Source organism: Phodopus roborovskii, unplaced genomic scaffold (genome assembly GCF_943737965.1).
Source record: "Phodopus roborovskii unplaced genomic scaffold, PHOROB, whole genome shotgun sequence".
In the NCBI taxonomy this organism is placed as follows: domain Eukaryota; kingdom Metazoa; phylum Chordata; class Mammalia; order Rodentia; family Cricetidae; genus Phodopus; species Phodopus roborovskii.
Window position 1 is genome coordinate 23217671 of NW_026126447.1, and position 72089 is coordinate 23289759.

Below are 72089 nucleotides of genomic sequence, written 5' to 3' on the forward strand. Positions count from 1 at the left end.
GGAAGAAATGCATATATGAAAATATATATTATTCAGAGATCCATACAAATACCTACACACACATGTGGATTCAAATGTACATAAGAAAAGATGCATAAAGAGTGGATCATACTGTTTTATTGGATCAGTACAATGTAACAGCTGGTGTCAACAGGTACTTCTGTCATCTGTCTATCTATCTATCTACTTATCTATCTATATTTTATCATCTATCTATCTATCTGTCTGTCTGTCTATTATCTATCTATTGAAGGAACAAGCTCCAGTGAGATTTGCTGGTGTCATCCAGAGGTGCTATAGAGCATGCAGATATTGAATTAAATTTGAACACAGGTATGCTACAACTTTAAATAGAATGGAGAGGATCAACAGTACTGTATGGGTTTACTGAGGATGTCTGACTGTGGAATTTTAAATGTCCTGAAAAGGAACATTTATATAAAGAGTTGTAAAGCTATCCATTGTATGGATTGATTTTACTCTTCAAAAACAAAATCTATGGACGTGGAAAAATAAAATATCAAGTTTTGTTCCTGTTAGTCTGTTTTACTGTTGTATAAAAATATTTTCCTATTATCCAGTGATTATGCTCTGCTGTGTTTAATAGATAAACAGTGCAGCAAGTCCTAGAGAGATTCCCAACAGAGAGAAAGTTATAAGTTAAAAACATGTAATTCCAAATAGCTTACTTTCTATTTTAAAAATCTCAGAAAAGAACATTCTCACTCTGTTAAGAACAGAAAGTTTCACTAGAGCTTGGATCATACTAGTATTTTTAGAGAATGTGTTGGATTCCACTATATCCCTGAGCCTTAGGTGCTTTAGATCAATGGAGGCTGTGATCTGCAACTGAAACGCACCAATGAAATGCCAGGTAATAGTCTTGTTCAGGAAAGAGCATACCAATTGGTTATCCAGTACAAAATGGTTAGCCCTGAATTCACACATACAAGTAACATTATACAGACTGGGCAGATTTATATATTTAGGAACACAGAGACATATACCACACACACACACACACACACACACACACACACACACACACACACACACCACCACCACCACCACCACCACCACCACCACCACTACCACCACCAATTAAAGGAAAAGAGGCCATGATATTAAAAACAAGTTGGATACATTGAGGAACGTGACAAAAGGAAGTTAGTTACATTATAATCACTCTCTATATCCTTATACTTGTATGTGGTATATACCATATATAATATGATATTACAGTTGATTCCCTTTTTTGAAACTCATGTATCTTGATTCAGAACACACATTCTGATTTACACTAACCAGACTTAAATGTCCCATCTGCCACTTTCTACCTAGGTAATTTTGATAATTTATTACTTGTTCCTCCTCCTCTTCCTGTTTATTCTGGTGCAGGAAATTGTTCTCAAGGCATCGGACACATGAGAGAAGCAGTGTGCCACTGAGTACACCTTTGTCAAATATCAAACATTTAGAGTGAGTTGAATAGCGAAATGGTAATAAGCAACTGTTACTATTTTTTGAGTTATCAACACATAAAAGTCATGAATTCTTATTAAGTTATGTTAAAGCAGCCAAAGCACTGGCTTATAATTATATATCTGTTGGAGTTTAATCAGAGGGATTGAATCAGGGATAATGCATAAATAAATACATTAGTTTGAAAGGGTCGGTGGGGACTAAAGGAAGAACCGGAGTGGGTGAAAAAGGTCAGCTTTGAGGTATTGGCACAGCATAGAATATGTCATAGACCTCAGCAGTAACTGAATCTAAAAGGCAATAGATCTGAGAGAGGTGTGCACCTGGGTAACAGAAAGATGGTTCCTAATGATGACAGTTTCCTTTAGAGTGATGCTCTGTCTTCAGTAAGGCGTTTTAATAAGCCTATGTCTGAGTTTGATTCATCACATTTTTTTTTAACATTTTTCAGTTTTTGATTTTTCACAGGTACCTAATTTCTAGCATTTGATTGTTAATAATTCCACCTGATGTTAAGACAACTTTGGAGCTACTTGCCAGGCATTGGTGGCACACACCTTCAATTGCAGCACTAGGGAGGCAGAGTTTCTCATTGATGATGTTTACACCAACATTTATTTAGAAGAATCTCAGTAGGTCCACTAGTTACTTTTGCTCATTCATTAGCAAACTACTTGGCTTGTTTGTCAGGGCGTTTATAAACTCTGTTGTCCTTACTGACTTTTACAGTACATGAAAATGACATGCTTCCTTAACCATTTAAATCTTCTGGGATTCATGTCATCATGAAGTTTTCAACATTTATGTCTCATGCCTCTTTCCATAAATTTATACACCAGTGTTTTTTATCTTTGAATTTAAAATGTTTTGCTTCCACATTTTGAGAATGTAATAATAGCATCTGCTTTTTAATGCTCATCATATTTCCTGTGCTGTTGCTATCCTGATTGCTCTTTCTAAATTTCACTGTGGATGATTAGAACACCGGAGAATATGCATGGGTCTACTTTTCCTTTCTGCTTCCCTAGTGTATTTTTAGTGTCTTTATTTTAATTATTATTTCCTCCACTGCATTTTCTTGGATTATAGTGTGCTATAAAAAAGAAACAATGTTGATGGACATTTCTGCCTTTTCCTTGTGCTTTGGAGGAAATATTCAGTTGTGCTAGTATTTGTAGTGTTAACCAATTCTTTGCATGTATTGCTGGTATTAAGAACCTAGCATTTTATGGAGGAACATTTTCTCTACATTCACTGGTGATGTTGGTGTATATTGTCTCTTTCTCTGTGTTGTTGGAACCCTCTTCTGTGTGTGTATGTGTGTGTGTGTGTGTGTGTGTGAGAGAGAGAGAGAGAGAGAGAGAGAGAGAGAGAGAGAGAGAATCTTTTTTCTCATTTATCCCTCATAAAATCTTGGGAAATCTATTTTTTGTTTGTTTGGAAACAATCACATATAATTATTGTATATTCTATTTAAAAATTCAATGTGACCACCTAGTAACCATATCTGGCTTTAGAGCATCTCCCTTCTTCACATGTTTAATTAGAATTGCAACATTTGGGAATGTTCTCATTGCTTATTTCTTTTAAGCTACTAGTTCTCAGTTACATAGCTTTCAAAGGTTTGATTCATTTACTATAAATTGTTCAATTCATATTCTAAAGCTTGTTCTTATTACTGTCTTTTCATGTTTTTCATATCTGTGGGCTTTGTAGTGATAATTTGTTTCTTTCATGGTAGGACTGTGTAGTACACTCCCCCTTTTATCAGTTTGAATAAAGCTTTACTAATGCGATTTTCAAAGAATTAACTTTTGATTTCATTCATTATTCAGTCCAGTCTTTAATTTGATCTGGGTCTGTTTATTTTGCCTTCCATTTCACCTGAGTTGACTAACACATATATAACTTACATACATATTTGTTCTTTCTTATATAATCATTTATTGTTATATATTTTTCTGTAAGAAATATTTAAGTTGAAGTTTAAGTTCTACTTCTAAAATTCTAGTAAGAATTTATTTCATTTTAATGTTAGAAAAATTTATGATTTTTTATGATATCCTAAGAATTTTACTAATTTCAAGTTAATTATTTTATTCATTATTTTTTCTTATTTTACATATCAGTCCCAGTTTCTTCTCCCTCCCATTCTCCCATGCCGCTAGATCGCCCCTCCCATCCACAGGGAGGGTGAGGCCTTCCAGGAGGGATCATCAAAATCTGTCAAGTCATTTGTAGTAGGGGCTAGGCTCTTCCTCCTGTCTCTAGGCTAAGGGAGTATTCCTCCATGGGGATGCGCTCCCAAAGTCCATTTGTGTACCAGGGATACATCATAGTTTCACCGTCAGAGGTCCCATAGACTGCCCAGGCCTTCTAACTGAGACCCATGTTCAGGGGATCTGAGTTGGTCCAATGCTGGATTCACAGCTATTAGTCTAGGGGCCCATTAGCTCCTTCTTGTTTAAATCAGCTGTCTCTGTGGGACAAGGCAGCCTTTCAGACCACTACAGCCAGGATTTCTGCATCTTCTTAGGATCCCCATGACAGTGCATGTCACCTACCAGCAGGAAGCAGTTTGGAAAAAAGGATGCTTAAATTACCAAATATTGTTTATAAATGTTTTACATTTATATGGGGTTGGTTATAAATGGTTAGTGATCACAACCAATCTCTTTTTAAAGGTGAAAAGGAGATTATTGTACAGAAATGAATACTTTGTTTTGGAATGGGTTTTCATCCACTGATACAATTTTAGATCAGTTTTGTGATATGTACATTTCTCCTCTTGTTTAGGTATTGTGTTTATATAGCGCCTTTAAAGATGTAACGTATAATTAAGTACAGATTGTAGATAGTTACCAATGATAGTCAAAACTTAAAGTTAAGTTAGTTAGATTTTCTAGACATATAGATATATTTCAAATGGATAGACATTCTGCAATCCTTTCAAAACCTACAGAATATGGCATTTGAAATGGTTTAAGTTTTTTTTAACAATGAGGCACAACTGCTCCTGGCAACACCAATTGCATTTGAATGGAAGATGGACATCAAATAAACTTGTTATGGAGTTTACTTACAACATGGCAAGACTAACCATCTGGGTAAGATATGGTTCTTGTCTGGACTGTTTGACTTTATGCTGTATAAACTGGACAAGCAGGACCCATAGGAAAGTGACTGCTAAAACAAGATGGGCAGTACTACAGGGTTTCTGCTTCATGGAAGAATCTGCCAGACATTGTGCAGGACACAGAGATAAGTGACTGACAAACTGCCAAGATGGTATACAGTTAAAATTTCCTGCTTTGCTGAGGAGTCTGCCAGTCATGATATGGCCTATGGGCCTAAGGTAGGAACATTTCAAAAAAACTTCGGGTGACTGACCAGGCGAGTTATCTCTGTCAATTCTAGAGTTTATATATTACCCTTCTGTGTTCTTGGATGGAACTGAAGACAGATAATTATGGTTATAATTTTCCTTAGTTAGGATTAAAAAGAAGTTACATATAATCACAAAGATAGGTTAAATGATGGAATATTTTCTTTAATTCTTAATAATGTTAATGGACTACATATTGTTATTTTAGTTCTTTCTTAATAACTGTTTTGTTATATGTGAATTTACTATGTTAAAGTCAAAACCCTTCTTTTTATTTTAGACACAAAACAGTAGATGATGAGAGATGACATTCTGTAAATATGTTTATTTTATTGGTTAATACATAAAGCACTGTTGGCAAATAGGAAGGCAGGATAGGAGGGACTAGGAGATAATTGATTCTGGGAGATGTAGTAATGAGGAGAGTCAAGATGTAGGTATTTGTGAGAAGAGGTCCTGACTCTCTTTCCACTAAGATAAGACTATGTAGAGACACTTAGATTGATAGAAAGGGGTTAATATTTAAGAGAGCTAGACAATAAGTAATGCTAGTAACTGGCCAACAGCTTTATATCTAATACAGTGTCTCTGTGTGTTATTTGTGGCTGGCAAGGATATGGGAACAGGCTGGCAGGAAAACTTCTCATAACAGATGATCATACAAACTTTTCTTTTTTCAGTTTGTTTATGTGGTGGATGACACTGACAGATTTTAGTATGTTGAACTATCCCTGCATCCCTGGGATGCAGCCTACTTGGTCATGGTGGATGATTTCTCTGATGTGCTCTTGGATTTGCCAGTATTTTATTGAGTATTTTTGCATCAGTGTTCATGTGGGATATTGGTGTGTAGTTCTCTTTCTTAGTTGTGTCTTTGTGTGGCTTGGATACCAAGGTAATTGTAGCCTTGTAAAAAGAGTTTGGTAATGAAACTTCTGCCTTTATTGTGTGGAACAATTTGAGAAGTATTGATATTAGCTCTTCTTTGAATTTCTGGTAGAATTCTGCACTGAAGCCATCTGTCCCTGGGCTTTTTTTTTTTTTTTTTGGTTTGGAGGCTTTTGTTGACTGCTTCTATTTCATTAGGGGTTATAGGTCTACTTAAATTGCTTATCTGTTCTTTATTTAACTTTGGTAAGTGATAGCCATCCAGAAATTTGTTCATTTCCTTTGAATTTTCAAATATTGTGGAGTACTGGGTTTCAAAGTATGACCACAAAAATTCTCTGGATTTCCAAAGTGTCCATTGTTATGTTCCCCTTTTCAGTTCTGATTTTGATGATTTGCATGTTCTCTCTCTGCTTTTTTGTTAGTTTGTATAAAATGTGTCTATCTTGTTGATTTTCTCAAGGAACCAACTATTTGTTACATTGATTCTTTGTGTTGTTTATTGATTTAGGCCCTCAAATTGATTATTTCCTGGTGTTTACTCTGCCTGGGTAAGTTTGCTTCTTTTTATTCTAGGGCTTTCAGTTGTGCTGTTAATTCTCTAATGTGACTATTCTCCATATTCTTCATATGGGCACTTAGTACAGTGTAGTATCCTCTTAGCACAGCTTTCAAAGTGTCCCATAAATTTCAGTATGTTGTGTCTACATTCTCATTGAATTCTAGGAGGTCTTTAATTTCTTTATTTCTTCTTTGACACAGGAATGGTGCAATTGCACATTGTTCAGTTTCCATGAGTTTGTAGGGTTCCTGCAATTTGTGTTGTTGAATTCCTTAAAGCATGGTGGCCTGATAAGGTAAAGGGACTATTCCATTTTTTTTTTTTTATATCTGTTGAGGTTTGTTATGTTGCTGAGTATGTGGTCAATTTTTGAGATGGTTCCATGTGGAGCTGAGAAGAAGGTATAGTCTTTTGTGTTTGGATGGAATGTTCTATAGATATCTGCTAAACCCAATTGGGACTTAATTTCTGTTAGTTCTTTTGTTTCTTTGTTAAGTTTCTGTCTGGTGATCCTGTTTAGTGGTGAGAGTATGGTGTTGAAGTCTCCCACTATGAGTGTGTGAGGTTTTATGTGAGCTTTGAGTTTTAGTAGTGTTTCTTTTATGAATCTGGGACCCTTTGTATTTCAGACATAGATATTCAGAATTGAGACTTTTTACTGATTGATTTCTCCTGTCATGAATATGAAATGACCTTCTTCATCTCTTTTGATTGATTTTTGTTTGAAGTCTAACATTTTAGATATTAGGATAGCTATTCCTGCTTGCTCCTTGAGTCCATTTGATTTGAAGATCATATCCCAACCCTTTACCCTGAGGTAATGTCTGTCTTTGAAGCTTAGATGTGTTTCTTGTATGTAGCAGGAGGTTAAATCCTGTCTTCGTGTCCATTCTGTTAGCCTGTGTCTTTTTTATGGTGAGTTAAGACCATTAATGTTGAGGAAACGTAAGGACTATTGATTGTTAGTTCTTACTTGTTTTAGATTTGTCGTTCGCAGTGGTATTATGAGTATATTTACCTCACTTTTTCTTTTGGGTTTTGGTCAAGTGGGCTTATCTATTGCCTATGTGTTTGTGAGTGTAGTTAACTTCTTTGGGTTGGAGTTTTCCTTTCAGAATGTTCTGTTGGGTTGGATTTGTGTATATGTATTGTGAATATCTGGCTTTGCCATTTAATATCTTGTTTTTCTGTCTATAGTGATTGTTAAGTTTTGCTGTGTATAGTAGCCAGGTCTGGCATCCATGGAATAGAACAACAGCAAACATAGTTTTGTTTTTTATATTAATTAATTTTTTTTTACATCTTGATCCCTGTTCCCTATCCCTCCCTTTCTCCCTCCCTTTTTTCTTCCCTTCCTCCCTCCTTTCGCTCTCTCCCATCTTCTCAAGGCCTCCCCGACCACCCTTCCCTCCCACTCCCCCCCAGTCCACATGTAGGGTGATATCCTTCATATAAATTTGTCAAGTCATTTGAAGTAGGGACTAGGACTTCTCTCCTGTCTCTAGGTTAAGGGAGTATTCCTCCATGGGGGATGTGCTCCCAAGGTCCTTTTGTGCACCAGGAATACATCCTGATTCCACTGTCTGAGGTACCTTAGACTGCCCAGGCCTTCTAGCTGAGATCCATGTTCAGGAGGTCTGAAAAAGTCCCATGCTGGATTCCCAGCTATCAGTCTGGGGGGGGGCCCATTAGCTCCAACTTGTTCAGGTCAGCTGTCTCTGTGGGTTTCTGTAGTCTACATTTGGATTCTAGTTCAGCTCAGTGTTTAGGGTTTTTGCTTCTGTTTCCATCAGCCATTAGATGAGGGCTCCATGATGGTGGATAATTTAGTCGTCAATCTCATTATCACGGAAGGGCATTTATGGTAGCCTTTTCATGGTTGCTCAAATTGTTAGTTGGGGTTAGTCTTGTAGGTCTCTGGACATTTCTCTAGGTTCAGTTTTCTCTTCAAATCTATAATGGCTCCCTCTTTTATGTTCCCTCTCTCTCTCTTTTCTCTTGTCTATTCATACCCTGACTCAATCTTCCTAGTCCCACGATTCCTCTCTTCTCCTCTTTCTCCTAGTTCCCTCTCCACTCAATGCCCCTCACCCAATCCCCATGTGCTCTGGAGATCTTGTCCCTTTTCCCTTCTTTGAAGGTCCTTATATGAAACTTAGAATCCTGCTTGTTTCCCAGGTTCTCTAGCGGTATGGATCATGGGCTGGTGATCCTTTGCTCTAGGTCTAAAATCCATATATGAGCGAGTACATACCATGTTCCTATTTTTGTGACAGGGTTACCACATTCAGGATGGTTTCTTCAAGTTCCATTTATTTGCCTGCGAATTTCAAGTTTCCATTGTTTTGTCCTCCCCCCACCCCATGGAGTAGTATTTCATTGTGTAATAATGTACCATATCTTCTTTATGCATTCTTCAGTGAGGGGCATCTAGGTTGCTTCCATGTTCTTGCTATTACAAATAATGCTGCTAGGAACATAGAGCACATGTCTTTGTTGCATGGATGTGGATCATTTGGGTATATGCCTAAGAGGGGGATTGCTGGGTCCTGTGGTAGATTGAATGCCATTTTCCTGAGGAACCACCATACTGATCTCAGAATTGGCTGTACAAGTTTGCACTTCCCTAGCAGTGAAGGAGTGTTCCCCTTTCTCCACATCCTCTCCAGCATAAGTTGTCATTGGTGTTTCTAATTTTAGCCATTCTGGCAGGAGTATGATGGTATCTCAACGTTGTTTTGATTTGCATTTCCCTGATAGCTAAGGATGTTGAGCACTTTCTTAAGTGTCTTTCAGCCTTTTTGATTACCTCTATTGAGAGTTTTCTGTTCAGGTCTTTACTCCATTTTTTAATAGGGTTATTTGTTGTTTTGTTGAGTAGTTTCTTGAGTTCTTTGTATATTTTGGAGATCAGCCCTCTGACAGATGTAGGATTGGTGAAGATCTTTTCCCAGTCTCTGGAATGACGTTTGGTCTTGTTATCTGTGTCTTCTGTCTTACAGAAGCTTCTATATTTGAGGAGGCCCCATTTATTATTTGTCAAAATCAGAGTCTGTGCTACTGGAGTTATGATCAAGAAGCAGTCTCCTGTACTAATTTGTTCAAGGGTACTTTTACTTTCTCTTCTAAGAGGTTCAGTGTGGCTGGATTTATGTTGAAGTCTTTGATCCATTTGGACTTGAATTTTGTGCATGGCGATAGACATGGGTCTCTATACAATCTTCTACATACCATCATCCAGTTGTGCCACCAACAATTGTTGAAGATGCTTTCCTCCCCCCATTGTGTAATTTTAGCTGTTTTTTTTAAAAAATCAGGTGTTCATAGATGTGTGGATTAATATCAGGCTCTTCAGTTGGATGCCATTTGTCTACTTGTCTGTTTTTGTGCCAATACCAAGGCTGTTTTCAGGACTAAAGCTCTGTAGTAGTAGAGTTTCATGTCGGGAATGGTGATGCCTCCTGAAGTTCCTTTATTGTATAGGGTTGTTTTGGGTATCCTGGGTTTTGTTTGTCCTTATAAGGTTGATTACTATCCTTTCAAGGTCAGTGAAGAATTGTGCTGAGATTTTAATGGGGATTGCATTGAATTGAATATTGCTTTTGGCAAGATTGCCATTTTTACTATGTTTATCCTACCAATCCAAGAGCCTGGGAGAGATTTCCATTTTCTGGTATCTTTTTTAATTTCTTTCTTTAACAAAGGAGACCTGCCTATGAATGCTGGACCACCCATAATTTCCACCTGCTTGGTCTCTGACCCCAACTCTAGTCCTCTGTATAATTTCTTTCTTTAAAGACACAAAGTTCTTACTATATAGATCTTTCATTTGTTTGGTAAGCATTGCCCCATGATACTTCATGTTGTTTGTGGCTATTGTAAAGTGTGGTGTTTCTCTGATTTCTATCTCAGCCCCTTTGTCCTCAGAATAAAGTAAGGTTACTATTTTTTTTTTTTTGAGTTTATCTTGTATCCTGCTAGTTTGATGAAGGTGTTTATTAGCTGTAGGAGTTCCCTGGTAGAGTTTATTGGGTTGCTTATATCATATCATCTGCAAATAGAGGAAGTTTGACTTCATTCTTTCCAATTTGGATCCCCTTGATCTCCTTTTTGTTGTCTTATAGCTTTAGCTAGAACTTCAAGTATAATATTAAAGAGATATGAAGAGAGAGGGGACGGCTTATCTTCTTCCTGATTTTAGAGGAATTGCCTTAAGCTTCTCTCCATTCAGTGTGATGTTGGCTGTTGGTTTATTGTATATTGCTCTTATTATGTTTAGGTATGTCCCCATTTTCCCTGATCTATTAAAGACCATTATCATGAAAGGGTGTTGAATTTTGTCAAGGGCTTTTTCAGCATCTAGGTATATGATCATGTGGTTTTTCTTTTTCAGTTTGTTTGTTTATATGGTGGATCACATTTATAGATTTTCATGTTAAATCATCCTTGCAACCCAGAGATGAAGCCTACTTGGTCATGGTTGATGATTTCTCTGATGTATTCTTGGAATCGGTTTGCCAGTATTATTTTTTGAGTATTTTTGCATCAATGTTCATGGGGGATATTGGTCTGTAGTTTTCTTTCTTAGTTGTGTCTTTGTATGGCTTGGGTACCAAGGTGATTGTGGCTTCATAAAATGAGTTTAGTAATGATCCTTCTGTTTCTATTGTGTGGAAAATTTGAGTCGTACTGGTATTAATTCTTCCTTGAATTTCTGGTAGAATTCTGCACCGAAGCGATCTGTCCCTGGGATTTTTTTTTTTTTTTTTTTTTTTTTTTTTGGGTTGGAAAGCTTTGTATGACAGCTTCTATTTTGGTAGGGTTTATAGTTCTATTTAAGTTGTTTGTTCTTTATTTAAGTTTGGTAAGTGATAGTTATCCAGAAATTTGTCCATTTCCTTTGAATTTTCAAATTTTGTGGAGTACAGGTTTTCAAAGTATGTCCTGAAAATTGTCTGGATTTCTTCAGTGTCCATTGTTAAGTCCCCCTTCTAATTTCTGATTTTGTTAATTTACATGTTTTCTCTCTGCTTTTTGGTTAGTTTTGATAAAGGTTTGTCTATCTTGTTGATTTTTTTTCGAAAAACACTCTTTTTGTATTGATTTTTTTGTATTGTTTTCCTGTTTTCTACTTTATTGATTTCAACCCCCAAATTGATTATTTCCTGTCATCTATTCCTCCAGGGTGAGTTTGGTTCTTTTCGTTCTAAGGCTTTCAGTTGTGCTATTAATCCTCTAATGTGATTAACCTCTGTTTTCTGCATATGGGCACTTAGTGCAATGAACTTCCCTTGTTTTCCTTTCCCTGCTTTCAAGGTGTCCCATAAGTTTGGGTATGTTGTGTCCTCATTCTCATTGAATTTTAGGAAGTCCTTAATTTCCTTCTTTATTTCTTCTTTGACCTAGGTATGGTATAATTGCACATTGTTTAGTTTCCATGAGTCTGTAGCGTTTCTGCAATTTGTGTTGTTGTTGAATTACAATTTTAAAGCATGGTCTGATAAGATACAGGGGACTATTCCAAGTTTTTTTGTATCTGTTGAGGTTTTTTATGTCTCCTAGTTTGTGGTCGATTTTAGAGAAGGTTCCATGTGGAGCAGAGAAGTAGGTATATTCTTTTGTGTTTAGATGGAATGTTCTATTGATGTCTGTTAAACCCAGTTGAGACATAACTTCTCTTAGTTTTTTTTTTTTTGTTTCTCTGTTAAGTTTCTGACTGGTGGTTATGTCTAGTAGTGAGAGTGGGGTGTTGAAGTCTCCCATTATGAGTGTGTGAGGTTTTATGTGAGCTTTGAGTTTTGGTAGTGTTTCTTTTACAAATGTGGGTGCTTTTGTATTTGGGGTATAGATGTTCAGAATTGAGACTTTGTGCTGATGGATTTCTCCTGTGATTAATACGAAATGACTTTTGATTGAGTTTGGTTTGAAGTCTAACTTGTTAGCTATTAGGATAGTCACACCTGATCGCTTCTTGTGTCCATTTGATTGGAAGATATATTTTCTCAGCCCTTTACCCTGAGGTAATGTCTATCTTTGAAGCCATTAGATATGTTTCTTGTATGCAGCAGGAGGATGAATTCTGTCTTCGTATCTATTATGTTGGCCTGTGTCTTTTTATAGGTGAGTTTAGACCATTAATGTTGAGGGAAAGTAAGGACCATTGATTATTAACTCTTGTTTGTTTTAGATTTGTTGTTGGCAGTGGTATTGTGAATATATTTGCCCTTTGGGTTCTGGTGAAGTGGGATTATCTATTTCCTATGTCTTTGTGAGTGTAGTTCACTTCCTTGGGTTGTAGTTTTCCTTCCAGAAATTTCTGTAGGGCTGGATTTGTAGATAAGTGTTGTGAAAATCTGGCTTTGTCATTAAATATCTTGTTATCTCCATATATAGTGATTGTTTTGCTGGGTATAGTAGCCTGGGCTGGCATCCATGGACTCTTAGTACTTGTAGAACATATATCCAGGACTTCTGTCCTTGAGATTTTTCCATGGAGAAGTCAGTTGTAATTTTGATAGGTCTGCCTTTATAGGTTACCTGGCCTTTCTCCTTTGCTGCTCTTAATCTTTCTTTATTCTGTATGTTAGGTGTTTTGATTATTAAGTGTCGAGGAGTCTTTTTTCATTGGTCCAGTCTATTTGGTGTTAGGTATGCTTCTTGTACTTTCATGGGCATGTCTTTCTTCATATTGGGAAAGTGTTGTTCAATGATTTTGTTGAATATATTTTCTGCACCTTTGAGCTGGAATTCTTCACCTTCCTCTATGCCTATTATCCTTATGTTTGGCCTTTCCATGGTTTCCCACATCTCTTGATGTTTTGTGTTAAGGATTTGTTGGATATAAGATTTTCTTTGGTTGATGAATCTATTTCCTCTAGTTTATATTCAGTGTCTGAGATTCTCTCTTCCATCTCTTGTATTGTCTTGGTTATGCTTGTGTCTGTAATTCCTGATCATTTGCCCAGTTTTTCTATTTCCAGCATTTCTTCAGTTTTTGTTTTCTTTGTTGTCTCTATTTCAGTTTTCAAGTCTTGAACCATTTCTTTCACCTGTTTAATTTTTTTCCCTTGGCTTTCCATACTTTAAGAGATTTGTTCATTTCTTCCAATTTTTTGTTTGTTTTTCTTCCATTTCTTTAAGGGATTTTCTCACATCGTCTTTAAGGACCTCTGTCATTTTTATGAAGATATTTAAGTCTCTTCTGCTTCATCTGCTTTGGTGTGTTCAGGCCTAGTTGATGTAGAGTTCCTGGATTCTGGTTGGGTGTTGCTTGTCTTTCTGTTGTTAGGTGTTGTATTGTTGTCTTCTGATCACTTCTTCCAGTAGGTGCAGTTGGGGTCTCTCTCTCTCTCTTTCTCTCTCTCTCTCTGGTACTCTGCTGGTGGGCTTGGTGGGTCAGAAGTTAGATGTCTGTACCTCTGTGTGGTCCAAGCTCTCTAGGAGGTCTCTCCTCAGGCAGGGACCCAGAGATATGTGTCAAATATCCAGCAGGCTGGGAATCATGATGGGCTCTCAGGGATAGGTGGATCTCTGGGAGGGGCCTGGAATTCTAGCAGAAGACTGGCAGTGGGAGTCAGATATCAGGCAGGTGGGGATTCAGGGTGGTCCTGTGTGGATAGGCAGGCCTAGTGTGCTCAAAGCAGCTCCAGGAAGTTCCTGGAAGGTGGCAGGATTGTTGGATCCACCCTCTGTTCCAGTGCTCAACCAGAGCAGTGGGACAGTGGGCAGCATATGGCACAGGGTAGGGGCAAGGCAGTCTCTTCTTGGGGGGGGTGTATATATCAGTGCATCAGGAGTGCTGTAGCTGGGCACCGGACACAGGGGAGGGGAGCAAGATTCAGGGCCAGTCCAGGGAGTTTCCAGGAAAGGGTGTGGGGAGGATTTCAACCCTAACAGTGCCCAGAATCACTTCTAGCAGAGGCCCAGCGATGAGGGTCAAAGATCAGGCAGGCAGCAACTCAAGATGGTCCTAAGGGGATAGCTGGCTCTCTTGGAGGAGCCCAGAACTCCAGCAGAGGACTGGAAGTGGGGGTCAGAGATCAGGGAGGCCAGGCAGGGATTCAGTGTGGTCTCCCATGCATAGGTAGGTTTAGTATCTTTCATACTCTTGTCTCTGGATTTTATTATGTTAACAAGGCTTGATAACTATAGATTTAAGACCTAAAATTTTTATTGTGTTCTCTTTAAATTTCATATTTTTATGGTTTTTCAATTGGAGACTGGTCATCTTCATTTATCAGAACATGGCTATAATGCATGTTTTAAAGTTGCTATAATTGTTACATCCATGTATGAGTCAATCTTCTCATAGTGAGATTTTCAAAACTCTTTGAGTAGTTAATAATTTTGTATTATTTTCTAAATCTTTTGTTTTTGTTTATTTTTTAGATAAAAAGCTATTGGCCATTTACTAGTTTCTTATCAGCTAGTTATGTCTTAAATATTAACCCATTTCTATTAATCTAAATATTTCCATGTGGTCTCATCTTACCAGAGAGAGGGCTGGCATACGACCCTGTTGGTCCTACATCTTGAAGATTCCTCCCTACTCCTTCCAGAATCCTCCTTGTCTCCACATTCCACCTATCTTTCTTTCCTATTGGCCAACAGTGCTTTATTCATTAACCAATAATATTTTGAATTGAAGAAATCCAAGCCTTGTTTAAGTCCTATGGGAAGGCAAACTTTGTTTTTATTTCAACATGGAAGATATCCAATTATGAATTGTTCATAAGTTAATTCTTTAACCTTGTGTTAATTATTTATGGATTTCTCCAAATACTTTTAATGTGTGTAATTCAGGTCTAGTCTTGGATCTCAAAAATGTTTTATCCCAGCAGAAGGTTCTTAGAACATTTGGTGTGTTGCATATGGTCAGATACAGTTGAACAGTTCCTCAGGAATTCATATATCACTTGACATTCACATTGGCCCAATATCACCAGAATTTGTACTTTTCCGGTACTTGACCTGCATTTCTGGAAGAAAGTTATGGCTTTAATTCAGCTAATTTGACAAATACATGAGGCTACTCTTGTATGTGAAGTTAGGAAGATGGAAGGTGAGAAGAAGAAAAATGTTTTTCTTTTTTACTTCATTTTGTACCATAATTCAGTGACATTAGAGAAGGTTTTCCACCCTTTGTAATTTTTAGGACCTTCAAAGAAAGCAATATTGTTATTGTTATCACTGTCTGAGAGCACAGACTGAAAGAAAGAAACCAGAGACAGGCTTTTCTTAAGACTGCTATCTTTACCTGTTGTGTTTGCAGCTTTTGTGCTGCCTTGGAGTTCAGGCTGGAACATAAAAGAAAAAAAATTAAACCCCCTCTGACATGGTGCCATTTTGAGATGAGCTAAATATTGTTTTCTGTTTTTCTTTACAATATTTCAAAGTTAGAGAATGGGCGAAAACATGTTACTACCTAGAGTTTGCCTATTACTGAAATTTAAATTCATCTTTAAAAAGGAATCAAAGAAAAATAACAATAAACAAGAGAAGCTATAAAATAGTTAGATTAAAAAAAGGAACACTTAGGAGTTATGGCCCCCTTAGACCATACCCACCTAGGAATAAATGTATGTCACATGCTTGGTAGATAGACTGTCTTCTAAAAATTAAGCCAAATTGGAAACTTATTTGAAAGGCACCGCTGTCATATTTGTGAAAAATGCCTCTGACACGAGAAAACATAGATTCGTTAATCAGATACCCATCTTGAAAACTAGAAGCAACTTTTACTGGCTGTCTCTGCTTATTATATGCAAGAATTTTAGAGTCTACAACTCATCCTGCTTCAGGAAGGAGACAGCCACAGTGCATGTAATACTTGCACAGCCAGTGAAACATAAGAAATTATTCTGCATTTCTTCTAATTTTAACTTGTTAAAAGAAAAAAATTCTAGAGCAAGGCTGGACTCTGATTTATCATAGTCCTCCCTGATAACTACTGACAGCTCAGTGATGTAAGTATAAACCACAGTCTCTGTCTCTTAACCACTGACCAGTATGCTCCCATATAGACCATACTCACACTGTGTCACCTGCTGTGCACGCATACACACACACACACACACACACACACACACACACACTCATAAATAAATAAATGCCTAAGAATTCCCTACAAAAATTTGGTTACTGAATAAATGATTTGTAATACCAAAGAACATTAATTTAGTTGTGTTGTAGAAGGCACAGTAAAAGATAGCAATATTCACTTATGCTAATTTGTAAATGTCTTAAAGATATTTGGCTCATTAGGTACCAATAGGTTGATGCATATGTTAAAAGGAAAATAATGTGTAGTAAAAAATCTATAGCCTTATTAGCCCTGGCATAGCTCTTAATCTTAGGCACCAGAGAGGGCTCACAATCAAGATAGAGGGCCATGGCCAAGCAAAAGGAAGATATTCTCTTCTTTATGATATTACAAAAACTGAATGTAATCCATCTGTTATTAGTGGTAGGTAAAATGAATTCTGTATTTTATGATACTTTATTGCTCCCAGAATTTTCTTCTTTTGTAGTTTGTTCTTTCTCTGCCTCTGCATTTTGCTGAACTCTATTCTCATCTACTGAAATGATTGATGTTCCAGTGGCTTTAAGCATTCCTCCTCTTTACAGATGGCTACTGCCTCATACGTATGTCTTGCTTTTTCTCTCCACTGGTTCTTATGGAAGCCACACTTATTCTCTTTTTATTTTAAGCCTTTTCTCTCTTTGTCTTCTCTGGTAAATTATCTCCTTATTTTAAGGGATTAAAATAAGCTGTAAGATTATACTATTGTAGATTTATTCTGTATAGTTAGCATGATGACACATTAAGAATATTAGATTTGTCAAATGCACAATGTAAAATCATTTATCAGCTGGACTATAATTCCTCACTGTCATTCTCTTTTGTTTGTATCCATTAATTATGGCACTATGTTTTCCACAGATGTATGAATTATAGTCACATATGGGTGAGGACTAAGATAGTAACTGGAATTAAAATGAGTTAAAAGATAAAATGGCTTAATTAAAATACAATAGATTGTCTTGAGTATCTAAATGCTTAGCTTTCATCAGAATTAGTGGCTATTTATAAGAATCAATTTCTTTCTAATTATTTGTTCTGGAATATTTGTTTGGTGTTGCTTTGGGCTTCCATCTACAGGTTGGAAATGACCAAGCATTACAATTTCAATAAACTTCAATGTCAATGTTCTATGTTGAAATTCACTGAAGAAATGTGCCTAACATAATCTACAATGAATCACCAATTCATTGGCCCTCTACTCCATGTAAAAATGACATGGAATTTTGAATGCACAGGCATTTCCTTTCACACAGTAAATTTTTCTTTTTCCCAACATAATCTCTTTATTTTTAGCCCTTGATTTATATGCTCAGATTCAACTATTACCTCTCATTTATAGTTATAAGTGTCCAGGAAAAACACATTTTTCCCCCAGCAGCAACAAAAGTATGTAAATATTAGTACCTTACATTTGGACTTGGGTTGTTTTGGTTTTATTTCCAACTTTGCTATGAATTAGTCTTTGTAATTTTTCTAATTTTTAAAAATTATTATTTAATTTTTCTTATTTTACATACCAATCTAAGTTCCCTCTCTCTTCCATCCTCCCACGGCCCCCAGTGGCTCTGCCATCCACTTCCCAGGGAGGGTGAGGCCTTCAATGAGGGATCCTCAAAATCTGTCAACTCTTTTGGGGTAGGGCTTAGGCCCTCTCCTATGTACCTAGGCTAAGGGAGTATCCCTCCATGGAGAATGGGCTACTCAAGTCCAGTCTTGCACTAGAGTAGGTCCCATAGACTGCCCAGTCCCCCTAACTGACACCCTCTTTCAGAGGGCCTGGTTTGAACCAATGTTGGTTCCCCAGCTATCAGGTCAGCTGTTTCTATGGGTTTTCCCAGTGTTTTTGACCCCTTTGTTCACCACTGCTCCCTCTCTGCAACTGGATTCCAGGAGTTTGGCTCAGTGTTTAGTTGTGGATCTCTGCTTCTGCTTCCATTAGCTACTGGAAGGCTCTATAATAGCATTTAAGACAGTCATCATTAAAGAGGAAGGGCATTTAAGGGAGCCTCCCCACTATTGCTTAGATTCCTAGTTGATGTCATTGTGAATCTCTGTACAATTTCCAAGAGCCAGATTCCTCTTTAAACCTTTAATGGCTCCCTCTATTGATATGTCTTTTTTTCTTGCTCTCCTCTATTCATCTACCCATTCCATCTTCCTTATCCCGCCTGTTTTCCTCCCTTTCCTCTTCTCCCCTCTTCTTTCTTCTACCTCCCTTCCCCCATTACTCCTAATTTGTTCAGGGGGCTCTTGTTCCTTTCCCCTTCACCTGAGGAGTATGCAGGTCCCTCATCCTAGCATCTCTGGAGGTATGGACTGTATCTGGTAAACTTTTCCTCTATGTCTAATATCTGTATACGAGTGAGTACATACCATGTTTGTCTTTATGTGACTGGGTTATGTCACCTCTGTACACATTCATCAGTTGAGGAGTATCTAGGTTGCTTCCAGGTTCTGGCTATTACAAATAATGCTGCTATGAACATAGGTTAATAGAAGTCATTGTTGTATGAATGTGCATCCTTTGGGTATATGCCTGAGAGTGGAATTGCTGAATCTAGAGGTAGACTTGTTCCCATTTTCCCGAGGAACTGCCATACTGATTTCCAAAGTGGTTGTATGAGTTTTCACTCCCACTAGCAATTGAGAAGCTTTCCCTTTTCACAACATCCTCTCCAGCATAAACTCTTGTTGGTGTTTATCATTTTAGCCATTCTGACAGGTATAAGATGGTATCTCAGAGTAGTTTTAATTTGTATTTCCCTGATGGCTAAGGGTGTTGAGTACTTTCTTAAGTGTCTATCATCCATTTTAGATTCCTCTAATGAGAATTTTCTGTTTACTTCTGTACCTCAATTTTTAATTGAATTATTTGGTGTTTTAGTATCAACTTCTTGACTTCTTTTTATATTTTGGAAATCAGCCCTTTGTCATATGTGGGCTTGGTGAATAACTTTTCCCATTCTGTGGGCTGTTGTTTTGTCTTGTTGATTGTGTCTTTTGCCTTACGGAAGATTCTCAGTTTCAGGAGGTCCCATTTATTATTGTTGATCTCAGTGTCTGTGTTACTGGTGTTATGTTCAGGAAGTGATCTCCTGTGCCAATTCCTTCAAGGGTACTTTTCATTTTATCTTCTAAGAGGTTCAGAGTGGCTGGATTTATGAGTTCTTTGGTCCATTTGGACTGAAATTTTATACATCGTGATAGATTTGGACCTATATGCAGTCTTCTACATGCCAGCACCCAGTTATGCCAACACCATTTGTTGAAGATGAAGATGCTTTCTTTTTTCCATTACTTCACTTCTGTGTCAAAAAATCAGGTGTTCATAGGTATGGGTTAGAGTTTTCACTTTGATTCCATTTGGTTGATCTGTCTAGTTTTGTACCAATATCAAGCTGTTTTCAGGACCATTGCCCTATAATAGAGCTTCAAATTAGAGAGGGTGATTCCTCCAGAAGTTCCTTTATTGTACAGGTTTGTTTTGGCTATCTTGGGTATTTTGTTTTTCCATATAAAGTTGAGGATTCTACTTTCAAGTCTGTGAAAAATTGTGCTGGGATTTTGATGGGGATTGCATTGAATCTGTAGATTGCTTTTTTGTCAAAATTGCCATTTTTACTATGTTTATTCTACCTATTCAAGAGCATGGGAGATCTTTGCATTTTCTAGTATCTTCTTTAATTTCGTTCTTTAAAGACTCAAAGTTCGTGCTATGTAGGGCTTTCACTTGTTTGGTTAGCTGTATCCCAGATATTTTATATATATTTATTGTTATTTTTTTATTTTACATGTCAATCTCAGTTCCCATTCCCTCTCTCCTTCCCTCTTATCCTCTCTCCCCCCTCACATGCACACTGACCATCTTGCCCTCCCATACTACCACCCCAATTCCACATGTAGGGAAATGCCATCCAGGTGGAGTCATGTATATCTGTCAAGTCATTAGAAATAGAGACTAGGACTTCTCTCCTGTCTCCAGGTTAAGGGAATATGCCTGCATGGGAGATGTATCTGCAAGTTCCTTTTTTGCACCAGGAATACATCCTGGTCCCACTGTTTGAGGTCCCTTAGACTGTTCACACCTTCTAGATGAGACCAATATTCAGGAGGTCTGAGTCAGTCCAATACTGGATTCCCAGCTATCAGTCAGGGGGGCCCATTAACTGCACCTTGTTCAGGTCAGCTGTCTATGTGTTTCTGCAACCTGGTCTCGTTCTCTTTCTCTGCATCTGGATTCTAGTGTGGCTCAGTGTTTAGGTATGGGTGTTTGCTTCTGTTTCCAACATGTACTAGATGAGGACTCCATGATGGTGGATAAGTTATTTGTTGATCTCACAACCAGGGAAGGGCATTTACGGTTGCCTTTCCACGGTTGCTCAAATTGTTAGTTGGAGTCAGTCTTATAGGTCTCTAGACATTTCTTTAGGTTCAATTTTCTCTTCAAACCAATAATGACTCCTCTTTTATGTTCAGAAATCTCTCTTTTCTGTCTTCTATTCCTACCCTGATTCAATCTTCCTAGTTGCACGTGCTTTCCTCTCTTCCCCTTCTCTTTCTCCTAGTTCTCTCTCTGTTCACTACCTCCCCACTTCCCATGTGCTCTTGGGAACTTGTCCCTTCCCCCTTCTGTGAGGGATCTTATATGAATCTCTTAGAATACACCTTGTATCCTAGTTCCTCTGGTGGTGTGAATTATAGGCTGGTGAACCTTTGTTCTTGGTGTAAAATCCATATATGAGTGAGTACATACCATGCTCCTCTTTTTGTGACTGGGTTACCTCATTCAGGATGATTTATTTAAGTGCCATCCACTTGCCTGTGAATTTCAAGATTCCATTTTTTTTCTTGCAGAGTAGTATTCCATTGTGTAGATGTGCCACATCTTCTTTATCCATTCTTCAGTTGAGGGGGCCTCTAGGTTCCTTCCATGTTCTTGCTATTACAAATAATGCTTCTAGGAACATAGTTGAGCACATGTCTTTATTGCATGGATGTGGATCATTTGGGTATATGCCTAAGAGGGGTATTGCCGGGTCCTGTGGTAAACTAATTCCCATTTTCCTGAAGAACTGCCATACTGATCTCCAAAATGGCTGTATGAGTTTGCACTCCCACCAGTAGTGGAGGAGTGTTCCCCTTTCTCCACATCCTCTCCAGCATGAGTCCTCAATGGTGTTTCTAATTTTAGCCATTCTGGCAGGAGTATGATGGTATCTCAAAGTTGTTTTGATTTGCATTTCCCTGATAGCTAAGGATGTTGAGCACTTTCTTAAGTGTCTTTTAGCCTTTTTTATTTCCTCTATTGAGAATTCTTTCTTTAGTTCGGTATCCCATTTTTTAATAGGGTTATTTGGTGTTTTGTTGACTAGTTTCTTGAGTTCTTTGTATATTTTGGAGTCCAGCCCTTTGACAGATGTAAGATTGGTGAAAATCTTTTCATAGTCTGTGGGCTGCCATTTGGTCTTGCCCATTGTGTCCTTTGCCTTACAGAAACTTCTAAGTTTGAAGAGGTCCCATTTATTAATTGTTGATCTCAGTGTCTGTGCTACTGGAGTTATATGCAGTAAGTGGTCTCCTATACCAATTTGTTCAAGGGTAACTCCTACTTTCTCTTCTAAGAGGTTCAGTGTGATTGGATTTATGTTGAGGTCTTTGATCCATTTGGACTTGAATTTTGTGCATGGCAATAGACATGTGACTATATGCAATCTTCTATACACCCTCATTCAATTGTACCAGCACTATTTGTTGAAGATACGTTCCTTTCCCCATTGTAATCTTTTAGCGGTTTTTTTTCAACCAGGTGTTCATAGGTGTGTGGGTTAATATCAGAATTTTCCATTTGATTCCATTGGTCTACCTGTCTATTTTTGTGCCAATACCAGGCTGTTTTCAGAACTATAGCTCTGTAGTATAACTTAAAGTCAGGGATGGTGATGCCTCCTGAAGTTCTTTTATTGTACAGGGTTGTTTTGGCTATCCTGGGTCTTTTGTTTTTCCATATAAAGTAGATTATTTTCCTTTCAAGATCAGTGAAGAATTGTGCTGAGATTTAATGGGGATTGCAATGAATCTGTAGATTGCTTTTGGCAAGATTGCAATTTTTACTATATTTATCCTACCTATACAAGAGCATGGGAGATCTTTCCATTTTCTGATATCTTCTTTAATTTGTTTTTTAAAGCCCCAATGTTCTAATTATATAGGTCTTTCTCTTGTTTGGGAAGCATTACCCCAAGATACTTTATGTTGCTTGTGGCTATTGTAAAGGGTGACATGTCTCTGATTTCATTCTAAGCCTCTTTGTCATCTGAATAAAGCAGGGCTACTGACTTTTTTGAGTTTATCTTGTATCCTGCTAGTTTGCTGAAGGTGTTTATTAGCTGTAGGAATTCTCTGGTAGAGTTTATTGGGTCGCTTATGTAAACTATCATATCATCTGTAAATAGAGACAGTTTGACTTCTTCCTTTCCAATTTTGATTCCTTTGATCTCCTTTTATTGTCTTATAGCTTTAGCTAGAACTTCAAGTATAATATTGAAGAGATATGGAGAGAGTTGGCAGCCTTGTCTTGTTCCTGATTTTGGATGAATCTCCTTAAGCTTCTCTCCATTCTTTTGGTGTTGGCTGTTGGTTTACTGTATATTGCTCTTATTATGTTTAGGTATGTTCCTATTATCCCTGATATATTCAGGACCTTTATCATGAAAATGTGTTGAATTTTGTCGAATGCTTTTTCAGCATCTAGGGATATGATCACATGGTTTTTCTTTTTCAGCCTCACAAAGACACAAATAAGAAAAAAAACTGCAGACCAATATCCCTGATGTACATCAATGCAAAAATATTCAATAAAATACTGGCAAAACTAATCCAAGAATACATTAGAGAAATCATCCACCATGACCAAGTAGGCCTCATCCCTGGGTTGCAGGGATGGTTTAACATACGAAAATCTATCAACATGATCCACCATAAAAAAAATCTGAATTCTTTCTTAGCTCCTTTATTGTCTATATATAGCATATATAGCAGTGCTACTGAATTTTTTTTTTTTTTAGTTTGTCTTGTATCCTGCCGTTTTGCTGAAGGTGTTCATCAGCTATGATTTCCCTGGTAGAATTCTTAGGGTCACTTACATAAATTATCATATCATCTGCAAAACAGTGAAAGTTTGACTTCTTACTTTCTAATTTGTGTCTCCTTGATCTCCTTTTATTGTCTTATTACTCTAGTAAGAACTTCAAGTACAATATTGAAGAGATATGGAGATAGTGAATAAGCTTGTATTGTTCTTTATTTTAGAGGAACCTCATTGAGTTTCTCTCCTTTTACTTTGATGTTGGCTGTCAGTTTGCTGTATATTGCCTTCTTAAGGAGGGCATAAAACAGATACTGAGGAAATCCAGAGAATTGTCAGGATACTTTTAAAACCTGTACCCTTAAGAATTTGAAAATTTAAAGGAAATGGACATTTTTCTGAATATGTATCACTTAACAATATTAAATCAAGAACAGATAAGCATTTTAAATAGAGCTATAACCCTTTATGAAATTGAACAGTCATTAAAAGTTTCCCAGTCAATAAAAGCCCAGGGAAAAAGGGTTTAAGTGCAGAAATCTACCAGAAATTCAAAGAAAAGGTAATACCAATATTTCTACACAGTAGAAGCAGAAGGATAATTGCCAGACTCTTTTTTCTATGCTACAATTACGTTGGTACCCAAACCACACAAAGACACAACTAAGATAGAAAACTACAGACAAATTTCTTTTATGGACATTGATGCGAAAATGCTCAATAAAATACTGACAAATGGAGTCCAAGAACATATCAGAAAAATTATCCACCATGATCAAGTAGGCTTCGTTCCAGAAATGCAGGGAGTGGTTCAACATACGAAAATAATTCAGTGTAATCCACCACATAAACAAACTGAAAAATGAGAATCACATGATAATTTCACTAGATGCTGACAAAGCCTTCAACAAAATTCAGCACTCCTTCATTTTAAAGGTCTTGGAGAAATCAGGTATAATTTTTTTAATTACTGCAAGTAAATTACTTAATTGCTTAAATGGCACTTCTTTTACTTTTTGAGATTATAACGAAGCATTTTACTCCCTTGAAGCCTCCCAAATACCCTTCTCTGCTCTCTTCCAAACTCCTGTACTTTCTCCTTGGTTGTTGTTTCATTCATATCCATATATAAATATCTCTGGTGATGGCTTAGGCATCCATGTGGTGCCACTGTTTTGTTTTTCCAAATAATTAAAAGTGCTCTTTGTAAATTATTTGAATTTTCAGTTTAACACTAATGCACACAAAAATGTGGCCCCATAGGGGTGACCCTATTTGGTTTTGCTTCCTTTAATTTAGTAAACATAAGATTAAAGAAATCAATGCAATTACAAAGCTGAATTTGGAAGCCACAGTAAACATTCTTATGAATTACTTTCAGAGAGGACAATTTGCCTCAGTCTCTGTAACATAATGTTCAAATGTACTAGATCAAGATGGGGTCAGTCTCCTAATTTTTTATACTTCCCTTAGAGATTTTTCTTTGTTTACACTCTAGCCATAGTGTTCCATTGCCAATCACATCCTCGTCTTACTTTTTGTTTTGTTTTGTTTTTGTTTTTTACAAATAAGCACATGACAAGAGCCCATCTGTTTAGCTAATCCTAAAATGACTATGAACTTCTGGACAGCAAGCAGAATGTGTAACCAAGCAGTATTATTTATTTAGTTTTTCTTTGAGACAAAATTTTACTCTGTATCCTAGGCTGGGCTATAACTGATTAGTTCAGTGTAGCATGTAATTTATAGTACTTCTGTTTAAAGATCAATGCGCAGTTACCACAGTAGCTTATAACAAGGAGTATTAGTGTGTTAATCAAAACATAGGTCAGGATAGAACCTACTCATGATATAGTATTTCTTTATGATAATGAGGTTATGTTGAGAGTTAAAATAGTATACTATTATGACATTTTTTTTCTTGTAGAATGCCTGGGCTACATAGCCTCAACATGGGTGGAGACTAATTTCCCAAGACTGACTGCCAGTCCCTGTCTTATAGACCTTTCTAGTGCTGGGATTAAAGGCATGAGCTGTTTCTCTATTAGACTGATTCACTCTCATGTAGCCTTGCGTGGCCTTGAACTCACAGAGATCCATGTACCTCTGTCTCCTGTGTCCTGGGATTAAATATGTGTGCCACCACTACCCAGCTTCTATGGCTGTGGCTCACTTTGTATTCTAATCCCCAGACAAGCTTTATTAGATAATAAATAATAAAAAGATCTGAATTAACTTTTCTTTCCATATTAGAGTTTCTATCCTTGTGATGAAACACTATGATCACAAACTACTTGGGGAGGAGATGGTTTATTTTACTTACAGTTCCATATAACAGCTCAGCTCTTAGAGAACTCCGGGCAGGGCAAGAACTCAAGCAGGATAGCAAGCTTGAGAGAGGAGCTAATGCAGAGGCCATGTAGGAGTTCTTACTGACTTATTACTGGCTTGCTCCGCCTATTTGCTTATAGAATCCAGGACTACAAGCTCAGGGTTGTCTCTACTCACAACAGGATGCAACCTACTCCACCAATCACTAAAAAAATGTCCTTCTTGCTTGACTACAGTCTAATCTTACTGAGGTATTTCCTTAATTGGGATTTCCTCCAACCAGATGACTCTAGCTTGTGTCAAGTTGACACAAAATTAGTTATCACACTTCCTATAAAATATATTTACCAATATGCAAGTTCTTTTTGAATATTGATATATTTAATATTTAATGGTACAGTCATGAAAGCTGGTCTATTTCAGTTGTTCCCATGCTTGGGTGAAGCAAAGGTATAGGGGTGGTGTGGCTGAAGAGAGAAGCAACATATGACTATTACTACTTTAGAGTAGTATTGATCACTCTCTCTCTTTCCTTCTGTGTGCATGTGTATACATACATGTGCATATGACAGTGTGGCAGAACAAAAGGGAGCAGATAGAGTTTGTCTGTTCTCTCAAGCAATTTATGGCATGCCCAAAATGTGGACCATGTTCTGCAAGACAAGTCTGCACAAATGGTCCTCTAATATCTCTTTTTCAGTTCTTTGGGACTGTTATGTATCTCTCTTCTTCACAAATGAAACAGGGAAGAAAAGGTGAGTTGAAAGCAAGAGGCATTCTTTTAATTACTCTAATTACTCTGGACCTCTGTTTTTAAAAATTGGTGTATGTTTATAGCAAAAGACAAGGATTTATTTTTTTTTCAAGACAAGGTTTCTCTGTATTGCTTTGAAGTCTGTCCTGGAACTCACTCTGAAGACCAGGCTAGTCTTGAACTTACAGGGATCCACCTTCCTCTGCCTCCTGAATTAAAGGGTTGCACCACCACCACCAGGCTAAGACATTCTCACACCTTTTTACAAGGTAGCACAATCATATTCACTTTCTCTTCACACTCCTGTGTCCCCCCCCTTTTCACTCCCACAGTTTTTCCAAGTGAGCCCCTTCATACATTTCTTCAGCTGTGCCCACTTGGTTAAACTTTACCGATGTAACCTGCTCCAGCTCTTAGATATGCTTGCATCACTCTGGATTGAGCAGTACGGCCCAGTGTCACTCACAATTGCTATGCTCATCCCAGTTATCTCTAGAGCCTGTCTACCCTTGTTATAACCCAGAAAACTCACAATGGTGAAACAAACTAAGACCTTTGAACAACAACCTGCTTCAGCCAGACATTATGGCTGTATCTTTAAATAACACTGTACTGCTATTTTTAATCTTTGTGACCTTAGTTTCTTTATCTCGGCTATATTGTCTGTATAAATCCTTCGGCATCTAAAAATGCATATTTTTGCTACATTCTTACTGAGGACAGGAAATTCATTCTCCTTTTTTATCAGTGTATCATGTATCCTAGGACCTTCAATATGGAGAAATTAAAGCTCTAGACAGAGTTAAGAGCCTTTAGCTTGAGATCAAGCCAGTCTTTCATTGGTTTGTGTGACAAGCCATCAAGTCACTCAATTTATTTACCTGTGAGAAAACATACTGAAATGTGTTTTACACCAAAGTGAGAAAATCTTCTGGTTATCCTTTTCTGTGTTTGCCTTTTACCTTGTCAAAGGAAATCTCCAAAGGAGATTTACAACTATCATACATCCATTATTCACTGCCGGTATGAAATATTTAAAGATGAAAGCTCTGTCCTTCTGCTTTCTAATTGTTTTCACTGTGTCTTTCTGTGATGCATTTTGGGGGCTTGAATTCAGCTTATGAAGTCTAGTATGAGTGACTGTGTTTCTAGAGGATTGATACTTTGCTGTGAGCTGTAGTTATGTCTTGGAAAATCACAGTAATCGAATTTGAAGACACTGATGTGCATTCTCAAGTAAGAATGTGGCTCAGAGGGGTTTCATCTAGGTCAGACCTTATAAATTAAGTGATGATTTTTTCCCCTTAAGTCTGAGGTTCTACATTGCCTTTCCACTTTTGCAGCTCAGCCAACCTATGAGCCAGGCAGCATCTTATTCACTTTAAAGCTAATGTTTTGTAGTAGTTGGCAATCCATTTATAAAGGCAGAAGGTGAGAAAACAGGATAATTTGAGAACAATTTCTGAGATCACTGAAAAACCAGAAAAATGATCTTTAGATATATGCCCCCAAAATTATGCAGCAATGCATGTTTTCTAGAATTTCCTTTTATAAAAAGTGAACACACAATTTTCCAAAGGCCCTAAGTCAAAAGTAGCCTCAAAATAGCAAAATGTGTTTCATTTCACTAGACTTTATTCTTCTATTATTCTAAATTGCTTATGAAGTACCTACTGTATGTTACTCAAAAGCAATACACACTATAGTGGTAGATAGGCTTGGAATTGCATATAGATATACATGTATCAGCATTCTAACTTGGAACAATCTAGGTGGAGTATAACACATAAGAGATGTCATCTTTAATTTTGATAATTATTTGTTTTGCATAAAGAATTGACAAGAATAGACCACATATTGAAAACCCACTATAAAATAAATGATAGCTCATAAGAACTTAACATCTTTATGTACACCTCCCACACAGTATTACCAAGATTTTGAGAACTCCAAAAATTAATATTAATGACACTTGATCAATAGGTGTTTGTATATGTCAATCTTTTTTTCCACTGGTAAAAATGAATCTAAAATCATTTGATGTAATTACAAGGGGATTTTGAGACTATAGGATAGTATCTGTATTATTAATCTCTGTTTCCTAAAGCAAGTCCTTTGTATACACTCGTAGAAAAGTAATAACTTGTATGGAATAACAAAGAGTGAAAATGACAAAGGGAGTCATTACAGAAACAAAATATCTAGGATGCTGTAGATACAGATCTTGCCTCAAGGGGAATGTTGGTTCAGGTGATTATTTTATGAAAGATTTTTGCAAAACCATAAAAAGAATGGGCACCATTCATGTACAAAGTAGACTTTACAGAGAAACACAGTGAAGTCAACCAGACACACAATCAATTACTGTCGTATAGAGAAGCATTTTTGGTGGAAAGTACAGCGTGATAGGGGCTCTAGTCTTAGCCTGATTTATATTTTTAAAAAAAGCCAAGAAAGACGAAGAAAGTGCTTAAAGTATCAGGCCTACAGTACAATCGAAGGAGATTCTAAGAGAAAGCGCCAACTTTGCATCATGAAGTCACTCATTGCCAAAACTGAACTCAGTAGAGCTAGGTTAAGCTACCCAGTATAATGAAGAGCCACAGTTGTTAGCCAGCAACTTGATGAACTGACTGGCTACTCAGTGTCATCATTCCTGTTATTTTATTCTATTTTATTTATTTATTTATTTATTTATTTATTTATTTATTTATTAGTGATTGCACTTTCTTTTCTTTTTCTTTCTTTCATTTTTTCATTGTATGTTTGTGGGAGGAGCTCTAAGGTGGACATCAGAGAACAACCTACAGGAGTTGACTCTCCCTCCTACAAAGTGGGTCCTGGAAAGGGAATTTGGTCATCAGGTTGGCAGTAAGAGCATTTACCTTCTGAACTGCTGACCTCACCATTCCTGTCTGGAAAATTTTACAGGGTTCTTGATGCTGATGGGACCCAGAGTTCTTGCTATTAAAAAGGAGCCCTAGATTTGTTTCTTAGTTGTTGCTTTGTTTTGTGAAGAAATTAACTACTATGAAGGGCTATTATTTGTGGAAAAGTTTGCATGTATATAGGTGGGTAGGAGGGAGTTTTGAGTCAGGTATTCTCTTTGTAACCCAGGCTAGGCTTCAACTTGCAACAATCTTCCTGTTGCAACTTCCTGAGAGGTATTTGATTATAGGCTATGTACTTCACGTCATCTTCATGTTACTTAAAATATTCACTACAATGTAAATTCTATGTAAATTGTTGTTTTTTGTGTATTTTAATTTGTGTTTGCTTCTCAAGCTGCTAGGATTGAACTCAGAGTTTTGTATTTACTAGACAAGTCCTATATCACTGAGCCACATGATAAGCCAATTATTCTTTAATGTAGTTTTCAGTCATTCAAAAATAAGCAAGGAGTCCTTAGGGTCTTCCAATAAGGGAATGTTGAGAAAGTTCAAAGTAGGATATTAAAGACTCATGTAGAAAACAAACAGGGTAGGGCAGAGAATTTGGTTCAGTTAAGAGCTGTGTCTGCGTTTCCAGGGTTTGACTCCATTTCCCACATGGCCCACATGGTTGCTCACAACCAAATATAATTCCAGTTTCAGGGGATCTGATTGTCTCTTCTAGCCTCTGTGAGCACTTCACATAAAAATAAATAATAAATAGGATTAAAATCCCCAAACCATTCTGTGTGTGGAAACATCACACACACACACACACACACACACACACACACACACACACACAGACTCAGTGAATCAGTATGATGACTCATTAGGTAAAGATGTTGTGCCTTCCCTGTAGACCTGAGTTACATCCCTGTGATCCACATAGTAGAAGGAGAAAATTTATTCCTGAAGGTTGTCCTCAGAAACACACATATGTGTACCTTCCTAAAAATAAATGTAAAAAGTATTAATTAAAAACAAATAATTATTTGTGTTAACATAGAAACAAAACAGATTGATATTAGCTGCACTGTGTACTAAGAAAAAATTTCCTAGGCCTGGGATACCTACAAATGTTAAGAATATACAGTAGAATCTTATAGGAGAGATGGTTAGTATTCTGTGTAAACTTTCTGACTTATGGTTGTACTTGTCTCGAATGAAGCTATGCCGCCATTGACTTCTGCACTGATTTGAGAATAATAAAGCATGACACTGACAGGTTACCACTGCCAGCTGAATTTGTCTTCATTCCTGAGAGATATACTACCAGGGGAAAACCAAGAAAATCAGTAAGATTCTGCATTTCTATGTATTGGACTCAGAGCAACCTTGAATATGATTTGTTTTTCTAGTCTGTCTAAAGCCAAGCAAACTCAAATTTCTACTGTCAGGCACTTTTTTCTCTTAATTACATATGCTTATATGGAAAGTTAATTTGTGTGGGTTTAATTTATTTACATACATTTACATTTGACTCATTAAAATGTTCCTTCCAAGAGTTGTCTGCAACTGTTTGAGCATGTTAAATCTTGTTTAAAAAAATAATGAAAACATTTCTTTTGCCAATTGAGAATAAATTTAGAAAACCCAAACTTTGGGTTTTAACTTAGTAATTTCTAAACAACAAAAACCCTTTTATGCTGTCCAACAGTACACAACCACCAAATTGAAACAGAACTCCAAAGTAGACCATCTGTCTTCTCTCATGTTTGAGCTATCTTGTTTGTGCCTAAAGCAGATTTGGGGTAATTAATAAATTCAAGGTGAAAATACCAGTACTATTAAATCACTCAGGTGAGATAAACATGAGCCCTGGATTTCAGCTTCATGCTTGTGACAATTCAGTCACTTACACACCTGCTTTTTTCTAGATCCAATATTTACGTATGTATTTGTTTGTTGGGACCAAATTTTACTTAGCAGCCAACTCAAACTCATGACAGTCCTGCTCCATCAACCTCCAATTATCTACTTTACAGGGATGAGTCACCACCTCTGTCTTTATCTCTGGCATTGAAGCTATAACCTCATTTCTCTCTGTCTGCACTTGTAGCTTTATGCTCACATGTTAGAAATTTTAAAATAGATTTTTTTTTTTTTTAGCATACTGGTCATCGTTTTCCCTCCCTCAACTCTTCCAAACTCCTCCCTCCTCCTCCCGATCTACTTCCCATTCCTTTCCCTTCAAAAATGAGCAGGCCTCTAAGAGATAACACCCAAGCAGGAGAAAAAAGGATACAATAAGACAAGGGAAAAACTCTCATATCAAGGCTGGACAAGAGGGGAAGGAATCCCAAGAACAAGAAAAGTGTCAGATACACACCTGCTCCCCTCTAGAGTCTCACAAAACACCAAGCTAACAGCTATAGCATATAAGTGTAGGACCTGGTGCAAACCCATGCATGCCCCTTGCTTGCTGCTTTAGTCTCTGTGATCCCATGTGAGCCCTGCTTAAGTGATTTGGTGTGCCATGTTCTCCTGTTGTCTTCCATCTCCTCTGATTCCTACAGTTTTCCTCTTCTTTCTCGCGATTTCCTGAGTTCATTTGAGACAGTATTATCTAAGACTGGCCAGAAGCTGTGCATAGAGAGAATGGCTTTGAGCTTTCCAGTGTTGATATCAGGAGTATCAATATTAAAGGTGTGTTCCTGTAGTCTAGTTTATAAGGTGCTGGGGTTTCATGCTCAAGTTTTCTTTTCCACACAACATGAGCAATTTACCAAGTGAAGTACATTCCCAGTCATAAACACCTACATTTTATAGGTCATGGTAGCTACTTTAATCTTCCCCAAACTGTACTGTTATTCTTAATCTTAAATATGGGCAAATAAAAATTTTAAAGGAATGCCCATTTAAACCCCAATTATTGCTCTGACTCTTTTGCATTTTTTTTATTGTTGTTGTTGTTGTTGTTGTTGTTTTTTGTCATTCCTGTCATGTACAAGGACAGGTAATATGCTTTGAAACATTATTTATTACTGGGAACAAAGCAGCAGGATATATATGATCTCAGTTATATGGTTGTCATTAGTGGTATATATAATATTTTTACATTTACTTATTGAGTGAGTATGCATGTTTGTGTGTGTGAACATATGTGCTTGTTTTGGCTCATGGGTGAAGGTCAAAGGACAACTAGCAGGAGTAAGTTCTCTCCTCCTACAATATGGGTCCTGGGAATAAAACTCAAGTTGTCAGGCTTGGGGGGTTAATCTTCTCAACCATCCCAGTGGCAGGCCTAAGTGTATCCATTGGACAGATAATTCAAGAGTTATAAATCTGTGGACTCTCACGTCTGTCTGTCTACAGCTTGAGGTCATCATTACACTCCTTTTTTGAGAAGATGAAATAATTAGCAGACTGTGAGGTGGAATCTTAGATGTTTGAGATTCCTGTAAGGCTGTTTCTGTTATCTTCCAGAAAAAAAAGGCGGGGGGGGGGCTTCCAGTGAAATACATAGAAATGATTACTCAGATAAAGAACAGAGACTGTCAGTCTACAAAGCCAAGTATTTTATGAAGAAAGACAATATTTCACTTGCTTTTGCTTTTAAGAAAATGCCTTCATGTGCAATCTACTGACATCAGGTGATTATAGACTATATCCAAATAGAATTGGACTAACTGAATTAAATTAATCTTTTCCATTCTGGTCACTTGATAATGAGCAGTAAAATCAGAACAATTAAAATAAGTTTGCTCCCTTCAATGCAGGTATCCCTCTGGTTCACCGAAGAGTAAACACAATGACCTGAGGAAGTCAGTAATGTTGCGTTCATTATCTGCCTAGTTACCCAAAACTCCATTGAGCAGCAAGACAATTGTTGTCACCCACACTGTTGACTTCTGGATCAATCATGGTTTAGGCTTCAGAGTTAGATCTTCAAAAACAGAATGTGAAATAGGCCCTAGGGAGTGAGAAGATATGCTGTCACTTTCCACTAGGATAAAGGATGGAGTGTTAGGCGACACTGTTTTTAAGAGACTCACATAATGCAGCTGCCCAAAGGGCTTCAGGCTTTGAAGCCAAAGTCATTTTCTTCTCAGTAATGGTATCTATTGAAATAAATTCACAATCCCAAGTCCAAGAAATATCTGAAATATGTGCTTCTGTTGATCTTTCTTTGATTTAATGTGAGTGATCATTGTACTTTGAATCTTGAAGCATGGTATTGGGGAGGAAAAACAAATTACCTGTGAGTCTGAGACGAAATATTCCAAATAGAACACAGTAAAATTGCTGACAGACTTGCAAGTTCATTTCTTGATAAAGCAAACAAATACCTGGCTGTTAGTGCTCATCAGGGATACAGGATAGTTTTATGACCTATTTTATTTTGATTTAAAAATATAATTTTGATTGAAATAGAAATACATTACTTTCTCTTCACTCTTCTAGCCCTTCCCACATTGCCTCCTTTCAATCCTTTCAACACCCACTTCAAGTTGATAGCCTCTTTTCCTTTTATAATTACACACACACACACACACACACACACACACACACACTAGACAGCCAATAAGTGGCTTATCATTGGGAGTGGCAGTGACAATTCTCTTCCCAGATTCATTAGTTACCTGTAGTTCTTTGTTTATGGATGGGATTCCAAAAAATTTCCCCACACCCCATTATCATATCCACTGACATTGTTATTTTGTTATTGTTCTTTTCTTGGTTATGCATACATTTCTAGGAGAGACTGCTTTATAGAAGACTTTTTGGTGTTCTAACTTTTTTTTGAGTTCATAATTAATTGATTTTATTATATCATATTCTCAATATAAAATATAAGAGCTTGCTTAAAGATTGGGTGACTGGAACATAAAACTTCTCTGGGGGTATGTTTAGGATTTTATGTGTCATGCTAAGGAATTTGGGTTTTATTATGAAGGGAGAGCAATTCATGAATTTCAGAGGGTAAGGAAAAAGTTCCGTCGCAGCAATGTGAATATTGATTGGTGTTTTGGGAAATGGAGAGAGAGCCCACTTAAGAGGCCATCAAGATAATGAAAGCTGAAAGGAAGGCACTAGGAATGTTAAGGAGGGAATGATTAATAGAACAGAAGAATTTTTTTAAAAAGCTAAGACCTTTGCTTATTTTGACTTAAGAACTTATACTACTTATTAATAAGTGTTAAACATTTACATGAGTACAAATTCTTGTAACAACAAGAAAATAATAACTTATGAGGTGTCAACCCACCAACCACACGGCTTGGCACCAGCAACTTTGAACTCAAGAACTACTTGCAAAACTCAGTGAGCCCTCAACAAATTTCTGAAGATTGGAAGACAGAATCTTCTAAGCTGGAAAACAAAGGCCAGATAGATAGCCATACAAAGAACCATTACCGGTAACTTAATCCCAAATGCTTAGAACCAGTTAAGAAACACACAAGGATGAATAACCAAGAAGTGTGCCTTCTCTAGAAATTAGCACCTGGATAGTGATGTTTTCTGAGCAAAGCAACTTAGCTAATGTATGAAACAATAATTTTAAAATAGCAATTATAAATATATTCAAAGAACTCTAAGACAATATGAAGAAATCTTGAATGAAAACTACAGAAACAAAACAAACAGTTGAATTAAGTAATAAAAACAATTCAGGATATTAAAATATATTTATTAAAGATATAGACTCCCTAAAGAAAAGCCAAAATGAAATTAAACTTGAAATGAAAAATGCAGAAAATTAAGTATAAAGATAAGAAGAAAGTATCACCAACAGATTAGAGCAGACAGAAGAGAGATTAGATCTTGAAGAAAACTTGGAATGCTATAAAAATATCAAATCTATGAAAAATAGGTATACAAGAAAGAGAAGAAACACAGGTAATAAATACAGAAAAATATTTTCAACAAAATCATAGAAGAAAAGTTCCCAAACAAAGAAATAAAATACCTGTAAAGATACTACAGAATACCAAATAGACTAGAAAAGAAACTCACCACATTCCATAATAATCAAAACACCAAATGTTCAGAACAAAGGGAGGATATTGAAAGTGGCAAGAGAAAAGATCAAGTCACATATAAAGAAAGGCAAACCTTACAGAGTAACACCTGATTTTTACAATGGAATCTTTGCAATCCAGAAGGGCCTGAACTAGTGTTCCACAAGTTCTAAAAGACAACACGCAGTTGATAATCTAAGACCAAACAAAACTATCAATTATAATCTAAGGAGATTATAATTATACTTATAATCTAAGAAGAAAAAAAATTATCCATTATGTAAAAATGTATACCTACATAGACCACTTTACAGAGGATACTAGAAGCAATGGCTCACTCTTGGGAGAAGAGTAAATAATATTATTTACTTGATGCAAGCTAGAATCATCTGAGAGAAGGAAACTTCAACTGAGAAAATGCTTTCATAAGATTGGGTTGCATACAGTGTTTCATAAAATGTGATTGATGTGGTTTGGATGAGTTCAATGTGGACAGAACCACTGCTGGGCTGTTGGTCCTAGGTTCTACAAGAAAGCAGGCTGAGCAAGCCAGAGGGAAAAAGCCAGTAAGCAAAATTCCTCTATGGCTCCTACATCAACACCTGCTTCCAGGATCCTGCCCTTTTTGAGTTCCTGTCCTGTCTGCCTTTGATAATGAATTGTGATGTAGAAGCATAAACCAAATAAGCCCCTTCTTCCCCAAGTTGCTTTGGTCATGCTGCTTCATCACAGCAGTAGTAACCCTGATTAAGACAAGCAGGTATCAGCAATCCCCCTCTTAGGCATATACCCAAATGATCCACATCCATGCAACAAAGACATGCGCTCATCTATGTTCATAGCAGCATTATTAGTAATAGCAAGAACCTTGAGTTAACCTAGATGCCCCTCAACTGAAGAATGGATAAAGATGTGGCACATCTACACAGTGGAATACTACTCTGTGGGGGAAAAAACAAAACAAATAAACAAACAAACAAACAAAAATAACCACAATGGAATCTTGAAATTCGCAGGCAAGTGGATGGAACTGGAAGAAAACATCCTGAATGTGAATGAGGTAACCTAGTAACAAAAAGACGAACATGGTATGTACTCGCTCATATATGGATTTAGACCTAGAACAAAGGATCACCAGCCTATAATTCACACCACCAGAGGAACTAGGATACATAAAGGATTCTAAGAGATTCATATAAGGTCCCTCACAGATGGGGAAAGGGACAGCATTCCTGAGCATATGGGGAGGTGGGTGGGGCAGTGAGTGGAGAGGGAGCTAGGAGAAAGAGAAGGGGAGGAGAGGAAAGCACGTGGGACTAGGAAGATTGAGTCAGAGGAGGAATAGAAGTCAGAACAGAGAGAGAGACAGATGGAGAGAGAGAAAGAGAGAGAAAGAGAGAGAGAGAGAGAGACTGAGAGAGAACATAAAAGAGGGAGCCATTATTGGTTTGAAGAGAAACTGAACCTAAAGAAATGTCTAGAGACCTATAAGACTGATTCCAAATAACAAATTGAGCAACAGTGGAAAAGCTAACTTAAACACCCTTCCCTTATAATGAGATCAACAACTAACTTATTCACCATCATGGAGCCCTCATCTAGTACTTGTTGGAAACAGAAGCAAACATTCACAACTAAACACTGAGTCGAACTAGAATCCAGATGCAAAGAGAGGATAAGACTAGGTTGCAGAAACACATAGAGACAGTTGACCTGAACAAGGAAGAGCTAATGGGCCCCCAGACTGATAGCTGGAAATCCAGCATGGGGCTGAGTCAGATCCCCTGAACATGGGTCTCAGCTAGAAGGCCTGAGCAGTCTAAGGAACCTCATACAGTGGAACTAGGATGTATTCCTGGTGCATAAAAGGACTTTGCATGCACATCCCCCATGGAGGGATACTGCCTTAACCTAGAGAAAGGAGAGAAGTCCTAGTTCCTACTTCACATTACTTGACATATTTAGATGACCCCCTCCTGGATGGCATCACCCTAGATGTGGAGTGGGAGGGGAGGGTGATCGAGGTGTATGTGAGGGGGCGAGAGGGAAAGAGGAATGGAAGGAGAGGGAACTGGGATCGATATGTAAAAAAAAAAAAAAAAAAAAAAAAAACCAAGAGGGTATAAGGAATATATAATCTCAGAAGAGCTAATTTAAATAGATCTAATAAAACAACCCTGCTGCAACAAAATAACAGAAATTTATAAACATTTAACAATAACATTAAAAGCATAAATGAAAATGTTGGACTAGAAAATAGGAGTACATTTTATTTGTCTCCTCTAACACAGACATCTCACAATCAATAACATACACCTAAGGTTAAAGAATGAGCAAATCAACAAAGAAACAAGCAAGTGCAGCTATTCGACTATCTGAGAAGATAAATCTCAAACGAAAACCAATCAGAAGAGGTAATTATTAAAGGAAAAAACCACAGAGAAAATACTAATACTCTAAGCATTTATAAATCAAGCACATTGTTACCCAGTTTCTCAAAAGACATCTTATTAGGCCTAAAAAAATCATGAATTGATCCCAACCCACTGATAATGAAAAACCTCAATAATTCATTCTCATCAATAGACATTCCTCAGACAAAACTAAATAAAGAACATCTGAAGATAAATGGCATTATAAATCATACGTATCAAATATATCTATTGAACATTCTAACAAAACACTAATCTAATCATCTATGAAAATATCTTCAAAATTGGCCACATATTAGTATACAAAGCAAATCTCAATAGGTTTAGGAAATCTGAAATCCCATAATGCATGATATAAAGCTAAATACCAACAATAATAGAAATTACAGAAAGTATACAAATTTAGGTACAACATAGTATTTGGGACAAGAAAGATACCAAAATAGAAAATTTAAAAGTTCCCCAAACTGAATAAAAGAAAAAGATAACATATCAAAGCTTATGTGACAAAATGAAGACAGTCCTTAGAGAAATGTTTATAGCAGTAACTGGAAAGAGGGGCTGAGGAGATACATGTTTAGGAGCACTTGCTGCTTTTACAATGGATCTGAGTTTAGGTATCAGCAACCATATGTTGGATTATAACCTGTAACTTCAGTTTCAGGGATCCATTGCCCTCTTCTGGCCTCTGGAGGCACCAGACATACATTCAATGTACTTACATATTTAAAGGTAAAATACTCATATCTTACTCCCATAAAACAACAATAATAATTTTTTAGAAAATAACTGGAGATATCTCATATTAATAATTTAATGTTACACCTTTGAACAGATGTTGAACAAACAAGAACAAGCAGATACAAAGAGTGGATTGAAGAGATAATGAAAGCCATGTTGAAATAAATGAAATAGAAATGAAAACGAAATGTATAAAAAAAAATACAATGAATCTAAGAAATGTGCAAGTAAGTTTTGAAGGTATTGCTAAAACTTTAGCCAAACTGACAAAAAGGAAGAAAGACAAGCATTACTAAAGTCAGAGATACAAAAGGGAAACATTAGACTAGACACTGAAAAATGTGACATAATGACATATTTCAAAGATGTTCTGAAGGAAATAGTTAAAATGGGTGGGGCTTTAACTGGGGAGAGAGGGTGGTTAATATTGAAGGGATAGAGAGAGATAAAACAAATAGTCCTTAATATTTTTGAAAAATGTTAGGAAATCATTATATGTTTAACATAGAGCCTATTTATATATATATATATATATATGTGTGTGTGTGTGTGTGTGTGTGTGTGTGTAATAAGTGAAGTTAATAACACTTTTAATGATAATGCTCCTCTTAAGAGTCATAGACTACCAAAATTACAGCACAAGGCATGAGAAAGCTTTTGAGTTGTTGTTCAGAACCACTGAAGGGACTCCAAAACCAATACAATCTACTACTATTGATCTTGGTTTCTTCATAGACTAGAAGGTTAAAACCCCCATCACCAAAGATAGTAACTGCTCCTAAGGATTTTTCAAAGGATTTGGGACAATCAAACATGTTTTGACATGCAAGCAGCTTCCCTGAGGACTAGATTTTATATGATTTTATATTGTTAGAATGTGCTATGTACCAAGGGAGAAAAGCAATTAATAGTCTTACCTAGCTAAGAGGTTTATGAACCACAACAATGGCCACATGGCAAGACATCCTCAAAGTGCTCTGGTGGTAACACTTATATCCAACAGAAGTAAAATTGGAATTAAAGACCATACAATAGGAGTGAATTATCTCCTATTAATGTAAACTTAGCCAACTATCTGTGGCTAGTGAGACTGTGGAACCTAGAGCATTACCTATCATTCCCACTTTCTTAAACCAGTATAATTTCTAGCAGAATTCTATATTTTTTTAAGCTTTACACTTTATAAAATCAGAGCTGGCTGATCTTCGTGGGTACAGCAACAGCTCAAGGATGGAAGAAGCTGTCCATTGGTCCCCACTCCTGAGGGCCTGGTTGGGATTGGGTGTTTCATGCCAATAGCTGAGGCTCCTGTCAGCTCCCAGGCAGATGCTCAAGCGGTGAGAGGGATGATCACAAGGGAAGGAAAGCTCCTGAGGTTCTGACACTGCTGGCTTCTTTTCCTCACTCTTGTCCCTTTCCAGCACAGCCTGGCTACCTTGCTGGCCTGGGTCAGAGCAAAGACCCAGGAGCCATGCAGGGAGGTGGATGGGAACAGAGCACCAAGGGAAGGGGGCCTCGGCCCAATGGAGGAGGAGAATAGCCTCTCCCCCCCCCCCCCACTGAATTCACAGCGCAGAAAATACCTCTAGTCCATTAACTCCACATGGAGGTATACTGAGTCCAGGCTCCAAAGGGGCAGGCAGGTGAGAGAGGTAGGGGCAATGCAGACAAGAGCAAGCTCAGGAGGGGAGGTGGCAGAACTTTCTTCCTATCCATAGGATGAGACAATGGGGCAGCTGATATTGCTGATAGTGCTCATGGCATTGATCTCCCACCTGATATCATGGGGCAAACAGGACTGTCCAGGTTATACTGAATCACTGCCAGTTTGCACTTTGCGTAAGTCAGGTGATCTATGAGGTCAAATTCATCTCCCAGGCCTTCCCCGGGGGAGGGGCTGGTACCCCCAAAAGGACTACCTTAACACCAATAATACATCAACACTGGTGTCGGCAGGGACACGGCCTTTTCCCCTTTGGTTCAATTTTTTCCAAGTAGAGGACCCAGGATTAAACTTCCAGAGGTCATGGAAGTGCCAGTTCAGCCTTGCATTACAGCCTCCAAAGATGTACAGCTTGCTCCCTATTGTAGCTGAAGGCTGAATGGCTCCTGTGCCCCTCAGACAGCACTAGAGTGTGGACTGTCAAGCCAGGACTCCATTCTGGTGTCAAAGACTCGAATTCGGTTGCAGTAAATCTCATTGTTGGAGTGAAACGGCCCAAAGCAGTCAGCACGGCCCCCAAATATGGTGATTGCCCAACATGGTGGCTGAATGGAAGTCCCTCCAGCATGCAGGGTTATCCTTTGTGAAAATAAGGATCCATGTCATAGTGCTGGTATCTAGCTTGTGAATGTCATTGGAAAAACAGTCTGCCAGCTGTTCATATCCCCCCAAAATGTACATAATCTTGCCTAGCACACAGGCTGAATGCCCAGGAACTGTTTCTCACACTCGGGGTATAGACCACTTGTGAGTATTGACATCAAAGGCATAGAGTATGTTACAGGCTCCTTCCATGTCATTAAGCCTGCCTCAAGGAAGATTGTCATTGATTAGGACAATAGAGTGTCCATACCACATATAGGGTACACAGGAGCCTGCCCTTGAACAGCAGGCCTCACTGGGGGCAGCAAGGACAGAACGTTGAAAATGTGCCCATCTATCTGATGTAGTGTCTTGTAGTCTTCACCAGAGCAGTAATCCCCGAAAAAGTATACTTGGTGGCCAACAGCCACTGCAGCATGGTTCACCCTGTGTGGCCTGCCCACCAGATGCACTGTTCATCATAACATCCCCTGAACCACAGGATACAGGAACATGTGCCCCCTTCCCCCCACCACGGCCTCTGCTACCTAGGACAGGGAGCTCCATGTGACCATGATTGCTTAGCCCTTCACAGAGAGTTCCTGTCAAGCTGATCTGTTGTCCTTGGGGTCACTAAGGGTGCCCACAGGCACAAGGAGTTCCTTTGACAGCTGTGGTTCCTATGCTGCCACAATTAGAAACTGCCAGGCGGGTCGGGTTGGGGCCATTGGTCTTCGCATTGCTGGCAGCCTAGAGCCCATTGCACGCCAACCAATTCCTCGGTCCCCAGCGAGATAAACACTGGAATTCTAAATTCTTACCTTGATACTGACAGATAATTTTAGCTTCCACACTTTCTGTTAGTAGACAGAGACCATTACAGAAAGCCTCAACTTATTAAAATTCAAAGACCAACTTACCATGGGGTCCTATTTTAGTTTGAGTCTCAGTTACTACAAACCAACACCAAAACCAAAAGAAACTTGGGGATTAAAGAGTTTATTTCAGCTTACACCCCACATCACAGTCCATTATTTAAAGAAGTTAAGGCAGGGATTCAAGGAAGAAATTTGGAGACAGAAACTGAAACAGAAATACTGGAGGAAAGATGCTTACTGACTATTTCATAGCTTGTTCAGTCTACTCTTACACTGTCTAGCAGGACCACCCAGGCAGGGAAGGTAATGCCAACCATGGGATGGGTCTTTCTATGTAAAACAAGAAAATGTATCACAGATTTGTTTCTAGCATATAGATATATTTTCTTAATTGATATTACCTTCTTTTATATGACTTTAAGATCTGTTAACATGAAAACTAGCTGGGACAGGTGCCTAGCCCCAACTGATACATCTAGAACAATCCTATAATTAAGGCACAGGGCATGTCACTGAAGAAGGAACAAAAATACTGCAAGAACAAGTGGACCAGGACATCTTATGTGACATTGTGTCTTGTGTATATGACATGGAAGCTGTACCTATAAAATATCAGCCTATACAAGACTTGAGCAGTAACAGGTGAGCAAAACAGGGTGAGAGAACTCCCTGGAGGGAGAGCTGTAGTTAATTACTCTCTGCAGAGAGAGGTGGGATCAGTCTTTCCCAGTGATGAAGCCTGTATGTAATTGGTTACCCAGCCCTGTGTCCAGCTCTGAAAATATATACAGATGAACAACATCAAATGAACTCAGGAGATTCTATTTTATATTAATTCATTGATTATTGTATGTGTTTATTTCTGTGTATAACAATAACCATTAAAGCGAAAAGAGGCCATAGAAAGCATAAGAAGAAACAAGGACATGAGGTGGCAGTGAAAATGATCGGAAGCCACTACGGGGAGTTGCAGGAAGGCAGTGGTGAAGGAATATAATCAAAATACCTTGTTTAAATGTATGACATTTCCAGAGTAAATAAATATTGGGGGAAAAATCTATACTCCACTAAACTGGAAAATCTAAAAGAAGTGTATGAATATCTAAATAAACATAACATATTAAAATTAAATCAATATGAATTAAATAATTTAAGCTGATCCATGACAACCAGTGAGAGAGAAGCAATTTTTAAAAACCTTCTAAATAAAAGAAAGCCTAGGGCTAGACCTTGCATTTTCTACGTGACATTCCAAGAAGTATGAACACCAAAATTCCTCAAATTATTTTATAATTCTTTTGGAATTTAGATCTCTTTATATAATGCCAATATTTCCTAAACCAGGCAAGTGTCCAATAACTTCTTTCTCCCAACTCCTTGCTTTATCCCAGCATCCATCTCCAACTGGCATTCCCTGGGAACCTGCATGCTACCCTTCCAGGGAAAGCAAGTAGGCTAAATGCCAATCTACATCTCTTCTCTAAATTTAATTTCATCCCCACATTAATAGCCCAGCCCTTGCTCCCATTTCCATCAGACTATGAAAATCTCCTACAGTCTTCTTCCCTACTCTTCCTGTTATCCCAACCCCCAACCACAGCAATTATTCTCTGGGAACCTGCCAGATAAGCCTGAAAGATTACAGATTACCAAGCAGGTCAGTTAAAGAGCCAGGCAAACTTCAGATCTTTTTTTTTTTTTTTTTCTTATTTTATGTATGGATTCCAGTTCCTTCTCCCTCCCCCCCTCCCTCCCTCCCTCTTTCCCTCTCTCCCATCCTCTCAAGCCCCCCAACCATCCTCCCCTCCCACCCGCCCATACTCCACATGTAGGGTGATGCCTTCCAGGAGGGGTCATCTAAATCTGTCATTTGGAGTAAGGACTAGGACTTCTCTCCTGTCTCTAGGTTAAGGAGTATCCCTCCATGGGGGATGTGCTCTGAAAGTTCTTTTGTACACCAGGGATATATCCTGGTTCCACTGTTGGAGGTCTTATACTTCCCAGGCCTTCTAGCTGAGACCCATGTTCAGGGGATCTGAATCAGTCCCATGCTGGATTCTCAGCTATCAGTCTGGGGGTCCATTAGCTCTTCCTTGTTCAGGTCAGCTGTCTCTATGTGTTTCTGTAGCCAGGTCTTGTCCTCTCTCTCTGCATCTGGATTCCAGTTCTGCTCAGTGTTTAGTTGTGGGTGTTTGCTTCTGTTTCCAACAGCTACTAGATAAGGGCTCCATGATCGTGGATAAGTTAGTCGTCAATCTCATTATCATGGAGGGGAATTTATGGTAGTCTTTCCATGGTTGCTCAAATTGTTAGTTGGGGTCAGTCTTGTAGTTCTCTGGACATTTCTCTAGGTGCAGTTTTCTCTTCAAACCTATAATGGCTCCCTCTTTTATGCTCTCTCTTTCTCTCCCTGTCTGTCTCTCTTTTCTCTTGTCTATTCCTCCCCTGACTCAATCTTCCTAGTCCCATGTGCTTTCCTCTCTTCCCCTTCTCTTTCTCCTAGTTCCCTCTCCACTCACTGCCTCCCTCCCACCTCCCCATGTGCTCAGGAGATCTTGTCCCTTTCCCCCTTCTGTGAGGGACCTTATATGAATCTCTTAGAATCTTTCATGTATCCTAGTTTCTCTGGCAGTGTGAAATATAGGCTGGTCATCCTTTGCTCTAAGTCTAAAATCCATATATGAGTGAGTACATACCATGTTCCTCTATTTGTGACTGGGTTACCTAATTCAGGATGGTTTCTTCAAGTTCCACCCACTTGCCTGCAAATTTCAAGATTCCATTGTTTTTTTTTTTTTCCTGCAGAGTAGTATTCCATTGTGTATGTGTACCACATCTTCTTTATCCATTCTTCAGTTGAGGGGCATCTAGGTGGCTTCCACATTCTTGCTGTTACAAATAATGCTGCTAGGAACATAGTTGAACACATGTTTTTGTTGCATGGATGAGAATCATTTGGGTATATGCCTAAGTGGGGGATTGCTGGGTCCTGTGGGAGAGTAATTCCCATTTTCCTGAGGAACTGCCATACTGATCTCCAAAACAGCTGTATGAGTTTGCACTCCTACCAGCAGTGGAGGTGTGTTCCCCTTTCTCCACATCCTTTCCAACATAAGTTGTCATTGGTGGTTCTAATTTTAGCCATTCAGACAGGAGTAAGATGGTATCTCAAAGTTGTTTTGATTTGCATTTCCCTGGTAGCTAAGGATGTTGAGCTCTCGCATAATTGTCTTTCAGCCTTTTTGATTTCCTCTACTGAGAGTTCTATATTCAGTTCTGTACCCTATTTTTTTTAATAGGGTTATTTGGTGTATTGTTGACTAGTTTCTTGAGTTCTTTCAGATCTTTATTGTCCCTCCTTTCCTCCATATGCAACACTCAAACCTCATTCCCATCTCTATAGCAGACTACCTGTTGAGGTATTTGCTTACTCTGTGCCTCATTGCCAGGGGACCCAGTAGATTCTTTAAACACCATGCTTTCATCTTTTCTGTGGATCTTTTCATCCAACCCACCGGCCCAATCCATCCCCATTCCTAATACCTAGAAATACATTTTACCTCTAACCCTAATGTCTGAACAGTTAGGATCCTAGAAGCATTTCCCACCAGGAACACATAGGCATTACATTTTGCTAAGAGCTTGAATGGGACAAAAACCAAGAAACAAAACTCCTAACAAATAAAAAATCACATATCAACACCTAGAATTACAATATTCTTAAAACCAATTGCCTAGACAAGCTACATAACTACATAAAAACAATAAATAACAATAACAGTCATGACGGTATGTTTCCACATGAGCCTAGCCACCCTACCACAATAAGCCTGAATATTGCAACATAGCTCTGAGCCTCATTGCACAAAACAAAGGTCACAAGATAAACTTTATGAACATGATATAGATCTTTACAGAGGAAATGAATAACTCCTATAAGCAATCTACAAAAAGACACACAAACAATAGAAGGAAATGAATAAAACTGTTCAAGACCTGAAAGTAGAAATAAAGAAAACCCAAACTGAGGGAAATATAGAAATTTATTATCTTGAACAGGAACCTCAGAGATAAGCCTCACCAACAGAATATAAAGATGGGAGAAATGGGAGAAAGAATCTCAGGCACTGAAGACACAGTAGAAGAAACAGATACCACAGTGAAAAAAAAATGTTTAATTAAAAAAAAAAAGCATCCAGGAATTCTGGGATAGTGTGGAAAACACAAATCTAAATAATAAGAATAAAGGAAACATAAAAGCAGATGTATTAGAATAAAACCTGATTACTCAATGGGTCAATGAGGACTCTGAAAGCAGAAGACTCCAGAAGTTTAGCTGATGTTCTACATTGCCTAAGAGACTACAGATTTCTGGCCAGACTACTTTCAATCCACAATAGTTGGAGAAAATAAGTCATGATATGAAACAAATTTAAGCAATATCTATCTACAAATCCAGTCCTACTGAAGGTACTAGAAGGAAAACTCCAACATACAGAGGTTAACCACATCTAAGAAAACACAAGGAATAAATAATTCCAGATCAGCGAATCAAAAGAGGGGAAACATACACATCTATACCACCACCAACAACAACGACAACAACAAAATAAGAATCAACACACACTATTCATTAAAAACTCTCAATGTCAATGGTCTCAATTTTTTTTTAATAAAAAGACACAGGTTAGCAGAATGGTTTTAAAAACAGGAGTCATCCAAGAAACAGTCCTTAACATGGGACAGACATCACCTCAAGGTAAGAGGATGGAAAAAATGTATTCCAAAACAAATAGACCAAAGAAGCAACTTAGTTAATACTTGGCAAAATAGACTTCAAAGTAAAACTAATCAGAAGAGGTAGGGAAGGACACTTCAAAAACATAAAGGAAAAAAAACCCACCCAAAAGACATTGCAAATCTTAATATTTGTACAACAAACACACAGGTTCCCAAGTTCATGAAAGAAACACTACTATAGTTTAAATCTTATAATGACCCTAACATACTAATAGTCAATGACTACAATATCCTACTCTCAACAATCCAGAAATTCTGGAGCTAACTGAAGTTATGAACCAAACGGACGTTTTATCCAAACACAAAAGAATATACCTTCCTCTCAGAACCCTTCAGTCAAAAGTTAATTACATACTCAGAAACAAAGCAATTCTCAACAGATGCAAGAAAATTGACATAGCACCCTGCATCCTATCTGACTACCATGGGTTAAAGCTGTATAACAACAATAACAGCAGAAAACTTTACAAATTAACAGAAACTGAACAACTCACAATTGAGTGAAAAGTTGGTCAAGACAGAAATTAAGACATGAAAGATTTTCTAGAATTCAATGAAAATAAATACAGAATGTATCCAAACTTACGAGATACAATGAAGGGAGTTCTAAGAGGCAAGTTCATAGCACTAAATGCCTATATAAAAAAATGCAGAGTTCTCATACTAATAACTTAACATTACACCTGAAAGTCTTTGAACAATAGGAAAAATCACACCCAAAAGAAATATATAGCAAGAAATAATCAAATACAGGTTGAAATTAGTAAAATAGAAACAACGAAAATACAACAAAAAAATCAAACTTGGTTCTTTGAGAAAATCAATGAGACTGACAAGCTCTTATCCAAATTTAACTAAAAGGCAGACAGAGAATATCCAAATTAACAATATCATTAAAAGAAATCCCAATAGAAAAGACAGACATAAATCTAAACAGAGTTCTCAAAAGATGAAATATAGATGTTTGAGATATTTTTTAATGTTCAAGATATTTAGCTTTAAGAAAAGTTCAAATTAAAACAACATTGATATTTCACCTTCCCTGATCAGAAAAACCAAGCTAGCATTTAGGGCTTTTGAAAAGGCAACTTGAAAACCTAGGACTGCAAAATCTTCCTTAAATATATAAATGTATCAAAAGAATTTCCATGGAGTTCCTATCATGAGGTGACAGAACCACAACAAGACAGACCATGATTGCAAATGAAAACTGCAGTACCAGGAATTCACCTCCTTTTGAATTGTTGGAAACTGAGTTCCATAGACGGCTAATAATTTCAGGCTATTGCTGGTAATCTTGGCTGTCACTCAGATCTTGATGATAGTCTCCTTTGCCATAGATACAATATACTTACTGTTACACGACATTGAGAAATCAAGCTGATAGTCTGCTGGAAGCTTCATGCTTCTTGGAAAGCTTTAATAGTGCTGGAAGGTGCTATATATGCTACTAGGGAAGAAAAGTAATTATCAATTTTACGTGGCAGTGACCTCTATATTGATGACTTCCTGGACAAGTTAGGCTAACTGGTCAACTAGTGAGTACTTGTTGTAGGAGTAATCAACCACTTTCTGATTCCATCTTAGGCCAAATACATTTAATAGAACCTATACCTGGCATTATTAATAGGGCCACGGTTCTGTAGAGAGATTAAGTCACAGGCTCTAGGGAGAAACTCAATAATATCATTCTGCTAAATAGACACAGTAGTAAAAAATAACTTCTAATTATTTGTTGCAATACAACATATCTCTCAGCCCTAATCAGGAAAGTTTCACCTTGCAGTAAATGGCAATCCAGAGACATTCAATTGGTTAACACACAGTAATACTCTATGCAGTGCTCACTTCTAAGTAGGATGTACAAACCAAACCTTTTCTTCCAAGGCTCAGAGGTCTTCATGAAAGAGAGGTTATTGAGATTATAAATGCTAGAGGTGGCTGATAACATCAAGAGAACAGTGTTTTTCTGGAATACAGTAGTGCAGTGTACATGTGAAATCACAGTGGTTGTGACAGCATGTGTAAGACCTTTGAAAGTTCAAGTCTGACAAAATTTAAGCTTAGAGAGAAGGAGGTGGACATGAAATCTCACTGCTAGCTGGGAATCTATGGACATTTGATGGCTGTTGGGAGTACTGTAGTCAATTTTCATTACTGATATGACCACTAATAAGTGGACTATACTCCTTAATAAGGCCTACTAACAAGTGTGAGTATGAGTGAGTATTCCAAAGTGTGTGTCAAACTGATATATGCTTCATCTTCCTACCTTACTATGTTACCTCTTACCAGCATAGGTTTAATGGTTCATTCCGGGTTTGATTAGAGCACAACTCTGTTTATAATGAACTTTTATAAAACATAGTATGTAAACCCATGTTTATTTGGTATAAGAATCAATCTCAAATCTCTGTTCTCTAAAAACAGAGTTCTTTTTGTTCTCTCTTCTTTCCTCTCCCCCATTACTTATTTATTTCAAGTCACATAGATCCCTTTATCTTTTGATGAATTAGTCACTGTCACAAATATGGTTGGTCTCTGTGTTGATTGAGACAAAAGGGAGCTCTTAAAGACAATCAGTAATTAACTGCTTAGCCCATAATAAACTTTCACCCACTGGACAGGAAAAAAAGCACCTGATCAAAAGGGACAATGTACTCTTGAGAACAGAAAACAGAAGGACTCAGGGACATTCTAATGACATTTACAATTCTTTTTTCTGTTCTGTGTCATATTTAATCTTTCAGCAGATCTTACTGGGTTTTGATATTTGACTGTTCTTTATGATTTTTCAGTGTCTTCTCAGTCCTATAGTCTTTCAATAGCTTCAAGTTCTTCCCTTCAAAGCATTGTTATATAATTCCCAGACTAAAGAAAATCCCTTCAATTTAATTGGATAAACTTTAAGTGCTTCTTAGATGCAAGGTATTACTCTAGCCACTGAGAAATTTTGATGCTAAAATAGGAGAGATGTCAAGATACAAAGATAAACAATGGCCCTAACCCCAAATATTTTAGAGTGATAACTAGAAAATATGGAGCTTGGACGAAGAAACATAAAAGAAAACTTTTGAAGACATTTGCTATGTGAATCTAAAAGTTCTTTAGAATTTTATGTCTCTTCTTTTTACATTGATTTTGAAATTTAAAAATGGTTTTCATTGTTTTCAAACATTTTCCATTAAATACAGGAAGAGAGCAAGGCTCATGGTATACAATTATCATAGATTACATGATTGTAACACAGGATATGCTGGAATTGAACAGGAAGGGAATAAGGAAGGTCAAAGAGTGTCCTTAGATAACAGTTTTGATGAGACAACAACACACAAAAGCAGACTGGTAGTGAGTGAGGAATGGCTTGACTCAGGTGTGAGACACACGATGAAGTCAAAGGTGATAGAGAAGGTATGTTATAGACATGTGCCACAGCGTCTGGCCCAGAAGAAGAATCTTAAGAGACCTGGAGGTATAGTCACAATTTATGACCCATGTATGATGTAGAACAGGAAGAGTAGTGCTAGGTAGGAGTTTAGAGTTTGAGATAAGTTGAGTTGGATTCCAGGGTTATCACAGCCTATGAATAGAGTAATGCCACTCACAGTAGAACCCAGATAAGGCATAGAGGCATCCTTTGCCTGGTGTTTCTGAGGATCCTTATATATTGGCTACCCTGGTCTTCCTTGGCTTAAAGAACATATGTAGAACCAAGACTGCAAGCTGAAGCAAAGCACTGAAGAATTTGGGAAGGCATAAGCTTACACTGTACTTTGTCCCTGTGGTGGTTTGAAATAAAATGGTGCTTATAGACTCATAGGGAATGGCACTGTTTGAAAGAATTAGGTGATGTGGCCTTATAGGAGTAGGTGTGGCACTAGAGGAGTGTATCACTGAGGGGTGGTCTTTGATGTTTTTCAGATACCCAAACCAGGTCTGGTGCCTATTTGCTCCTCCTCTCTGTGGATTTTGATGTATAACACTTGGCTACTTCTGGAGCACCATGTCTGCCTGCATGTCACTAAGCAAACTACAATTAAATTTTTCCCTTTACACAACAATGTATAATCAGCTGTAAAAAAAAAACAATGACATCGTGAAATTTGCAGACAAATGGATAGAACTAGAAAAAAAAATCATCTTGTGTGAGGTAACCTGTATGGAGTAGGACTTTTCCTCCTGCTGCCTGGTCTTGTCCCACCACCGTGCCAGCCCCAATTAACACTCTGTATTTGATATAATTCTGTTGGCCAGTTACTTGTTTATTATAGGCTAGCTCTGTCTTAAGTATTAACCCATTTCTATGTACCGGGGAAAGGGGCCAGCTTCTCATCTCCCCAGTCTCTCCATCTTGACTCCTCCTTACTACTTCCTCTTACTTCCTCTTTCCTCCTTGTCTCCTAGTCCCTCCTATCTTCCTTTCATATGGGCCAACAGTGCTTTATTCATTAACCAGTATGAGAAACATATACAGAATGACATCTCCCATCAGTTAATCAGACTCAGAAAGACAAACATGGTATGTACACACTCATAAGTGGATATTAGATGTAAAGCAAAGGATAACCAGGCTATAATCTGTAGCTCCAGAGAAGATAGGTAACAAGGAGGTCCCTAAGAGGGACACATGAATTGTGCTGGGAAGGGAAAAAATAGATGGGATTGTGCTGGGATTGGGGCATGGTAAAGGGGAAGGGATAGGAGATGAGACCATGAAGGAAGGGGATGGTTGAATTGAGGGGAGGAATGGAGTGGGAAAGCAATGAAAAGATAAACTGATAGATGGATCTATTATGGGGTTAGGGAGAAACCTGGTGTTAGGGAAATTCCAAGGAATCTACAAGGTAAGACTCCTAGTGAAGAGGGTGCCTGAACTTCCCTTTTAATTAGATTGGTGATGCTTTGACAGTCATCATAGAACCTACATCCAGTAAGTGATAGAAGCAAATAAAGAGATACACAGCCAAGTACCAGGCTAGGTTCTAGGAGGGAAGAGGATAAGGTGGATGGTAAAGAGCATGATGGGGAAACCCACAGAGACAGCTGACCTGACAAAATTAGTTGTGTAGCCTGGTCTGTTTGTGGGACCCCTGGCAGTGGAACCAGGATCTATCTTTGGTGTCTGAGCTGGCTTTTTGGGGCCCATTCCCTATGGAGGAATGCCTTGCTCAACCTCTATGCAGGGAGAAGGGGCTTCCTTCCTCAACTTGATGTGACAGGCTTTGTTGCCTAACCCTTGAAAGTCTTTACAATTTTGAGGAGTGTATAAAGGGGTATGTTGGGAAAAGGTGCAGGGGAGGGAGGAGGAACTGTGATTGGTACGTAAAATGAATAAAAAATTTAAAATAGAGTTGTCATGGTCGTGGTATATTTTCACAGACACAGAACACTGACTAAGACAATCTGGATCACATAAAGAGTTGAGGAGATCAAAGAAAGCAGCTTGATTTTTATGACTATAATTTAGATTAGACACTTTCTACTATGCCATGTTTTTAAATGACATTTAAAGAGAAAGAGGGACAAGCAAAGAAGGGCAAAATGAAATATATTAATCTGTTCAGTTCATTTAAGATTCTTAAGTAGTCTTTATCATGAGGAAGTGAAGTCCCTATGGGTCTCAGCATTTGGCTCTAGGAATGGGACATCATACAGAACATGATAAGCCTGACTCTACTGCTTGACAAGATGGCATATCCACTGTGCACCCACTGTGCTGCCTTTCCCAATTTTAATTAAATGCACATATGTTTCTTGTGGTTTTTGTTCCTTCTGTCTGAGCTCAACATTACCCTATTTGAACTCTAATTATTACTTTGAAATGTCCTTAGAATAGCATAGATTTAAAATATTCTGTTATGAATTTTGTACAAAAAGATATATTGGGTGAGTCATTTGAAGTAGGGATTAGGACTTTTCTCCTGTCTCTAGGTTAAGGGAGTATCCCTCCATGGAGGATGTGTCCATAAGATCCTTTTGTGCACCAGCAATACATCCTGGTACCACTGTCTGAGGTCCCTTAGACTGCTCAGTCTTTCTAGCTGAGACCCATATTCAGGGGGTCTGAGTCAGTCCCATACCTGATTCCCAGCTATCAGTCTGGGGGAGGCCCATTAGCTATGACTTGACAGAGCTACATGCACCTGGATAGCATAGCCCTACATTTGGAATGGGGGTGGGGGGGATGAAGGGGAGGGTGGTCAGGGTGCATGTGAGGAGGGAGAGAGGGAAAAGGGAAGGAGGAAGGAAGGAAAAGAGGGAGAGGGAACTGGGATCAACATGTAAAATAAAAAAAATAATAATTAAATATTAAAAAAAGATATATTGTGTGAGTCACCAGAATTTCTGATGCATTTTTCTCAAAGAGAGATAGCATTGCTGGCATGTACTGAAAAATACACAGAAGGGAAGAGGTCTACTGTCAGAGGGTCAGTACTACTGGAACAACATTCTGCTTCCTTTCTCTACATCTGGCTCAGCTAACAGAAAAGCAGGAGGGAGTATGGTCTTCCATTCCTTTGGCTGAAAGAATACTTCATAGGCAAAGTCATTCCTTTGTCATTTTCTAGTGTGGCATAGTCTAGGGTTTTTTTTTTTTTTTTTTTTTTTTTTTTTTTTTTTAGTGTAGGCTTTCACCTGCTTACCCCTGCAGCAGAGAGATGGAGGGATGAGCAAGAGCAAAGTTGCAATTGTTCAGTTACTGACCTAGAAACTGAAATATGCCTTGGGAGAAGGTAAGAGATTCTATTATTGGGTTCAAACTGGACTATGCAATCTTCTCATGGACTTCTTTCCTGCAGATTTGATGTCTGCATCTCAAAGATACAAAACCAAAGCAAAGCACAGAGGCCTGCTGAGTCCCAAGAAATGTTAATCCTAAGTTTGATTTTTAAGAAATGACAAAGTTTAAGTAAAATATGTAGCACTAAACTTGATAAATTTCTTTAACATTATTGTGTATGCACAGCTTTTCACTGTTCTTAAATCTGTGACATATATGCTAATATATAATGCAAGGAGAAAGTAGAAATTAGTTGATCACTTGTTATATGGATCTCAAAATATTTTATTTTTCTTCTCTCTGGGGTAAATGGAGCTAGCCCTGAGAGCTCCAGTGTTAGTGGATGTTAACATATCAGGAGCAGCATCACTTCTGATTACAGACTGTCTATGATTCTTACTATGAACCATACTATTGAAGGGTTTAGACTATGTAAGATAATTTTAGCAATGTGAGAAAAACCTGAGAGTGTAGGTTTTTTGTCCCACCTATCAGTTCCCAAATAACCACTCTCAGGCTTTACATTAATTACAATTGTTTGGCCAGTGGCTCAGGCTTATTACTAACTAGCTCTCACAGTTAAATTAACCCATTTCTATTACTTTATATTTTACCATGAAGCTCATGGTTTATTACCTCATATCTTGTTTTCCTAGCAGCTACATAGCACCTCCCATATTCTAACTTCTTTTTTTCTCTATCTCTGTTTGGATTTCCTGCCCAGATATATTCTTCCCTGTCATAGGCCAAAACAGCTTTATTCACTAACCAATAGAAGCATACATATTCACAGCATACAGAAGGACATGTTTTTCTAGACTCATGGTTGTCAGGTTTCAGCATGTGCTGTCTTGTGCTACTGTTTGCCTGTAGCCAGCAAGGCACAACATGATGGCAGAAGAGGGTTGTTCACATACTGGTAGCCAGGAATCAGAAAAAAAGGCAATAACTACTGACAGGATATAGTCTTTAGAGCATGTCCTAAAGAGTTTCTACTGAGTTCATCACCTCTCAACATGGCCATCTAACTGTGACTCTACCCATTGATTATGCTATTGTATGTTGCGAATTAAAGCAACTAACAAATTAGCTAAAAAATGAAAATACATTTTCATATCTCTTCATTTTCTGATTGTTATAATTTTTGACCCTACTAACAAGTAGTTTTGCTGCCATTATCTTCATTGTACAATATGTCTTAAATGTCATTTTCAGTAAATGACATTTAATTCTAGTTTTATATATTATTACAATTGTATGTATGTGGGCTACAAGTATACTTATAATCTCAGACAAATGCATACATTAAAAGGGAAGGGGACATGTGCTCTGTGTTATTTGTGTATTGCCCACACATCACAATGCGTTCAGCATATCATGTACTCAGCAAAACTTCAACAATTTGAAATATATTTCTTTCACATTTTCTTCACACTGCATCTTGTGCATTCTTGTGACCGTTCTCTTTACAGCCACAAATACAGTTGTATTTCTTAATTCTGAAATTCTTTGCTATTTTAATAATTCTAAAACTCTTTGCTATTATCAATTTGAGTATAAACTGGCTTTCAGGAAAAAAAATACCATTTGGTGGGGCAGTTTTTATTTTCCTTGATGCCATCAAGCAGGGGTCAGCTACAAGAAAGAAACAAGCTAGATGAAAGAAAAATTGTATCTTGGATGTTCAGTCATCTGCCATTTTCAATATTCTCTAAGTAGCAGACCCAGAGGGAAAAAACTCAAGCTTGTACACCTAGTCTAGACTGCTGCCTCGGCACATTTACTATAACCCTTTACTGCCCACTGTATGTGTTAAGAGTGTACATTATCATTGTAACTGCCTTTTAATGGTGATGGTGATAACATGGCTATTAATTCCTCTGATATTTTAGGCTGAGTAGCTGCTGTTATTAGTTCCAGGATGATTGCCAACAATGCAACATCACTTGGGCTCCATTAAGTGTGGTCTTTAGAGCACTAAGCATCCTCCAAATCCCTAATCCATTATATTTAACTTAGATCAAGGTAACTTAGATCAAGTACAACTGGGGTTCAGACAATAGATACTCAATCTTGGAAAAAAATTATCTTTGTAATAAAATATACTTCTAGAAGATAAGTCAGAGTGTTTTGGAAGATTAACAGATGGTAGGAAAACAATTGCTACACTTAAGTTCAAAAGCCATTTGTAGGTAAGATAGACTGAAGAAACACTGGAAGGCTATCTAATAGAGAGTTTAATACCAAAGTATCATGCTCAGAATGCATAGTTTGTTCTATTGTCTATATTACAATCAATTCATGTGAAGAGTCAATATGAAGGGAGGTAATGTTCATGGTGCCAAATGGCAGCTTCTGTTTATTCTACTAGAAGAAATTTTACTTTAGTTGAGACTAAACAACACAAAACTTCAGATACACAATAGAAGGACATTAACCACATGAGGAGTGGATATCTGCAAGTCAATTAATTATTGTATAAAACCTTCTAGAAATTTTTTCCCTTGAGGAATAAGCTGATAGTGTGATATTAAATTAGATTACCTTTACCTTATCAAGGTACTTTTCTAGATCTAAGATGTTAGGCATGTTGACTTCTTTGAGATTAACAATCGTTTTATCCTGTTGCTCTCAGGACTAAGATTTATGAAAAGATCTTCAATCTTGGAAAATTTATGAAAAAGGAAAAGAGAAAATAGAAAAAAAGAAAAGGTGGACTTATGGGAAGAGAAGCAAACACATTTTCAATAATTGTAAGGCCTCTGATGCCAATGATAGCAGCAGTGTGAAGTGGTACCTGATTAATGGCCAGAAAAAGACAGGCTAAGAAGCTCTGCTGCAAGTTGCCAGCCCCTTTCATTCTATTAAAAAAAGTGGGAGGAAAATCTTGCAGTATGTAAGGTCATTTCACTATAAACCACGTCTGTGGTTGAGGCTTTGCTGTGAGGCTAAACTGCTGAGCCCAGGAAAAGGTGACTATAATTGTCTTTTTAAAATTCAAGTCTTGTTTCACTGGTCTTTTTCTTGTTTATTTTGATTTCTGTGTTTTTCTTAAGTTATTTTTAATTGTTTTAATGAGAGACATACTAGAGAGGGGGGAGAAAAGTAGGGTGACTAAGGAGGTAGAGAATATCAGAATTGGGGGTGGGAAAATGATCAAGTTATAGCTAATGGGAAAATTTTTTCAATAAAAATAGTTTAAAGATATGTTAAAAAACATTAAAGAAGGACTTAAAGTCTTCTGATTCTATGAATTAAAGAAAAGTAACATCTCCATTATAGATTGGAAGGTCCATAATTAAGTGTTCCCAGTGATGAATTCAGCCAAGGATGAAGACAGTGGGACATAAGGAAGATCCCAGCTCTCATGCTGTGTGTAGGATCTGAAACTCCTGAGGTGAGGACTGTATTCTCCACCAAGGGTTCATTCACATTTAATCTGTTTTAATCACCACAGCTTTTCTCTTTCAATTTTTAGAATATTGGTTCTTAATTATCTTTCTCTTGATGGTCATGAGTTTTAATAAATTAAAAAAAAAAAACAAAACAACAGGAACAACAACAAAAACTAACAGAAGACAGTTACACTTTGACTGTTTTGTTTAGATCTAGAAAAAAGTATTTTCTCCCATTATTGACCTGCGATTTTCCACTCTACCTTGCTTGTGAGCATCTAAACTATGAGGCTAATTTCTGTGAAGTGTCTTATACTCTGGTCCAGTGCTACCTTCTTGATTAGTTCTGCTATAATAGCGCCACCTGTTAATAGCTGAAAAATGAAGAAGTTTATTATGAATGGAGAGTAACTGTCAGTTAATTGCCCCACAAATATGTTAGAAACTGATATAGGGAGATATTTTCCATGGGAAGAAATTTATTTTGTAAAAACAGGCTAATTTCCATATTTCATTCTACTCTGAGACTGTCATATCATCAGGTCTGTCTCAAGGCAGATTTCATGTATTGACCAAGTATCACACCCATCTCTTCATCTGACAATTGACTTGTGTCATAATAATCTCTATGTTACTGACCAAGAGAATAATTTCTTAGCTGCCATGTTTGGAAACAGCAGAGGGAGCAGATGGCAGAAGGAACAAAGATTTAATCTGAAGCAGAAGCAAATATTAGCAATTAGAAATGGCTGCAGAGATCAGAAGGACAAATCCACACTGTTGGTATAATGCAGTACGATCCCAAGAGGGACTCATGTGAATGATCTTAGTCTGTCTAAAAGTTCACCTTGATCAATTCGTGCTGCTCTGTAGATCACAGATGTGTCTGATTTTCAAGCAGAAGTATAATGAATCAGTTCTACTATTTCTTATCACTTTCAAAGTAATGTGTTTTTGAAAGAAAAAATACAGAAAAACATCATTGATGACATTTCTGATTGAGAAGCTTGATTGATGAAAAAGTTAGTTGCTAGAAGTAAATGATCCCAAGAATAGTTGGTAGTCAAAAAGCAAAAGTCTGAGAGGGCAAGGTATTTTTGAGTGAACAAGTCCCTGACTCAGAAAAAGCTGTACTAGAGGTAGCCAAGCTAGGATGAATAATTCTCGTTAGGTTAGTAGTCTCAAATGTCAATCTCACCCTAAAGCAACTCATAACATCCAGAATTAAATTATGTGTTACCAAGCTGAAGTGATATATAAAGTCACCTACTGCAGGTTGGTTAGCAGGCATGTCAAAGAATCTCATTTCTATTACATATGCAATATGTAGTGTAATATAGCTACAACCTAACACATAATGTACAGCCTAACACATAATGCAAAATATGTGGCTCTCTTTTTAAATTTTTATTTGAAACCATTCTTATAAAATGCTACAATCATTGCAGTATACACCCATATCTAAAGCATGTTTATATTTTTGTATATTTATATACACAAATGCACATATATATAAAATGCATATATGTAAAATATCACATATAATATAATTTTGCATTAATTTCCCTCCTTTTTACAAATAATTAATAACATTTGGATCCAAATAATCCAGTTATGATTGGATCTTTTTGTGGATATAGTGCTGTCATCTGATATTTATTTATTTATTTTTATTTTAAAACAATTTAAATAACTTTTTTCATTTATTTTAGTACCAACCAGTTTCCCCTCCCTCCTGATCTCCTTCCCTTTCCCATCTACTCCACTCCCCATCCACTCTTCCTTCATCTCCATTCAGAAAGGGACAGGCCTCCCTTGGGCTTGTACAGAACATGGAACATGAAGTTGAGGAAGGATGGATACTTCAAGTTGGGGCCAGGTAACTCAGCATGCAGTACATGTTACCAAAAGCTAAGTAACTGCAAGGGAGAAGTCCTCCTTTCTCTGCTGGAAGCCTTACTAAGAGACCAAGCTACACAATTGTCACACACATGCAGAGTGTCTAGGTCAGTCCCATGCAGGCTCCAGTGTCCATGAGCTCCCAAAAGCTCAAGGGAGTCTGTTGAACAGTCTTATTGCAGGAGGCTGGTTGGAGGCAGAATGGAAGGGAAGAATTGATGGGGGGGGGGAGTTTAGGGTTGGGGAGAAACCTGGTGCCTGGGAAACCTCCAGGAACCCACAAGTATCACCCCCAACTAAGACTCCTAGAAATAGTTGAGAGGGTGCCTGAACTGGTCGTCTTTTGTAATGAGACTGGTGACTTTCCTAACTGCCATCAGACATACTCTATCCAGTAACTGATGGAAGCAGAAGCGGAGATCCACAAACAAGCACTGTGCTGAACTCTTGAGTCTTGCAGAAGAAAGGGAAGATGGATTATATCAGCCAAAGGAGGTCATGATGGAGAAACCCACAACACTTTAACTTTTCAAAGCTATCTTTAACTGTATTAAAATGATTTCCCTCCCCTCTTATGGCCAAGCCTGAGTTCAAACACTATACCACAGTGGGGTGTGGCCTTGCTGTTTCTGGATCATGGCCTTACACTGTGTTGCCCTTAAAGGAGACTTGGGTGTCATTTTCTTATTCTTTGTTAAGAAATCATGATTATTGATAACTTGAAATTGATTTGGGGAGGATAATTTACAACTCAGAAGTTGAAAAACTCTACAAAACAGGCCTTTTAGTTTTATCTGTCTCCACCATCTGTGATTACTAATTATTAAGAGTAGACCAGTGACCTAAAGTTTATAAGTAGCATGACCTTTGCAAAATATTCAGGTGTTTTAATATGTTGATTATAAAATTCTCATCTCAGTTTCTTGTATTAAGAAAATGTATATTGAATATAAAGTGCTAGTTGCACTAACTTTGATAAATGCTTTTTTCATTGTTGAATTTATGTAACGTTCACTCTTTTAGACAAACATTATTATTTAAAATACAAAGAGTTAGTCTTGGGCTCTAGCTTTCTCCTCTTCCTGTCTAAGATTCCTGGCTGCCTTCATTATGTACTTGCTCCTTGGAATGATGTGTGGTATTGCTACAGATCAAGAGCAATTGTGCCAAGAGATTATGACCTGAAACTTCCAGTGCTTTAAGATAAAATAAATTTCCTCTCTAGCTTTTAAACTTGATAGTATCAGTTATGTTGTCACAGTGATGGAAAGTTGACTAATACAAGAGAATGAAAGGGAAAGGCAACAAGACAGGATTTACATCTTAGACCATGTGCACAGATGAAGTTGAATGAAATGCTCATGTCCAATCGCTGTGCTAATGAAAGCTCTGACCTGTAGTGGAAAGTACAAATCCTGTGGAAAGCTGTCACAACTCAAACAGCCTCCATAACTCTAGAAAGACCAACATTTTCATTCAGTGGCAGATGACCTGACCACAGGAATTCACCTTTTGGCTCAAGCAGCTAGTTAGGTTCTGTCATCCAGGAATTTGATCGGAGTTTATTGAGCTATTTTTTTCTTTATGAATATACATATTATAGCAATTCAAACTAGGAGCAGCAGAGATGGTTCCCATAAAAAAGAAGAGACTATATCAGAGGCATAAAAAAGCAAAGGAGAAATGAGCATGAAAACACTGGTACCGTTTCACAGGTTTCATTGACATTTTTTATAATTTTGACAAAACTCATTAATAACCCTAGCTCTGTCTCTTTAAACTCAGCAGGACTATGTGTCACTTCCAGGCAACTAGATAATTCCTAACTAAGAAAGTCCTGTTGGACATGAGTGAGTCCTGAGCCAAACTAAGAGGAGCAATACTCACAATGTGTAGAAAGTATCACAATTTAAAAGCAGAATCCTGCTGTCTCTTGCACATGTGAAGAATTCAACAACAGATGTGAGAAAGCTGGGAAGCTGCAATGGGGTTGGGGGAGGTAGTACTCCTCCTGCCTCTTCTACTATGTCTGGCACTAATATTTTATTTGCTTCTATAAAGATGAATGTTTTAATAATGAAATGTGCCTTTCAAAAATATTCAAGTCTTTCTTCTATTTTATCTTTAATGAAAATATCCTAAAAACATCTTATGAACCAACCAATGGTTTAATAAATGAATGGTTTATAAATTTTTTAGGCTGCATTTGGTTGTGCATATAATAAATGCTTATCAAGAGATACATTATAGGGACTTGAAATCAACAAAAAATAATGCAATTTCAAGTTTCTTTGCTGAGCCTAAAATCCAGGATTATCAGAGGACTGTAAGCTGAATTTGTCATTACTGATGGAGCATTTCTTCAATTCCAAACACATTTTCTCAGAAGAAAACAAAAAAAAATCCTTATCAGGTTTAACATTTTACCAGTTTCTCAGATACTTAATAATCACTGTATGAATTTCAATATTAGAAGTCATCTTTACTTATTTACATTACACTAACTGAGGCTGGTTCAATAATTGTATCAAAGTGGTAGCCACACTAACAGCAATGTAAAAGCATTTGTGTGCTTGGGTGTGAAATTTTATTTTGAATTTAATAAATCATAGCTCTTGCGATATGGTGAGTTTGTTATTCGCGAGAAGACAAAGCCAGTTTTTAAAAGTTGTTTTAAAATATCATCCAATGGAAGAATGTGCCACAGAAAATGGGAGTACTTAGGTGTTTGAGAATTTGGAGACAGAAGGTTAGGGAAAATAGCCGTTGACTTTTCTAAGGAAAAATTAAAGAGAACAGTCTGATTTTTGGACAGGGGCTGTTGAAACATGTAAATATTATGGATCAATATATTATCACCTTTCTTGACATAAGAAAAGATAAAGTGGGTTTCTGCTGGTTGAATTCTGGAATGTGTTAGAGTTAATAGGCTTATAGGATTTTACTGCAGTAAAAGACCATTGAGCTTTTTCTAGAAGAATACAGATGGTAGGCAGAGTGGGCAGTCAATGGAATGGACCTTGAGTTCCTTTCATGGATCTCTGATAATCTCTTTGATGCTACATGGATCTAATGTATTTGGAGTGATTGATTCCCTACCTGCCATACCAATTGCTAATGTTGGTTGTGACTTTCCTGTTAAGGGTTCATGTGTTGGAAGGTGGGAGTCCTCCAGTCATGTTAAAAGTTGATGAGACCTCTATAAGTGGGAGGAGACTGGAACATTGAATAATTTCCATAGAAAACAGCTGAGTTTGTTCTCTTGTCAAAGTTGTTAGTCAAAGAGTGAGTCTGATATCTGGATGACTTCCTGTCTCGCTGTGAGACAGTGTCTTCTCTTACACATTCTGACCTTCATGTTGACATCCTAGATGAAATCCTTCCTGAAGCTGAGCTGACACCAGCACCATTTTCTTGAACATCTTTAGCTGTGAGCTAAATAAGCTGTTTAAAATAGCATCATTTGATCCTTTTAAAAGTGCTGGGAAGAGCAAGGTCACAAGGGTCCTGTCCTCAAGAATGGATTAGTATCATGATTATGTCTGTGTGTGCTTGCTCTTGATTTCTCTTAGCACACTGGCCTTCACCAGACCCTGGCTCCATGACCTTAGACTCCCCAGCCTCCAGGTGTATAAGAATAAATTTCTGTTCTTCCAAAATTACCCATTCTAAACTATTCTATTCTTAAAGCCTTAAAAACAAATGAACAGATAAACACTTTACGAAATTACAAATTTATAAGCCAATTAGCTTTGGTTCCTGTTCATTTTTAGTGTCACACTGTTTCTTCACACTTTTCTCACCACAGACCATCAATGACTTGACTCATCTTTAGCAGAAATCTTGATTAATTATTTACCTAGGTAATTTGTGGTGGCTCTCTCAATAAAGAGAGGGAAAAATCTTCCTTTTGCTGGACTACTTCTGATGGATGGATTTTATTTTCTTCTCTGCATAACTCAAAAGGAACATGTAAACAGCAGTTGAAAGACTACCCCAATTATATTGCACTTAGAGCATCTGCAGAGCTGGTCTTGGAGTCTGGGCCAAGGAAACCACAGCTGTGAAGCTCTACTCTGCTCCTAGCACAGATGCTAAAGCAGATGGAAGGGCAGGGATCATCTGCAGAGAAGCTGCAGATCTGCAAGCGAGTAGAGAGCGAAAGACCCAGCAGACATCACTGAAATGCTTAGATTGATAGGCTCTCACTCCCTGGAGCAGCAGAGGCGACAAAAGTGCCCAGTCTGAGCCACAGACAGCAGCATGATGGATGGTATGCAAGCTGTAGTCTGCACTCCCTTTGTGGCTATGATCCTCTCTCCCATCAGGCATCCATTTGGGTGCCCTTGCTTAGAAACTGTTGTGTGGTGTTTCTAATGCTGAGGCAAACAGTTCCGTTCTGGTTACACGCCAAATCACAAGGCAGGACAGAAAGAATAAATGTAGGGTTACTAATCTGCAAAAGAAAAAAATATTAAATATTCTCACCCTGGAGAGAAATAGCACTTTCCATGTTGCTGTGCTAACTTTACTGCAGGACTGAGCATGCTAAACATCATCTCTGAAAATGCACCGCTGGGTGGGAAAGGTTGACAAGATGATTATGCTTGAGGGCCCACTGTTATCTATGTCCTTTGGCCAGTAGTTTGGAAAAGCTTCAGAGGCACTAATTAATTCTGCCCCACAGTAAGGGGTGGGAAACACTGGCTCAGTAGGAGGCTGAGCTACCCAGCTCTGGCTGAGGTCAGAGGACCAGGAAAACACTTCAGGGTCTGTTTAGGTTGATCCTCCAGAAACACAGCTCTTTAATCTTCCTGAGGGTTATGAAGTCTTTGGCCTTGTACAAAACATTTCATCTTGTGCAATTTTCAGCGCTTTTTTACCAGTCAGATGGAACAGCAGGATGGATCAAGCCACCCTAAAGACCAGGGGAAATTCACTCTTAAAATACTGATTATAGACCAACAATATTAATTCTCAGGCTCTTAAAATCAACAAATTTTGTCTTGAATAAATCAAGATTCATCTATTGCATTTTATAAAGCTCTAAATAAAGACTGTATTGGTTACTTCCCAAGGTGAAATTCCAAAACAAGGATAGCTTGGATTATGGATTCCTGAGGGTAGAGTGGAAAAATTAGATTTGTGAAAGGAAACACACACACACACACACACACACACACACACACACACACACACACACACAAAACAAAAAACAGTATCCACAAATGAAAGAGGCAACAGAGCTTTTCTTTGTCTTTCTTTTTGTGACCTTAACTATATTTAATTTTTTACTTTATATATCAATCCCAGTTCCCTCTCCCTTCCATTCTCCCATGCCCCCCACTGATCTCCCATCCCATCCCCCTTCTGCTTCCCAGGGAGGGTGAGGCCTTCCATGGGAGGAGGTCATCAAAGTCCAAACAGAGCTTTTTATTAGATGAATTTCTGCTTTATAATATTATTTAAGATTTTTAAATGTATTCAGTTAAAGTTTAAATATATTATATTTAAATAAATTTAAATAAATAATATAAATATATTATAAAGTGCTTATAATACTTAAAAGGAGCAAATATTGACAAGTCATTAGGAGTGGATGTGCCTATAGATTAGTTTATTTTTTAATTCTCATCAGAGAAGCTTCCTTGTACATTAGATGTGGATTAATGCAGTGGATAAGGGATTGTAGAGCACCCAGTCATAAATGGGGCATACATAACATGACCAGTCTTCTCTGTGGGCTCATTGAAGAGTGTGTGGAAAGAGGGTAAGAGACAGTATTGGTATATGACTCCAAAGAGATGGTGTCTTCTGGATAGAACAGTGGTTGTGACAGCATGCATGAGACCTGGGTAAGCTCAAGCCAGCCCAAATCCTAACTTGGAGAGGGGAGGTAAGCATGGAGTCTCACTTCTGACCTGTGAGTTACTGCCATTTGATAGCTCCTAGGAGGAGGATAGCCAATTTTCTTTAAGCACATGCCCCTGGCAACTTGTTCACATATTCAAGAATATATTGGTAGCATAAATTGGACATGGTGGGTTAAAGAAAATAAAAAAGTACACAAAGTTGGGTGTGATGGGCAGAGTTGAGTGGAGGTAGATATGAAAGGATTTGTGGAAAAGGGTTAATATAATCAAAATGCATCGTATAAGGGATATCATGTAGTAAGTATTAACTTATCCAAGTGTTGGGCTAAGTATTTCCCTTAAGTTGTTTTATTTCTCTTTTACCATTAGATAGAAGAAAGAGTAATGAAATTTATATAAAAATCTGTCATTAAGTATGAAAATAGTAGTGTTCTATATTAGCCAATGTCCTAGCATAAGGCTAGGTTTGGTACATTTAGGATTAATCTTGCTTATTTGATATGATGGTAAATTTTATGACAGGATAGAATTGTTAATGTTAAAGTTTCTTTCTTTGAGACAGTGGATGTATAATGCCAGATTTTGTGTGTGTGTGTGTGTGTGTGTGTGTGTGTGTGTGTGTGTGTGTGTGTGTAGGGTAGAAGGGCAGTGGGCAAAGAATGGTAGGAGGGATGTCAGAAAAAAGGAAAGTCGGAAAAAGAGTTTAAGCCTAACTTGCTAAACAGTCTTACAGAAGCAGAGACTATGTGAGACATAGCTGTATGTATATGGTAAATTATAGGTAATGATGTCCTAAGAAATTAACATTTACAAATAAATTTCTATCATATACTCTGATTAATAGTTGCCAACTTTCAATCATTTAGAAAAATATTGAAACATTATTTTGGATATAACTGAACTAATAGAAATTGTGATTTGTGTCTATCATTACATAAAACTGACAATATTTTAAACGTGCAAAATCCAAGTAGTGAACATTTGAGCTGAAATTTATGCTATATTAATTTGTTTTCTCCATGAATTTAAACTAGCTACACAAGCATATTATAGTTTAATTATTTTATCTTTAAGTTGGGAGATGGCCTAATATCTTTCTTTGATCCATTTTATAATGACACACTTAGGATAATATTAAAAATAATCAACCACCAAATCTTTGACATACTTTATCCTTAGAGACTATTTTACAGTCTTTTAGGATATAGTTTTTATTCTTTTAGACTAAAACAGAGTTTCCAAAACATTTTAGTAATTCATGAAGTATAATTTATGTTGTGCATTTGTTCTTAATCTAAGTACTTAAAGATGGCAAAATGTTTGTGGCATAATAATGAAAAAGCTAGTTGCCTCACGCCAACCAGCTGCCTTTCCTTTTTTCCATTGTCTTCTCTTTCCATGGACATCTAGGTTCACTGGTGGAGTGCACAATCTATATTACTGTGTATGGTTGTGACCTCATGTGGAATCTTATAACTGTATGTGAGAGTCATTAAGAATTAGGCAACAGTTCAATATTTGTAAATATGCAAGACTGCTAACTAATTCAAAATCAAGAACATAATGAAAATCTGAGTCTGAGGTGTTTCTGACAGAGCTCCCCTTTGTCACGTTGCACTGTGACTGCACTGTAGCTCTGGTTCTGAACACAGGACCTATGTACCTTCTGAAACACATTGTCTCAGATCTGAAATGTAATAATGCGAATTGAAAGGTTTCCAGTGTACATATAAAGTTAAAGTTACTTCTCATAGAGAAACACAATGGCCTAATCATTAAAAAAACACTTTTTTTAAAAAAAAAATTAAAACTTTTATTGATTCTTTGTGGATTTCACATCATGTATTCTTCTTCCACTTTCCTCCCTGTTCCCTCAAATCCATCCTCTGCCTTTGCCTATCTCCCCCTTCCCTGAAACAAAACCAAATTTAAAAGAAAAACCAAAGCCAAAATAAACATTTACACTAAGATAATGAAGACTCTTGTCCTGGAAGCTGTAGTGTGTCCTTTGAATCACACAGTTTACCCTTTAGTCCATTCATTGCCAAGAGTCATTGATCTTGCTCAAGACCTCTGGTTTTTGCTGCACCATGGATAATGGGTTCTCACTGGACCTCCCTTGTAAATCCTGTTGTTGTTTTTTGTCATGGAGATCCTGCTGTTTTGAGTCTAGATTATTCTACTTCACATGTTCTAACAGTTCACAGATTTAGTGCACGTTGGGGTGGGCCAACACATAGCTTTGGTTCTGAACATGGATGGTAGCTGGATTGGTCAGTCTACTAGCTTTCCCTCATCATCAGCACCTGGGCAAGATCTTCAGCACTGACTCAGCTAGCTCACCCAATGCTTCATGCTCTAAAGTTATCAGATTAGGGTCAACCATACTTACAATACCAGCAAAACAGATCTACTGTTTTGCTCAGGTGAGGTACAGGGCTCTCTTTCTGAATTGCTATAGGAGGCATACAAGGGTGGATGGGGTAGAGTTAGTCTTCCTGCTCTCATACCCTCAGGGCTAGCTTACCTGCTCACCCTACTACAGGATCTGCTCTGGTTTGCTGCCCAAGTGGGGTGCAGGGCCTACTCTCCTGTGTGCTGCAGCTGATGAGGAGCAGGACTAATTCTCTCATTTCATGACTCTGGGGCCAGCTCTCTTGCTGGTAGCAAGAAGCAGAGGGTGGAGGGCATTTTCACTCACCCATGTAACCACATGCCATATGGAGAAGCATGGTCAGCTCTCCTGCTTTCATTCCTCAGAGTTTGCTCACCTGTGTTCCCAATCACAGGGTGAGTTCTAGTGTGCTTGGCAGGGTGAGGTGGTGAGGTGTTGGGTCAACTTTCTGAAGTGCAGGGGGTGGAGTTCTTACTTGAGGGGTGGAGCCAGCTCTCCTGCTACAGTATCCAGCAGGGGATACATGCCCAAGTGAAGTATCATTCACAGAATTGAAGATTATGAGACCAAAATATAGACTAAGTCTGAAAAACATGAAAGATGTTATATATTGAGATATCAAATATGCAGCCAAGATTTGATTCTTTACATGAAAATATGAATCTTATCAAAGTGGTAAAATTATACATATATCAAATATAATAAATTTTGTTATGCCTTATTATCAGCTATACTTGATTTATACATTTACCACTAATACCTTTGTGAGGTCCATATAAAGAAATTTTTGGCAATTAGGAGTTACAAGTTGGAGAAGTTGAAAGAGTTGTGATTCTAAAAACTCAATGATTTCACCTAGGTATGCCCCGATAGCCTTTTCATGAAAATTCCCTGAACACAAGTAACCTTTTTCCTCCTAGTACTTGTAAGTAAACACAGTGTATTATTAAAGAAATGAAAATTAAAAAACTAAATTAAAATTCTAAAATTAAAAAAGTCTGAGTTAAAATATTCTGATTGCTACAATCAGTTTTCCTGTCAGCCTGGTCCCTGATGTGTTAGATATAAAGCTGTTGGCATGTTACTAGTGTTTCTTATTGGCTAGCTCTGTCTTAAATATTAACCAATTTCTATTAATCTCTGTGTTTCCACATGGTCTTATCTTACCAGAGAGAGGGTCTGGACCTCTTCCTCTCAAGTCCCTACATCTTGACTTCACTCTACTATAGCTCCCAGAATCCTCCTTGCTCCTAATCCTGGCTATCTTGCTTTCCTATTGGCCAACAGGGCTTTATTCATTAACCAATAGGAGAAACATATTTACAGAATGACATTTCCTATCGTGTGATTTCACTAATATCTTTTTCTAAATTGTTTTTATTTAAATTTGAAACAAGCTTGTTTTACATGTCAATCCCAGTTCCAGTACCCTCCTGTCCTCCTCTGTTCCTCTCACCAACCCCCATCCTATCCTCTTTCTGCTCTCTAGGGAGGGTGAGGCCTTCCATGGGGAGTCTTCAAAGTCTGCCATATCATTTGGAGCAGGTCCTAGGTCCTCCTCCATGTGTCTATGCTGAGGGAGTATCCCTCTATGTGGAATAGAATCCCAAAGTTCATTTGTATACTAGAGGTACATACTGATCCATTACCAGAGGCCCCATAGACTGCCCAGTCCTCTTAACTAACACCCACATTCATGGAGTCTGGGTCTGTCCTATGCTGGTTTGCAAGCTATCAGGCTGGAGTCCATGAGATCCCCCTTGTTCAGGTCAGTAATTTCTGTGAGTTTCTCCAGCCTGGTCTTGATCCCATTGCTCATAACTCCTCCCTCTCTGCAATTGTATTCCAGGAGTTCAGCTCAGTGTTTATCTGTGGGTGTCTGCTTTTGCTGAAAGCCTATATAAGGGAAATGGAAGAAGGAAGCAATCGTTTCCTTCACTGGCATTGAAGCCTATTTCTTTGGGATTCTAGAAACTACAGAAGACCAGCTAAGAAACCCAGCCTCATCAGACTGATAAACTACTAGAATCTTGGAGTTTCCATTCACAGCTAGCCATTGCTGAATTTCAGCTTGTAAGATATACATATATACATATATAGTATATGTATATATATGTATATATGTATATATTCATTTATTCTATAAGTAGTTCTTGGACTCAAGAGAACACTGGTTAGTACACAAACATACCCACATACCCTGATGGTAACCAAGAGGTCTCTAATTAAACTTAAGGGCATCTTAACAAGGCTGGTACTGGAAACTCAACCAACTTCTTAGGGCTAGTAAATCATGGATCTTTAAGGAGAACTTCCAATTTAGTAAACCAACACAATTCCTAACTCTATTCAAAATATTTATCTTTATATGGCAGATAGTGTAGTTCTCACCGCTAACTAAAAATAAAAAGAACCAACAAAAATACATTTGCAATAATTGAAGACTTCAGCCAATCAAAGTATAGAGTTGAGAAGTTTATTCCCAAATGAGACAACCACAAAACAATTCCTTTACCCAAGGCTTGTAGAAGACAGGATGGGTTTATTGCTAGAGCCCAAGATCAGAAATTTTCTGTAAGATTGTGTCTCTTAGTAATTTTAGAAGCTACACTCATAAAGTCTCACCAACATGGCTACCTAAATATGAGGTGAACAAGGTTGACATTAATAGACAATCTAAAGTTGAAGGGGGAAAACTCTCAAGCTCTCAATCTTATACCAACTTTTCAAACTTCCTTTTCTCATTTGCTTCTGTATGGACCCAATCCTCCAATGTGCTAGGTTTCTAGGTCTATCATGAGGCAAAAATATTAACAAATCTAGAGCATTGCTTTCTCATTGTCTATAGCCCACCTGCTTCTCTTAAATAGCATAAGTGGAAGTGATTTTTTCATATTTATTAAGACATATGCTCTTTTAAAATTTGGTGTTGAGTAAAGCCCCATGAGATCCTCTTAACTTAAATTTTTTCTACAAACATATCCATGCTAACTTTTGTAAAGATTTCTGTACCATGCCAAGGGCAATTCTTGTTTATTTTTCTATATTTTAAACTTTATAAACTAGTTTTGTCTTCTGTGTTTTTATGTTTTATACTTTATTGTATTCTTTCTGAGATCAGTGTTCTTTTTATTTAGGTTGAAAATATTCTGTTACAATGACCTGGTAAAGGAAGTATTTTTGTGAAGTCTTTTTCTAAGAAAAATCAAAAGAGATCTTCCTAGGTTATGGCCATTAACTTGACACCTGAAACTTACATATCTCATCAGAGAAGTAACTTTATATGTAGTTGATGAATCAGAAAAACATGGGAAAAGAGATGTGGTTTCACAAAATATGAGAACTTGACAATTTCAATATTCAAAAAAGTTTTAAAAATAAAGTTTCAAAATAAAACAAACATTGCATACTTAGAATTTAGTTTTGACTTTTAAAGCATTTGGGGACTGTTTGAAGGATATTGTAGTAAACTTTTAAAAAAATCAAAAAAAAAAATAGATTCTTATCTCACACAATATATCAGGACCAAAAATTCCCCTCCTTCTAGGCCTCTTAGCATACTCCCATATACACTTTCCCCTCTGCTTCCTCTGTAGAAAAGAGAAGGCCTCCAAGAGATGACATCCAAGCATGACAAAGCAAGATACAATAAGACAAGGCAAAATCTGGGGGAAAAATCACAGATATTTCAGTTCTTAAAATGTAGAAGTCAGAAAATTCACAATACACAGGTCTCATAATTGATTTGTATTTTAAATTTGTACTTAAGGAATTTACTTCTTTATTTTATTTTCATAGCTTAATGTAGTGTAGACTTAGAAAACAATACCATGTATCACTGTAATCAATACTTTCTGAGTTCATGGAACACTCTTTGGAATTGTGCCAGACAGATGAACAGATATTTGTAAATATTATTACAGAAAATGCATTAGCACATATTGAATTATATATGTATGTGTGTATGAATATATATACATTATATATACATACATATTTATAATATATGTGAACATATATATTTATAACATATGTGAACACATAGACATGTGAATTATGTACAAAGTCATTGTACAAATATGTTTTGTTTCTTTTCCTTATGAAATAAGTTGACTTATGAAATAAGTGTCTTCATGAATATATTTAAACCCTTTATCTCTGGTAATCCTAGCCTTTCTACTACCTCTTTCTTAGCATGGACAAGTATTGCCAGAGACTTGGGTGCAGCTAAATCACATTTTTTTTCTGATAATTACCATTTTGCTAACAATATCCCTTGATAAGAGACTCAAGTGTTAGGAACAATTTGGTATTCTATTATCCACATCTTTAAAATGGAAGAAAAATATTTTGAAATGGCTTTAGTTGCAGAGAGGAGAGGAAGGAGGATTTTGGCCTAGAAATCGTATAGGCTTCAAGGACAACAGCTTTATCAGGAAGCCAAGAAACTGCCCACCCATCACTTGTCTCTGCTTCTTATTGCATATCAGCTATATTTTTTCATGCTTTGTTGTTATCATGCTTAATACAAGTCAAATATGTCCAGATTCTCTCATGTTGGCAAATTTAGATAAGAATTATATTATTTTTCTTAATTGCAATGCTAAATTTCTATCAGTGTGTCTGGTATGGCCCATTTGGGGCACAAGTTGCCCTACTAACTCAGTTTATGGTAAGCAAACACACACAGCTCCATAACTTTCACAAGAGATCATTGTGATTTGGACAGGTATACCAGAAGAATTTTTAGTTATTGTTCAAACGGGGAACACAAATCTTGACCTTCATAACTTATACACATGTTTTCAAAATAGAGTAAGCACATGGTCTGTGGTAAATGGCTCTTTTTAATTCTTTAGTTTTCAATATATGATATTATATTTTTTATAAAATTAAAGTAAACAAAATATTGTAATAAACACTAAATTAAGTGAAAATAAACAACAATCAACATATCCTCAGAGACTAGGTATAATAATCACTATGTACAATAAAGAAACACAAGACTTGAAAATTGCTTTTCCATCATAAAAACTGAATAGATGGAGGTAAATCTACTAGACAGAAGAATGTGAAGAACTAAAATGACCCGAGAAATTTGTCACTCTCAACATCAGTCAATGG

The 72089-nt window shown here is 37.4% G+C and overlaps 1 pseudogene; it reads right to left on the reverse strand.

Moving 5' to 3' along the window:
* Window positions 1-40347: 40347 nt before the first annotated feature.
* On the reverse strand, window positions 40348-41432 carry LOC127224932 (kelch domain-containing protein 3-like; annotated as a pseudogene).
* Between the last annotated feature and the right edge of the window lie 30657 nt (window positions 41433-72089).